Source organism: Haliotis asinina, chromosome 4 (assembly GCF_037392515.1).
Source record: "Haliotis asinina isolate JCU_RB_2024 chromosome 4, JCU_Hal_asi_v2, whole genome shotgun sequence".
Taxonomy (NCBI): domain Eukaryota; kingdom Metazoa; phylum Mollusca; class Gastropoda; order Lepetellida; family Haliotidae; genus Haliotis; species Haliotis asinina.
In genome coordinates this window covers 3,718,536-3,790,624 of record NC_090283.1, presented here as the reverse complement: position 1 = coordinate 3,790,624, position 72,089 = coordinate 3,718,536, and the positions used below count along the sequence as shown (strand labels likewise).

Here is a 72,089-nt window from a genome sequence, read left to right as displayed (position 1 = left end):
GCACATGCAAAAAACTCAAACTGCACGAGACGTGACGGTTGCGTTTTTATGCGATGTTCATGTTTCTTGAAAAGGTGTGTTTTGGCTATTGCTTTTCACATATCAAAATCATGAACTAATGTAACTGACATTCTCTTCAGAACAATAATTATTTATTTGTCTCTCGTGTAATAATTGTACATACCTGACATATTCTTTGTTTAAAATTTTCTTACAATAATATTGTGACTTCATTTTCATTTGTATATATTGTGCTCCAAGAGAAACGATTTCATAAGAGGTGACCATTCACATCTGCAATCAACGTGGTAATTTCATATAATAATGTATGCTACACATGACTGCTACTGCTACTGCTACTGTGTAAGTTACTTGCTAAATAAAGACAGATTGAATTGAATAATGCTAAAAACGCTTAGCTTTGGTCTCTAAGTTCGATTGCACTGATAATTGTAAATATATGATGGAACGTACAAGAACATTCAAGTGAAAGTGCACATGTCTCAGTGCAAATATATCCGTCAGCGTCTTTACAGTCTACATGACTTCATTGAGTCCCGCGAAGAAGACAAGGGACATCCTCTGGTGTTTTCTTTCCACACGATGGATTCCGTGGAACGATGTCATCAACACACTCCTGAAGATGGCACATGATGACACCGATGAGACGATAGATGGTAACTGGCGGTCAGTTCTTTGAAATGATTCAAATCATAAACCTGTATCAACAGGAGATCGATTTCTCCTTGATACATTTTCCTGTTTTGTACATGCACGTTATGCTGAGATTCTCTAAAATTTGCTGAATTGTTATCAAGTATTAGAAGCCTCGCTGGAGATAAGGAAACATATACTCAGATTCCCATTGGCTACTCATCAAGTTGGGGATGTCCTCTGCCCATGAATCATATGAGTGAGTAAGGTCAAACATGACGGCAATGTTTCGGCCACACAGCGATGAGGAACATTTGGTTTATGAGAACCTATCAGAAATATCTGTCACAAAGACAGTAAATCATACGCATGTTATCACAATTTGACCATAAAATTAAACATTCCAAATGATAAAACATTCTACTCAAAGATCAATGTTATATGTAATACCGTTAAAATACGAGCTATAGGCCACCATTCACCAAAGCCAGACCACCTTACTGGGGATTATGATGAGGTACAGTACTTTGGCTTCTTGCATGAATCATGTGCAATGATTCAGAAAAAGAAATAAATTGTTTGCTATGTGTTTCAAATATATCGGTCAATGCCTTTACAGTCTAGTCTGTCAGGAGAGTCTTCGCTTCAGCCTTAAAAATGAGCCATTATATATCATGTATTTTCAAAAGCCTCTATTGGGAATCCATATGTAAATACAGAAGGATGAGAATCATATCTCGCTCTCAACTGATGATATTCATGTTTATAAACTGATTAATGTCTAATCTTAGCAAAGGGTCCTGTTTGGTCTGATTAACAGCCAAGGAGGAGTAGGTAACATTTTAAATGACTTGTGTGGTTTTAAACTCTATACAGAGTGTCGGAACTAGTTTAGTATTTTTCTGAAATAGTGCCTCATGCTACGAATTATAAACTGACTCCTAAGGGGAGTTTAAAGGATTCGAACATAATCTAATGATATACTGTAGAGATAACTGATACAGAGCAATTGAGAGAAGGTTCATCAACTTCCATGTACAGACTGTCACTTAGGGAGGTCCTGAAAGAAGCTCCTATATCAAGTCTCAGTATTGGATGTAATATTTTCAAATTACTTTTCCGTTTTCCACAATACATGGTGAGGCCATAATCCAGTTTCGAATTACTTGTATAAACGAAGGAGGGTAGACTGATCCCCTCTCCACTCAACTTTAAGATGAATCACAGGACTCTAAATGGTTGAACGGGAAGAGGCTGGCGAATGTTAAGCTTGGAATTTACTACTGTTATGGACATGATTCCACAATGCCATTTAGAAAGTGGTCACACGTAGCATATGTTATATTTGGAATTATGCATTCTTAGTAAAGTACAAATTCTAATACCTTTTTGTCTTGTGTTCCATCCGGGATTCGAAGCCACGCCCTCAGAGTCAGGCACCTAATCGCCAGCATAAAAGTCAGTTTCAATATCTTTAAATCATCAATATCCCTAGAAAACGTAATGAGTGTCAAGTTCCGCTGACAAAGAACCTTTACTTACAAAACGTGAGAATTTGGACACATCCTTAACCACAGTTCAATGGTTAACTAGTGGATCTATACACTCCTCTAGATCATCATTGGAGAAGAATTCCCACGCAGATATGAAATGTGATAACTTCCCAAACATTATCATGGATCAGCTCACAGAGGATGAACTAATCTAAGGTTGTAAAGTTTATAAATAGAAGCAACAAAACCCTTTCTCTGAGTCGATTTGTGGTTCACGATGTTGTTAATGAACTCTCGAGTCTAGACCAGACATTCCAGTGATTGTCACCGTGCTATACGATGACAGTACATGTATTTATGAATCCCGCTGCGTCTTGGTAAAAGACCTCCAAAGTCTAAGGTTCAGGATGGTAAATCAGAAGAAGGGATTTGGCCATTTGATGGTTATCGAACAATATTAGTTCAATATCCAAAGCGCAAGTTACAAATCCTGCCTTTGTTTTCATTTTGCCAACGCATGCAGACATACCGATTCATATGCATAAAGAAACATACCCACAAGATCAGCAACAAGGAGGAGAGCGGAACTGGTTCCCACTGGAATGCCTACCTGTTGTCGAAATGGTTTAACCTCAAATTGTACTAAGTTGTTATCAATGATAAATTCTAGCGTTTTACCTGATGTTTCTACATATTTGCTTTGAGTTTTGACAAATTGCTCTGAACCTCTCAGCATAGACATTTATGTGAATCTGTGTTAACCACTTTTATCCATAAATGAATCATAGATCAAGGGGTAAAGTTTGTAAAATCAACCGTAGGTTTAATATCCAGTACAAAGCAGGAATGACAATACCTTCATGTCTTAGATTTAATAACACTGCTGAATGGTGTTGGCATAATTCAGTGTGCCTTCACTCTGCGATCTCGACGATGGCTCTGTCTTCACTCTGCGATCTCGACGATGGCTCTGCCTTCACTCTGCCTTTTCCCCACCTCTTGTAATCAATCAACCATGACCCCCCTCCGTTTGTTCAATACAGTAGCCACTGCAGTGGCGTTCTGAGCCGTTCTCGTTCTGCCTTCTTACTGCCTTCATCGGTCTGCATTCCCTAAGCTTTCGTCGTGCCTCTTGTGAGTGTTCACTGGCATTCTGAAAATTGTTAGAAAGCTGAGGGAAGGCAGAGCGGTCACCGTCCAATGAAGATAGGGTGTTAGGAAATACTGTTTTCATACAGTCATACAGTTATGTTATTTGAGGCATTGTCTTTGCGCTTTACAAACTGTTCATGCAGGACAGCCAGGCTTTGGATATCACCTGGCTGGGAATGAAGTAAAGGAAACAGCAAGAGAGTTATTTCCAAATGTTATCTGGTATTTTGACCAATACATGACAGTTCCAAATGGAAGAAAAATCCGAATGAATGCAGATTTTCTGCTTCAGGAAGACTCATTAGTGCAAGTTGACGAATAATCAGGACGAACTCTCATTCGAATTACCCACTGCCAACTGAACGAGATGAATCTGAAACCCTGCATACAGTAGACCGAGTAACACATGACCATCATACAATTATCGTACACGAAAATATTTCAAAACATTTACAGTGAAATAACTTGGCAGTGATAGGATAGGTCAGATATCTACCGATTACGTCATGCGAGGGGCGATCAGAAACTCCGTAGAATCACCAAGAAAATGATACAAATGCAGCTATTTTTATGTGTTATTTTTCAACATATTATCTGTCAAGAACAGCGTTTTATTTGACATTTTAAGTTGGTACCCTGAAAAAACGTAAAATCTATGAAGAAATGCATCATAACCTGCAGGAATCAAGATATGCAAGAAACTTTTTGTGTGTTTGAGATTGATAGAAGTGATCTAGAATCACAGTCAGATGTTAAAGTTCACCAAAGAAGCAATTTGATATTACGATCGCTCGTTAAAGTGCCATGTTGCCTAAAAGATATTTTTTTGGAGACACTACCCATTCCCCTTCGGTTGACGTAATTTTAACTTATTGCAATGTGTTCCTACTTTGTGCTAAGACAGACTTACATACGACTTTTTTAAAGATTTCTCCAAAATAAAATGAAAGTTTTTCAAACACTGGGCATCGAAAATACTGTTAGTCTACGTGTGGAATATGTTTGAACTTCATTGCGAAAACATGTCCGTGATATCAACATCATCATTAAACCAACTTTGCATGTAAAATTCATGTTTCACACAGGAACATTTTGTTTCGATCATGCCCAAAGGAAGTTGAAACCTCACTGAAACAACGACCATCGTTCAGAGTGTGACAGATCGAGGCTGATAAATACATCAGAAACTTCTTTCCTTTGTCAATTCATCTCAATGGTGATCGGAGAGCAAAGGCATATGTGTGTGGAAAGGTATATATCAACTACATATTTATATCACTAGCGGTTTATTGTTATTTTAAATGAAAATGAGGTAAGACATTATTTAATACTTGGGGTTTCTTAATTTATTTCAGAACAACAATGGATCTACACGTCACACTTAGTGTTGTACTTTCGTTGCTTTCGACACAAGGTAATTTTTGTAGTTAACTTTAATTAAACATACATGCATAAAGAGCATTTCACAGTGTTTACACTTTCCTGTCTGAAGTTACATAATGTTTGACCCAGGCTCTAGTAATGTGTAAGAAAGTTGACTTTCGTGAGTTGGGCAACGGTCATCAAGCATTTCCTGACAACAAGCTGTCTGTAATCGAATCATAATTTCTAACGCATCAAATTTCAAGCCGACGTCATAGTTTGTGCCACACTGTAGTCCGAATACGTATTTCCATTGTTTGGATGCTAGGGACCTATTATCAAACATAGCATAATATATAGTACTATTATATGCCTACCTGTTTGTATTTGTATTTCGTATTTACGTAAAGCTATTTTCTTGGTTTTGAGTCTTTCCCACCTTCGTCTTTCCTCTGTAATTTAATGCCGAACTTGACATTAGTTTTACCGTATTAATTCAGTGATGTTAAGATTCGATTCCTACAGCTGTTTTTCTGTTTGTAAATTATACATAAAACAGCATATCATTTCGAGATTAAGAAGTTGCTCAAAAACGTTACTCAAAAAAAGAGTGAATCAATGTTCAGCTTATTTCTTTGTCCTAAGTTGATACAATATACTAAATGGTATTTGTTGTCATGTTTTCAGCGGAACATTGCTTGGAGGGACAGAATTGTTCGAACTGCTCACGTACATATTGCAGTACAGAGTGCTTTCCTGGGTATTTCGGCCTCAAATGCAGCTTGGCTTGCAGTAAGAATTGCCAGCACAGTAAATGTAGTCGAACAAAGATTGGCACCTTTAACTGCTCTGACGGCTGTGTACCTGGGTTCCACGGCTCTCAGTGCAACATTCCCTGCACAGGTTCGAAGGGAAACTGCTCAAAATGTCCTGGAGGATGTGATGGAACGTTCTGCCGTCTGACATCATCTTGTGTTTCTGGATGTCGTGGTTCATACTATGGGTCCAACTGCAAGAAATGTTCACCCAGATGTCGACACTGTAACAGGATAACAGGCAGATGTGATAAGTGTCATGATCCATATCATGGTCTGGACTGTGAATACTCATGTGAACATTGTTCAACAAGTGACTGTGTACAAACATGCGCACCTGGATTATATGGAAGTATGTGTTCCAAAAGATGCAATAAAAACTGTTTAGTTTACCCTGCAAGCAATAACACTTTGACAAATAACAGTTCCACTTCGTGCATATCTGAATGTGAAAGATATAGTGGTGAGTGTATCAACGGTTGTGTGGATGGCTGGTCTGGTCCAAACTGTCCCTCTCGGGTTTACTGTAACACAAATTGTTTGGGTTGTAATGAAACAGGTGTTTGTGTTGGAGGATGCTCACCTGGTTACTTTGGAGAAGACTGCCAGCCTTGTTCTACGACCTGTTACAATAACACATGTCACCCAGAGAGTGGGTTTTGTGTGAGTGGGTGCATCAGAGGACAGTATGGACAATTCTGTAAACTCTCCTGTGCGAACTGTTTGGGTGGTACCTGCGATGCTGGCAGTGGGAAATGCGTTGAAGGTAAATATTTTCTGAGATGAATTAAGAAAAAATTTGACACTGCGGCATTTATGTACATGACGTCACGAGAAGTCATTTGTGTGCAACCTGTACTGATGGGAACACTTACATTGCATTGTTAAGAGCGACAGGTCTTTAAGGAAATCTAGAGATGTGGGTAAGCTCAGTGATTAAAGCATTTTGCGCTATGTCAAAGCCCCTTGTTCAGTTCTCCTAGTGGGTGCAATATGTGAAACCATTTCTAATGTCCCCTGCCTGGATACTTCAGGAACATTGTTTAAAGTGGCGTAAAACAATACTCACTCATTTAAGGACAAGTCACACAATGATGTTTCAGTTTGCAAAGTGAGTGACTGATTGAGTTTAGTTTTACGCCGCACTCAGCAATATTTAAGCTGGATGGCGGAAGTCTGTAAATCGAGTCTCGACAATCCAGTGATCACCAGCATAAACATCGATCTACGCAGTTGGTATTCGATGAAAAGCGCCAACCAGTTTGGCGAATTATTTTAGTCGCCTTTTACGACAAGCATGGGTCACTGAAGATTGATTGAAAACGGGATCTTCAAGTCGCTGACTTGTCGAGTCTTGTTCCCGAGATAGGCGCATCTCTTGATTACTGTGGTTTCTTGTTCAGGGACCTGTTTTAATCACTCATTCCGTTTGCTTGCAGTTTTATTCTGGTTTCTTAGAAATGTAAGTAATGCGGAACTTTGCAAGCCAAATATTATTTGAAGCATGTTTTTTATTTATGATATTATTTAAACGATCAGATAATAAGAATTTTTTGGAGCGATGCAAACGAAAGCAATTCTAAAATTATGTGGTATATTTATAAGCCGTAGAATCTCTGCACTTGCAGAGAACAGAAGTAAATTCAAAAGTAACATATTTCGACTCTGTAAACGCGTATGTGTATCACGTGATACTTGGTCCGTCGATCATCTGGTTTCGTTGTTTTTGCCGTGGAAATACTGGGGAGCGGCGTTAGGCAACACATATCTGTATTATGGTGAATATATCATTGCAAGTGCTGCTTCAATCATGGCCGCCTTGTAGTAATACTGATTTTCAGTGATCAGTTCATACACTGTTCAGAGCCATGGTATCTCTTAGGTATAGTGAAATCTGTTTAAAAAATATAGAGATTGGTTAAAGTGTGGCGTCAGAGTCGCACATAACATTAAATATTAATTATTATAGCATTAATCATCATGTATGTACCCAGTAGTGGATTCGTTTTAACAGCAATGATTTGTGAATTCATTACTATCAGCTAAGCCAATGTGTAACCAGGAATATCAATGTATTCTGTATTTATCTACATTGTGTATCATTCTTAGCATTCATCTAAGAAAACTTTTGAACATGCATTTGGCGACAATTTTCTGATTTCACTTTTCGTTTCTATCCACCAAATGCCAAAACTAGGGCGATGGATTCGAATAATAAATTTCATAGTTCATATTTGTTTTGTTTTAATCCTCTTTCTTTCAGACCGTATAAGTGGTGCTACTATTGGAACGTCAACTGCGTTGGTGACTTTGGTCTTTGGAATCATTTTAACAGTTGGATACTTTCACCGCAAAAGAGTCGTAGCTAACAGGTTTGTATATCATGTATATCCGGTGTATTTACATACATGTACATGCATATGATCTAGATTATGTTTAACATATATCATTTTCATTATACGAATTAGAAGCATTGTGCCTAAAGTGTTTATTATTGTGTAAGCCAGTCCGAGCGTCTGAAATACTTTTCCATATAGAATATAACCTATTCTCTCGAATTCCGGGATGTATGCTTCGGACCAATGACACTGCGTATTCGAGGTAGACAATACACAGTGCTCTCACAACTTAGACACATTTGAAAAAATATGTACATGAATCTCGAAGTTGGCATTTTCTACATTACTAGTTTTGAGAAGGACCGTTAATTTAGTATCTGCAGTCATACATGTGACATCGCTGTGAAAGTACTGATGGGTTTACATCAATGCTTTAACAAAGTATGATAAGTGATAGTGCTATGCATTATGACGTTGATCGTTATCTGTTGTTTAAGTCCGGATATCTCGAAGTTACACTGCGGTCCCTTGTGTTAAAGTTCTACCAATTACCTGGATTAGAGAATAAACCTTTTATTATTTATTTTTGCGTATATGTTTGCTAGGTTATGTTAGAGTATTTGTCCCATTAATATGTTTTAGAGAAGAAACGCACCAGCTGGCAGCCATGCGTCCAAGGTGTGATGCATATAGAGAGGGCAACTCATCTTCGAGGTTCCGACAGTCTGAACACATCTACAATGAAGTCAAGGAAGACGAAATGGGACCAGTCATAGTTTTCCTTTAAATTCATTGACAGCAAACACAGAGTCATATCTGATGAGTCAAATAATTAGACTTATCATCAACACTCTCATTCATTTCATTCATATGACTGTGCTACAAAGAACTTTAAGATACGGTTCTTGTAATAATTTTACTGAGTGTTTAAGAAACACTTGCACTTGCACTTTGTACATTTTTAGATTATTGTATCCTCTTGCGCAGCGGGTGTGCTTTTGTCCACTTCACTGCAAATATAACAAAAACGGACATGTGTGAAGAAGGTTCTATTATTCAAACCTATGGGCACTATTCAGTTGATGAGGTCTTCTATTGCGACAGTACGCCAAGTATGTAGTGGAATCATTTCTGAGACATAGCTGCATGCTTGGTGTTAGCATCATGAAACGTAGTGCTTCAGCCTTGGAATCTCTTCAGGGAACGTCCTGGCCATGAGGCGGATCCATAAAATTTAAAAAGGGGCGGACTGGGATACGAAGTCCCTGAAACACAACCCCCATCCTAGCTCCGCCAAAGCAAAACGATCATTTTCATGAGGAGCTTTGAAACCACGACACACACACACACACACACACACACACACACACACACACACCCCTCTTTCTTGGATCCGTCAAGTTGAATAATGTTCTAATGTTATGTTATTCTATAATCTTTTTGGGAAAGTATCATGGTGCCCATTGTCTGTTCAATCCTAATTGATCCTAATGGTTTCTGCAGTCAATGTGTTAATAACGAAACACCAAGAAACTTCTCGACAACGACGAAAACGTCAATACCCTGTAACGTATTAGATTGAATAAATAATGATCTTAAACGTACCTTTCCTTCTGGGGTTAATCTCAATTTTTGTGTGCATGCGCTTTGACCTTGTTCAGTGCGTATGATCGTATCCCCACATGGCAATACACCAATACAATCCATGCACGACTACGTACAGTACAATCCACGACTCTACATCCATCCACATCCATCCACATGCTTATACACCAGTACAGTCCACAACTCCACATCCATCCACATGCTTATACACCAGTACAATCCACGACTCTACATCCATCCACATCCATCCACATGCTTATACACCAGTACAGTCCACAACTCCACATCCATCCACATGCTTATACACCAGTACAATCCACGACTCTACATCCATCCACATCCATCCACATGCTTATACACCAGTACAGTCCACGACTCCACATCCATCCACATCCATCCATATGCTTATAACACCAGTACAGTCCACGACTCCACATCTATCCACATGCTTATAAACCAGTACAGTCCACGACTCTATATCCATCCGCATCCATCAACATGCTTATACACCAGTACAATCCACTACTCCACATCCATCCACATGCTTATACACCAGTACAGTCCACGACTCCACATCCATCCACATGCTTATACACCAGTACAGTCCACGACTCCACATCCATCCACATGCTTATACAAGAGTACAATCCACGACTCCACATCCATCCACATGCTTATACTAGAGTACAATCCACGACTCCACATCCGTCCACATCCATCCACATGCTTATACACCAGTACAGTCCACGACTCCACATCCATCCACATGCTTATACAAGAGTACAATCCACGACTCCACATCCATCCACATGCTTATACACCAGTACAATCCACGACTCCACATCCATCCACATGCTTATACACCAGTACAATCCACGACTCTACATCCATCCGCATCCATCCACATGCTTATACACCAGTACAGTCCACGACTCTACATCCATCCACATCCATCCACATGCTTATACACCAGTACAGTCCACGACTCCACATCCATCCACATGCTTATACAAGATTACAATCCACGACTCCACATCCATCCACATCCATCCACATGCTTATACACCAGTACAATCCACGACTCTACATCCATCCACATGCTTATACACCAGTACAATCCACGACTCCACATCCATCCACATCCATCCACATGCTTATACACCAGTACAATCCACGACTCTACATCCATCCACATCCATCCACATGCTTATACACCAGTACAATCCACGACTCCACATCCATCCACATCCATCCACATGCTTATACACCAGTACAATCATCGACTCTACATCCATCCGCATCCATCCACATGCTTATACACCAGTACAATCCACGACTCCACATCCATCCACATCCATCCACATGCTTATACACCAGTACAATCCACGACTCTTCATCCATCCACATCCATCCACATGCTTATACACCAGTACAGTCCACGACTCTACATCCATCCACATCCATCAACATGCTTATACACCAGTACAGTCCACGACTCCACATCCATCCACATGCTTATACACCAGTACAATCCACGACTCCACATCCATCCTCATCCATCCACATGCTTATACACCAGTACAATCCACGACTCCACATCCATCAACATCCATCCACATGCTTATACACCAGTACAATCCACGACTCTACATCCATCCGCATCCATCCACATGCTTATACAAAAGTACAGTCCACGACTCTACATCCATCCACATCCATCCACATGCTTATACACCAGTACAATCCACGACTCTACATCCATCCACATGCTTATACACCAGTGCAATCCACGACTCTACATCCATCCACATGCTTATACACCAGTACAATCCACGACTCTACATCCATCCGCATCCATCCACATGCTTATACACCAGTACAATCCACGACTCTACATCCATCCACATCCATCCACATGCTTATACACCAGTACAGTCCACGACTCCACATCCATCCACATGCTTATAAACCAGTACAATCCACGACTCTACATCCATCCGCATCCATCCACATGCTTATAAACCAGCACAATCCACGACTCTACATCCATCCACATCCATCCACATGCTTATACACCAGTACAGTCCACGACTCCACATCCATCCACATGCTTATACACCAGTACAATCCACGACTCTACATCCATCCACATCCATCCACATGCTTATACACCAGTACAATCCACGACTCTACATCCATCCACATCCATCCACATGCTTATACATCAGTACAGTCCACGACTCCACATCCATCCACATCCATCAACATGCTTATACACCAGTACAGTCCACGACTCCACATCCATCCACATGCTTATACACCAGTACAATCCACGACTCCACATCCATCCACATGCCTACAGATCAGTACAATCCACGACTCTACATCTATCCACATGCTTATACACCAGTACAATCCATGACTCCACATCCATCCACATGCCTACAGATCAGTACAGTCCACGACTCCACATCCATCCACATGCTTATACACCAGTACAATCCATGACTCCACATCCATCCACATGCCTACACATCAGTGCAATACACGACTCCACATCCATCCACACATCTATACACATATATAGTCCACAACTCCATATCAATTGACACGCACAAATACAGCCATCCACATTCTTATGCAGACACTTACAAACCCATAGATATTAAATATGCCCATACACAAAAAGCGCCATTCAAGTGAATATGAAAATAATGGAGACAGGTACACCACTGCGTTGTGATGACCTATATTTCCCAGAATTACATCGAGTCACAAACAAGACTATAGTAACGCCGACACTGCACAGGCAAATATTGTATAAACGTTTCATCTGTGAGTATTGAGCTGTTTGGGTGCACAATGATTGCCCGTCAGTCGAACGCCAGGTTACAGTCAGATTAGAGGCACACATTCACTTGTATCGGGTGTGCGGAAAAGTAAGAAGGGAGAATAAAAGGAGAAGCACAAATCGTTTGACGGCTATCAACTCGGAAACTTCCTGGACGTGAAGCGTTAATAACCTGAAACAACGTTCACATATCAGCAAGCAGCTATTCTGTACTCTTGTGGTTATAACACGGTAAGTATGTTGACTGTCAACACAGTAACAGACGAGAAAAGCCGTCATACATTTAGAAATTGTAATGCTATAATTTTGTGTTGAAGCTGATGCCAGTAGGTAATATTATTTGTGAGAAGCAATTACCTCCTGTAACGTGACATCCCATGTGTCACCACTATTCATTGGAACTTCATGAAAATAAGCTTTCGACTGAGTCAGTGTTACACAGTGACGTACAGATATTACAGTATATCTTTTGTCAATAGTACTGAACTGTATCAATGCGTGTATTTCATTGTGAGGAGTATACACGTCACACTGATTATTCACGTGACGGTCGCTAAGTTTACCACATAGTCATGAATACGATACAGAAATGCATTAACATGTAGTTTTAGATTCGAAACATTTAAAAGTCGATTTTAGTTGAATTTGTATGCAAAAAATACAAACTGACACGCCTTTAACTGTAACTGTGTTTTATTCAACAATTCGAAGTGAAAATATTCTAAACATCATTGAAAACGCACCACCTGTGTTAGTCTGGATTACCAAGACCATATATGTACAATCAATGTAAATTTGACACACGTCTGTAGTCCAGTGATTGGTAAAGAGAAAAAACAATCCAGCAAAATCGCACATGCCATCAGTTCCCAATTGCGCAGGTCGATGTTCATGTTGTTGATCACTGGATTGTCTGGTCCAGACTTGATTATCTACGGACCGCCACCATATAACTGGAATATTGCTGAGTGTGGCTTAAAATTAAACTCAGTCACTATATTTGGGATAACGCTTTCTCAGTCAAGTACAGATCTAGTACGTTTGAAGGATCAGCTTATGGCTGAGCGGTTTAGACTGAAGTTGTAACTCAGCTCACCATGAAACAAAAATGAGGTCCAAATGGAACGTCAGTAACGTCAGCAGAAACACAAGCTGTGCAATATCTCCTCTTGAACTGATAATCATGTTTGGAGACAATGCATTCTCAAGTTCCCCAAGGTTGTTGATCTATGGGCGAAGTGACAGGCCAATGTAATCGCACATGTGTTCAGTGGGAGACAAATCTGATGACAATGCAGGACATGGAAGCAGAGGAATGCTGTTGTTGCGAGAAACTGTGTAGCAACGTGTGCAGTGTGCGTTCGAGGAGATCTTGGCGTTGGTAAAAGAAGGGAACGACGATGTTCTAAAGAATGGTGTCACGGTAGGAAGGGCATTCACTCTGCCACGACAAACTACCACAGCGGTTCTGTGATGATAACTGATCACACCCCACACCATACCCCTTTCACCCCACCGATCTGTTTTGCACAACACAGTAGTGATGGTAACTTTCTCCCAGTCGACGCCATACCCGTTGACGAACGTCAGCATTTCGCAAGGGAAAACGTGACTCGTCGGTGAACGCAACACTGTGAGAGCATCGTAACAACCACAAACGATGCTGTTCAGAACATCGTCGGCGTTCACGGAGATGTCCGGATGGGTTCAGCATACGGGCGTCGGGATCTTAATCCTGCCGCACGGAGACGGCGTCGGACCTTGTAAGCACTGAACAAACCACGTCGACCTTGGTGGTTCTGGCATTCGGCAACGTACGATCTCGAACATGACATCGAGCAATGTCTCCTTGTTGGCGAGGGGTGGTAAAACAGGCTTGGCCAGGACGTTGGCGGTCCTTGGTGGTTCCTGTTTGATGGTACCTGTTGGCAAATCTTATGATGGTGGAGTGAAGGCAACTCAATCGTCTGGAAATAATCCTGCTTGATATGTCAACCTGCAACATGCCCAACACCCGTTCTCGTTCCTCTGGTGACAGTCTTTGCACTGCAAAATAAACTATTCTTGTGGAGGTACAGCTAAAATGAGAACTGTGTTTTTGCCGACAGTCTTGTATACCCCTAATCAGCATGTTTTACGCAACCAACATGTGTGTGTGCATTGTGCATTTTTTTATGTCATGTGATGTGTTCCACCATGTGTACGGGCAATCGGTTCTTTACTGTACAACATTATGTATTGTCTTTAGTGTCAAAACAATCCTATTACCATATTTTAAAATTTAAGGGTGGTGCGTTTACAGTGATGTTCAGTATATATTCCTAAAGTTTGAAGAGCATGTCATTTTGTTGATTAACCTAACGATTTTGAGTTGAAAGAGACGTCAGGCGTCTCTAGACAGTACCATATGAATCAGAAAGTTAAGTGAACCTTACACCCTGAACAGGATAATGACGAAATAGTTGAACAAAAGAAGTGACCAATCCTAGAATGTTCTCATTACATTGTTTTATTTCAAACTGGACTGAAGTTCTTTAAAATTATCAAAGCCAAACGTATGACACTTTGACATCATAATTGATCACACGACCATCTCACACATGTGTCAACGAGTGTATATATGGTGCGCATGGGGAGTTGTCTCGGGATACGTTGACGAAAACGAAGGAATAGTTGAGTTCAAACTTCTTTAGTTGGTTACACAAGATATGACAAACGTATAAATGAATTGGGGAGCGCGGTTCCAGTTCAACCTCAGGGCGTTTTCTACTTGCGGTCGCCCCTACACTGACAGTCGGAATACCAGACCCTCCCACGCTAACAATATAGATGTTAGGATACATACATATCCAGTTTTTTATAAGCAATTGTCTGTCAAAGATTCAATGAACAGGTAGGAGAAACAATGCCGTTTCCTAGTAAATTTGATGTGATGACAGCCACAGCCAAGGGGGATGACCAGTAAAGGTCATAAATGTCATACACAGTAATTAGTGGAAGTGACAAAGAGGAGCAGGGTGGCCGACAAGTCATTGTACACGGCAGTAGTGATAAAGATTACGAATGCAGATTAAATAATAACAAATAAGTCCCATTATTGCTTGGTTACATAGTTTGGGGTTTTTAGTAATATTTGAACGATGACTGTCTTGAATTAAACACTATAACACATGTATGAAGCAAGTCAGCAAATCTGTCCGTCCGATTTCATTAGACGACGTTTTCCACCACCATAATTGCAGTTTAGAATTTGCAGAAATATATCCAACCCGAATCTTGATCGATATCATGTTTAATAGGCAATAATTATACATATGGCAAAGATAATCATTTCTTTTTCATTGAACTGTCTATGTATTTACAGGGGATCAGTATAGGAAACGTTCAGTACTTCAACATGTGGGTGACTGGCATAGCTGTGCTTTTGTACAGTAAGTAACCGTGCCACGGCTGTGTTTGTATACAGGATAGTTCTACATAACAAACGATTTAAAAATACATCAATGACAGATATGAAAGCATTGTCCTAAGCAGAATGGATCTGAGGACAGACATAATCAAGTCAGCAAGTCTGACCACCTCATGTCAGTCGCCTCTTACTACAAATATTGTGGTTGTTGAAGAACAGCTCTTACCTTCACAGCCAATGGGCACATCATACTTTCCCAAAAAGATTCTAGAATAATAAAACATTAGAACATTATTCAACTTCGAAGCACATGCTCAAAGTCATTCATGCAACCTAAACATTAAGTACACCCTGTATTTTCTTAACAGATTCCACTGCACAATGACAGAAGAAAATTTGAAGGTGCAAATAACACTTTGATATATTTCAGGCTTCACTGTAAATGGTAATGAGGAATGTACCCCAGGAACATTTGGGCCTGATTGCAATAAAAACTGTTCTCAGAACTGTCATATTCCTGCAAATACCGAATTGCGCTGCAACACGGAAGACGGTAAATGCTCTGAAGGATGTAACACTGGTTTCTATGGAGATTGGTGTGATCAACGTTGCAGCAAGAATTGCAAAGAACACATCTGTTACCAGATGAACGGACAATGTAGTAACGGCTGTATAGACAATCGCATCGGGGACTTCTGTGAGATTATCCCAGGTAATACGATGATTGGTCAGTTGATAAATTAAAGCTTTATGCATACTTAAACGATATCAAATGTGAAACAATTTGTGGTTTGTGTGGTATATTGCATACTGTTGTAAAGCAAACTGCTGGTCCAAAAGGTAAGTATAATCATAAGTGAAGTGCGATGTCTTGAATACAGTGGTTATTATGTAAAAATAACATGCGTGGATAAGACATATGGTTGACTCTCATGGTCTCCTTTCTTTATGCTAAAAGCTTTAGTGCCGTGCAACAGCGTTCATCAACGTCCTTATCAATAAGCAGGTCCGACGATGCAGCGGCTGATATCAAAGGCAGTTGGGTCTGAGGTTGCTTCTACCACTTACCAAAGGGGAACACTAGTCAACCCCAATACTAGCTGTGTTCACAATCATTTTATTATATTACTGTGAAATGTCGGGGTTTTTTTTTTCATTTTGACAGAACTGTCTCCTGTCCCAACAGGTAAAGAAAACTATAAGCAACAAACAGAAACTTTAACCGTCTGAGTATGATATCTGTGCTCTATACATCTTAATACTAGTTGCTGGTTAGCTTTCGTCTCCTCATTTCTGTATATATACCTTCAGGTTGTCTACACTTTGTCTCATTACAGCTGCAGATACAACTAGTAATGTTCCTACAACAGTTACCACAACTGTATTATCGCCACGTAGAACCAGCTCAGAGACCGACTCCATCGCTGTCATCGTTCCAGTTGTTGTCGTGGTGCTTGTCCTGGTGGTGACTGTCTGCATCATTTTAACATGGTAGGCTGTTCCAGGTGTCTTCTTCGGTTTGAGACACAATTCGAGCTAACGTCGTTCTGAGTATCAGTTCACATTCAAATGTGTACAGGGCAGTCAGGATGCGACCTGAAGGTTTAACTGGTTTTCCTGTTTCAAAATGTTTTACAAGACACATACTATACAAACATATACTTTTGGATGATGTAATTTTTCAAAAAGATAAAAAATTGTTTCAGCATGCTTTGAGTGGAGAGTATCACACATAAATTTTCTCTAAGAATCACATTTTTGCGATTGCGAGTGTGAAGTGACAGGTCCTAGTTGCCATAAAAATGTAAGCGCTATTTCACTTTTATTACTTGGCGATTTCACAGAGCCAAATGCGTTCTGCTCCACATAACGCATAGACGATGCAGTGGTTTCTCAGAAAACTCCTTGAATGACGAACTCAGGGAAGACTTGGTGACTTCACCTTGTTTAAACCAATTGCTGTATGGTCCAGCAGTACATCGCCCTCAACAAAATCAGAATCAACTTTCATATTCTACCAGTAGCAGTTGTAATTATTCTTATATTTAATGTACGGTTGGATAGTAAGCACCAATAAATATTTACAGAGCTGTCAAGGTGTGGTCAGCTAACGCTAACAAAAAATGAGTACAAGGTGTATCGATGCAGTGAAAGTTACTGGCTCAATTGATTCAATGCAAGATAACTTATTACAGCGGGTATTGTAAGACGTTGGTTGGTAAACGTGTTTGTTTAGTTTAGTTTGATTGTCAGTATCTATGTCATATATTTGATTGCTAAGGCGGTGGAAGAGGGAAAAGTGCTCTGTCTTATTGTGAGTGAAGATTTCACATTGTCTGTCCTTCTTCTTCCAGGTGTAGAAGGAGGAAAAACCGTAAAAAGAGTAAGTAGTATATTTCATAATCCTCCAATTAATGTTGACCTACTTCTTACAATCTTTATGGCAAGTGTTTGCTTCATTTCTCTTTTTTAGCATCACGGAAGTACAGAAGAATGCCTTATTCGGAAGAGGATTGTTCTGAAAGGATACATTGTTGCCTAAAATATAGCTGTCCCTTACACTCTCCCTTTTCTGTTACAACGTTGTATCTTCTTGTTTTTAGCCTCAATTTGTTTGTCATATATTAGAAACCTGATGTTGTGCAGACATAACACATTTAAGTTTTTATCAATCACTTGGCGTCTCAATGTCAGCAGATATATTACCCCTTTACCATTCCAGTTATCAGTACAGGTGGATTATAACAACTGACACCTGCACTTTACTGAGGTGAAAACATACCCATGTCGTTGCGTTTTCACATGTTATGGTTGGCTATGTATTATAAGAAAGTACTATTTACATACATGAACCTTGATCAACGGCATTATACTAAGCTTATTTGACCTCGTTTTGTTTGATGTTTTCAGGTGAAAATGATCCTGAGGTTGAGCAGGAATTACTCCAAGGTATGACACATGGTATTCGGGATTACACTTTCTCAGTCAAGTACAGATCTAGTACTTTTATGGGTTCGAGCCCCATCGTGGAAGTCGCGGTGGCTGAGCGAGTTAGACGACTGACTTTGTCTGCTGGCGATTAAATGTCTCACAGTGTGTAGATTCGAATCCCGGATGGGACTTAACCCAACCAAGATACTAGCATCTCCTCTTTACAGAGAAAGTATTATCCTAAATTTAACAAGCATTACATTAATTTTGAACCTGTATAAATGGCATTGTTTATTCATAAATCAGTGAAAGAGAATTAAATTCAAGTCCCCTCGGCAATATTCCATTAAGTGTCAATAGACACCATCGTCATCATCACTGTAACATCTTTACAAATATCATATTTGTAAAAGCTATCCATGGTCATCCGTCTCAACAACGTTATTGTTCCAGTGGCTGTTCCAATCACAACCGCATCCTGAAAAATACAAAAGTATAGATAGATAGATTCCGCTACTATGATAAGATTTGTTATGTCACCTAACTAAATGAACGGATTTCTGACTCTAAAGTGATGGACAATCGCCAAGACGACAACAACCTGCATAGCGCCTGTAGAAGAGGGACTCTTGCTCAAATAAGACAAATTTTATCTCACGAAATGGTGGACATAAACAGCCCAGGAAAGAATGGCTGGACACCAGTCATGATAGCTGCTGAGGGTGGACGTCTAGAACTTGTTGATCTCCTTGTGAGACAAGGGTGTGACTTGACGCTTACAAATGATGATGCTAACAATATCCTTCACGTGGCTTCTGTTGAGGGACATTTGAAGATAGTCAGATATATTCTGTCAAAGAAAACAGTTGATATAAAAGTTACAGGACACTGTAACAGGACAGCAGTGATGGCCGCAGCAAGGTTTGGACATAGAAAAGTGTTTGACTTTCTTGTGAAAAACGGGAGTGATCTTTCAGCTGTTGATTCAGATGGAAACAACATCCTTCACATCGCCTGTATCGGAGGAAATGTGGAAATCGTCAAATATATCCTTACCAACGTGAATGTTGATATCAACAGCAGGGGATATAACATGAGGACTCCAGTGATGCTTGCAGCAAACTCGGGACATAGCCAAGTGTTTGAACTTCTCGTCAGAAAGGAATGTGTCTTAAAAACAGAAGATGGAAACGCTAGGAATATTCTTCACTTTGCCTGTATAGGAAAGAATGTTGCAATTGCTAATGATATACTCGAGATAAACGTTTTTTCTATTGACAGTAAAGACGGCGATGGAAAGACTCCAGTCATGTTTGCAGCAGAATTAGGGTATACAGACATCTTTATATTTCTCGTAAATAACCAGTGCGACACACAGCTAGTCTGTAAAAATGGAAACAACCTCCTCCATGCAAGTTGTGCACTGGGCCATGTCGACATTGCAAATTATATTTTGACAAAGGGCCTTATTCATATTGACAGTTGTGGACAAAACCTGATGACACCTGTAATGTTTGCAGCAAAGAATGGACAAAGAGACATATTTGATTTACTTGTGAACAACGGGTGTGAAATGTCCCAGAAAGATAAAGATGGAAACACTGTCCTTCACATGGCATGTATCGGAGGAAACAAAGACATTGTTGAACATATCTTGTCAAAGGAACCTGTTGACGTCAATAGTAGAGGACAGTCTCAGAGGACACCGGCAATGATGGCAGCAGCATGTGGACACCGGGAAGTGTTTGACTTACTCGTAAACAGAGAAGCAGACCTGACACTAGTTGACTGTGATGATTTCGGGGTCCTTCAACTGATCGCCATGCGAGGACACTCACAGATGATGGAGCATGTTCAAAACATTACAGGCTTTGAGTGATACTGGGCATTTTGCAGCCATTTACCTGTAGCAGCAACTTGGGCAGTTTGTTAATCTTCCATATCAGTTTCAGATGAGGACACACATAACGTATCAGCTGGTTATAGTTTACTCCACAGATTTAACACTTACAACTTCAACATTCGAACGCTAGTGACAGTGCACATATACTAAACATCTTTTCTGTTTCATTTGCACTCTTGTACTGTCTGTTCCCAGATCCATATGTTAACAGAGTTCACAAACATACACCATCTGGAAGAAATACATCCGTATCTACGACCTGCATCAGCTTTGCATCTCCTCCATAGTAAACTGTTTGTTTGGCAGTTGTAACAGTATGTGAATGTGCACATAAACAGGAGACAGTAATGTTCACGATTCTTAATATAAAACGTCCTTGTATGTCAGCAGAGTGAGAGTTATAAAGTGGAGCTATTAAACAACACACACTTCTTTTATTTGGGAAATATCAATATAGTCTTAGTTACTAGTATTCGGTATTGGCCAACATCCCTCCCTTCTTTGGCTTCCCTTCCCTTCACTGCCTCTCGTAAACTCCATGGCTGTTGTAGTAAATCGGTGTAACTTTTTGTATAGTTGCTCTCCGGATGGTGATGAGGACAGCATTAAATATAATCCAGGTTGATCATAGTCAAATCCATATTAGGTACCACCAACCTGTAACTAGTAACAGCACAGTTTGTTCACATGCACAGATCCAACGGTTCCACGTTCGGTCATTTCATTTACATTCTGTTGCCTTGTTGTATGTTTATGTCGAGACTAAATGCTGTAGTAAAATGTATTATTAGTATAATGAATGGGTTTGTCACAATCGTTGACTACAATGTTCACTAGTCCCACTGACATTTTTAAAAGCTGCATTTCTACATAAATGAATATCTTCAGCTGGTTAATCAAATAGAGATAATGATCTATTTGACAATTTCTAACAGATTAAAAGTATATATATTTGAAGCTTCAGTTAAACTATTTGACAAAATGTAAACATTTCAACCCATCATTTACTACATACTTTACATCTTGATTTAAAGAAGTCAAAACTCTTCACAGTTCATTTTGTTACATATATATTTATGACAAAAACACTTTTGCAATTGTTTTATATTGTTTCTTTTCTGCAGCGAGCAGAGGCATGTTCGACGAGCGTCAAAATCTTAAACCTTTCAGACCAGTATCGATCAGTGATATTCAGCCCGCGACCAACTCTTGACGTTCCGCATGTACTGCCTCTCCATTGTGTATTAGTAGACCTTTAGTAATTTTTTTTTAATAATAAATGAAAATTATGGTTTATTACTTTTTTGAGTGTTTTGGTTTTTTGTTTTGTTTCCTTTTCTTTTTTCTTGTTTTGTTTATGTTTGGTAGTGGTGGTGGTGGGTTGTTCGATTTTGTGTGTATGTTGGGGGAGCGGTGTTGGATTTATTTTGTTGTTTGTTTTTGTTTGTTTGTTTGTTTGTTTGCGTGTTTCTGAGGTTTTGCTTGTTTGATTGTTTGTGTGTTTGTGTTTTTACATTACGCTCTCTGGTTCAGATTTCTCTACTAACCTACTGTATCAGTTCGATAGAGTGAGTGAGTGAAGTAAGTGCACGATTCCATCACTATCGCGGCGGGAGACATAAAAATGGACTTCACTTATATTACCCATATGGGGATTTGAACTCTAGCCTTCTGCGTTGTGATGAAAGTTTTAACCACTTTATGTCCCATACTTAAGTCGAAAATTGACACATAACAGTAGGCTAAACGATAAACAGTGGGGAACAATGCAACACAGTCAGTGTCTTCCTTATAGCTTAGATGCAACCAAACTAATCAGACATTATTAAAAGACAATTATCATATACTGAACATCATTGAAAACGCACCACCCCTAAAATTGTGGATTTCTAAGAGCAGAAGTGAGCAATCTATGTAAATTTTACATATTTGTGTAGACCAATGTTTGATAAAGAAAAGAAGCAAAAAACAATCAAGCAAAACAGTGAAGATTTAATGCAGCTGACAATGAAATAAAGATGGGGTCAAAATGGAAAGTCAGTAGCGTGTATGACCCCCGTTAGCAGCAACACAAGCTGTGCAACGTCTCCTCATTGAACGGATAAGTCTCTGAATAAAGTCCTGAGGCACTGCATTCCACTCTTGCTGCAAGGCATTGTCGAGTTCCCCAAGGTTGTTGATCTGCGGACGACGTGCGAGGCGTTGGCCGATGTAATCCCACAAGTGTTCGATGGGTGACAAATCTGGTGACAATGCAGGCCAATGAAGTAGAGGAATGTTGTTGTTAGCCAGATACTGTATCGAAACAAGTGCAGTGTGGGCTCGTGCATTGTCATGTTGAAATGTGTGCAGATCTTGATGCTGGTGAAAGAAGGGAACGACGTTGTTCTGAAGAATGTTGTCACGGTAGTAAACGGCATTCACTCTGCCACGACAAACAATCAGAGCGGTTCTGTGGTGATAACTTATCCCTCCCCACACCATAATGCTGCCTCCACCCCACCGATCGGTTTGCACAACACAATCCTGATGATAACGTTCACCCCGTCGACGCCATACCCGTAGACGCCTGTCAGCATTTCGCAAGTGAAAACGCGACTCGTCGGAGAACACCACACCATGCCAACGTCGTAACAACCACACACGATGCTGTTCAGCCCATTGTCGGCGTTCACGGCGATGCCTGTCAGTCAGGATGGGTCCAATGTAAGGGCGTCGACAACGTAACCCTGCCGCACGGAGACGGCGTCGGACGGTGGAAGCGCTGATCAAACCACGTCGACCCTGGACAGCGTTGGCGGTTCTGGCAGCGGGCAAGGTTCGATCCCGAATATGGCGCCGTACAATGTCTCGATCTTGACGAGGGGTGGTAACACGTGCCTGACCTGGGCGTTGCCGGTCCCTGCTGGTTCCTGTTTGTTGGTATCTGTTAGCAAGCCTCAGAATGGTCGAATGATGACACCCAAATCGTCGTGCAATGTTTCTGCTTGAAGCGCCGACCTGCAACATACCCAAGGCCTGTTCTCGTTCCTCTGGTGACAATCTTGGCATGGCGAAAAAACTTTACTTACGAAAGTACTGCGAAAATGAGAACGGTTTTGTGCCGAAGGTCATTTATACCCCTGAACAGCATGCTTTCTGCATGGAATTTGTGCCCTTCGTGTGTGATGTGCATGAATTTTGTTGTTTTCATGTGATGTGTTCGATGATGTGTTCGAACGATCCGTTTTTTACTGTAGAGCGTTATTTACGATCTAGTGTGTTATTATCAAAATTCCCACCATTAATTTTCCATTTCCAAAAGATTCTAATGCCTTATTTCAAAATTTACAGGTGGTGCGTTTTCAATGATGTTCAGTATATATACATGACATATAATATACATTGCTAGTAGCGCTGATTATGAGAAAACAAATAAACACACTTATAAGCGTACAATCCCAAATAAAAGTGCAACATTGTGTACTTGGGTTAACTACCCTCGAAAATATGCACCCGGGACACCAAAGTCAGTGAGTACTGAACACTTCCATTGGCTGGTTTCGATTCATTTACCGATACGCACACAGCTCAGTTTAAGTCGTATAGCTGGATAGGTGTTAATTATAAGTTCAAATGGCATGTGGTCAATGATTGAAGTTGTTTATTGTATATTGCCATTAGCAGACATGAAGGCAGACACATGGGTGTCAATAAAACGCACATTGAGTTTTGTATGTGACAGAGACTGATAATCACAATTAGACATTTTTCACCCCAGGTGGGGTGAAATTAGTGAATCGTTTGAACTCCTATTTCGAGGGGTGGTTTTCATCGCGTTATTTTTCAACTTTATTGTGAGTGAGAGAGCGAGTTTGGTTTTACTCCGCACTCAGCAATATTATAGCTATATGGCGGCTGTCTGTAAATAATCGAGTCTGGACCAGACAATCCAGTGACCAACAACATGAACATCGATCTGCGCAATTGGGAACCGATGACATGTGTCAACCAAGTCAGCGAGCATGACCATCCGATCCTCTTAGTCGCCTCTTACCACAAGCACAGTCGCCTTTCATGGCAAGCATGGGTTGCTGAAGGCCTATTCTACCCGTGGACCTTCACGGGTCTGCAACTTTATAAGTTCAACTTCTATTCTGGATGATATAAGTCCTTACCAAAAACTATCAGAGTCTGCAAAGTTGTGTTTTGCGATGCACGCCATTTATAGTAAGTTTGATAAAGAAAAACATTTAACGAGTATATGTGCATTTTAAATGTCCAATGAAACCAACATCCTAGTTCATCATCAAGTAAAAGCAGCTTCTATGTGATATCGCTTCCTTGATAACTGATTTAGTATGTCCACCGAACTCATCCCAAGAACTTTTTTCCTTCAGTTTTACAACTTCTAAAGTGCACTCAAAGTAGTTCACCATTGCCAGTCTGTCAACATATTTTGGCACAGCAAAGATTCTCTTGAAATGATCACTGAACAGTAACACAAGTAAACGACCCTACACCTATAACTCGTGGTGGTAATCATATACTACACATTGCGGTTCTCAATAAATAGTCAAAGCCTCTACACTTAGTCGGTGAAATGAGAAAGGCGATGTTATGAAGATATTTGTAAGGTAGGGCGTTGATCGTTCGGGGTCGCTTTTATCATTCAAATATCCTGCATTGATAAAAAGAACTACAATTTCATTGGCTAGTCCAAACATACTGTAAAGGAGTGAAGTCGTGTATGAGATCACTAAACAAGTATCAACCAGAAGGAATGCTTTCCTGGGTCGTACAGACCGTGTGCTGTCGTAGTTGAGTAGCGTTGCATGTACAAGGTAAGCTATTCATATTTCTTCAACTTGTTATAACGTATTGGAGTGTTTTTACGGAAAACAACACTTGATATATAGTTCGTAATGTGCTTTAAAATAAGGTGATGTGCCAGTCCTTTAGTTCGCTTTGTATATTTGTCAATACCAGATCTGACCTTTTATAGTAAGCAGCATAAATAGCTCATGAAACGACACATCAAAGGAAAAGATGGTCATGCAATGCATGCTCCATGTGAAAAACAGCCAAGCCTTTTCTGGTGAAAACTACAAGCACTATTTCCAGTAACTTGTAAAGGAAATTTAAGCACATTTTTGTGCTTTGTTTATGTAGTTAGGAAGGAAGCGTGAACGTTTAGGAACTTGTACAAGCAAATCGATTTGTTCCAGTTTATCCCCATTTCCTGAAGGATGTCTACCACAGATTCGTCAGAAGGATCTACGCATATAATACCCAAAGGTAAAGGTTTATCCAGTCACTATGAAACTTACGGCCTCCTAGATGCAATCAGATGAAGAATATATACCTTAACTGTCTGCGTGACTATGGTTTAGTTAAATTGCTTCTGGATTAATGTAGAAGAGCACTGCATGAACATAAGAATTTGGAAGGATTTCCGCATATTTCCATCATTAGCAAAACAAAATTAAATAAATGCAATGTGAAACCTTTTACAGAATCAGAATTAAAGTGTACGTACCATTAGTCGGAAATCTCTCAACATAAGAATGGAACGGTGGGTTAGTTTAATTGTTAAAGCTTTCCCTCGTCACGCTGAAAATTCCAGGTGCGATTCACCAGATGTGTAATCTGAGGCCCATTTGTTGAGTCCCTTGCCGTGGTATTGCTGTAAAATTACTAAAAGCGGTGAAAAACTATACTCACTCATTCAAATTGAAAATAATGGACAAGTTATTCTTACTAAGTGAATATATTATATACATTGTTTCAGCGTACTATGATAAGGATTGCGTCTTTACGGCTGATTTCACCGACAGCGAAGAACAGGCTTGGCTGTACACAACAGAGTGGACATGTATTCCGTCATCAGGGACATGTAAAATTAATTATTCACGCGAAGTGCGAGGATATTTGTGTGATTTAGTGCATCACTTTGACAATCCTCCAACGGTGAAGGTTGCGAGTTTACGTAACCCTGAACCGAAGGTCGTGCTTGTACTCCGACATGACACAAAGGAAAGCGCCTTAGGAATGATGTGTAAACTGACTGATGTGAAAGACAATGTCGTAAAATTTCTACGAAGCCTGAAAATACCTGCTGACGATATCAAGGCGAGTGTTGAGCTGAAGAGAGTGAATGAACCAGTCGAATACCAGAACGGAGGTAACACATTAAGACATGTCTTCTAACATAAACAATGTAATTAACACACAAAATACACATGTCTATAATTACCGTAAATATCCATGTATAATGTACCCATGCTCCTAAGTATTTTGATCTGCCATTTGATCGATCCATAGCCAATTTTTATACTGTCTTGTCAGAATTGGAAATCCAATTTTAGAGATAGATGCTAGTATTACTTCTAAAATACTGTGACATTTTTGTTGGTTTTACTCTCCTTCGCTGACAAAATTTCTATCCTTTATGTATATTTATGGTGAATTCACAACTTGTTTTATTCACAATACTGCCGATGTGACATTAAATTTTAATTCACTCACTCAATCAGTCACTCGCATAATGTAAGGAGCTGGTACATATATTACAAGCTTGATGTGTTCATCATTTAGCCAATACACTTCCCTGTGTTTGCGCCCAGAATATGATGTATTATGAGCTTATAAAAGTATGTTAACAAAAAAACACACTTAAACACCCAATCTGATTGTTTCTGCAGAAGGGACAAAATCGGAATAATATAATACTTTGCGTTTACCTATAAATATATGTGATCTTTGATGAATCGGCATTCCAAGTGACTCGATATTTTCGTAGGAGGTAGCATACCGCATTGGGGAGAGCAAACAAATTATTGCCTCTAGAATTTGTTCTTCAGTTATTTCAATACATTACATTACATACATGTATGTTAGAGCCTATGTAAAATCAGTTCCAGCAAGGAGAGATACAATATTCGTAGAACCTTCATTTTTTCTGTAAAAGCATATGTGATTATTCAGATGTGTGTGAAGCTTTTCTTAAATGAAACCATTCAAATCTATCAAAACTCTTTCTTTCGGTGAAGGGGGCGCGTGTCTGTTCGTGTCAACGCCAGACTGTACGAAGAACTATACATCAGAAACAACATGGCGGTGTAAAACTAATGACGGATTTAAGGTGGATGACGTTGAAACGTCACAGAGACACTTTTCAAAATTGAAGAACGCTTTTAGCGTAACTTACAGGGCCTGTTTGAAACATATTCGGAGCGGATCTGTCAAATTCTGCGTTCGTCATGAGACTCCACAAGACGCCCTGAATATGATCAGTCACTACGAGGATGTGAGAGCTATGATCCTGGAGTGTCTCCGGGGAATAGATTCTACAGTGAAAGACATCCAGATGGACGTCCAGGTGCAGGACTTCGTAGGTACTGTACTAATTATTTGTCCGCCGTATGCAGATATGACAGGGACTCTGTTTTCGAATATACATGTTTTCATATCATAGTGTTGCTTTTACACATAAATGAGGTTACCTTATTTCTTCAGGTTTTAAGAGTACTCCAACCTGAAGGACGCTTAAAAATCTTGCAAAAATTTGATAAATTCGGGTTTGTTTTCTGATCAAATTGTCCAGAAAAGATACAGTAATATCTCTGTTAGGTATCTGTCCACACAAAGAATGAGAGAGAGAGAGAGAGAGAGGGGGGGGGGGGAGACAGAGAGAGTGAAAATGGACACACACGCACGCACACACACACACACACACTCACACACGCACACGCACACGCACACGCACACGCACGCACAACCACCACCACTCGAGATGATTTGTTCTAAGGGCCAGCATGTTCTGCACACGTTCTGGTGATTACGCATGTGATATTGTGGTCCCGTGACCGCACGTGCGCAGGGGCAGTTTCGCGTATTTGCGAAAGAGTTTGCTGCATGCGACGAGAGGATGCGTCAGGTTAGATGTGGCCCTCATGATAGTCGCCCATATTTACTACAATGTACTGTCCATATAAAGCAATTCAGATCGTAAGAGCTGACTATCGGAATCTCGTGGCCAGGCTTGGTTGACAAATATCATGGTTTTCCAGTTGCATGATCAGGCTGTTGATCACTGGGCTTAATGGCCCAGACTCTATAATATAACTAATAGCACAAAACAAGGACAAACAAGGAGACACAACTACACGGGTGACAATTAACGGCAAACTATTACAGAAAAACACTGAAATCAAAATGCTCTAAAATATATGTGAACACAAAAGCATCCCGCTCGCTATGATAACGCAGAAAATAAGTAAATCTATACTTACATATGTACGTTGTATTTCATAAAGGCGGATATCAACGCTGACTATATAAACATATTCAGTAATTCTGAGAAAGTTAGAAAGAATACATGTCAGAAACGGCCGACGGCGTATAGTCTATGTAGCTCTACAAACAAACAAAAAAATGTTCCCATTTACGTTTGTGTATGTATATTCGTAGGAAATGTAAGAGAAATATAGAAAGAAAATAGCAAACTGTAGATTTTCTTCAAATACTCAAACACGACCAGATATTGGCTTATTTTGTAAAACTGATACTAATGTCGTATTGCGTCCATGAGTGGTGTGCCATTGTACAGTCAGAATTTCTCTGATAGACATAGCGTCGGAGGCATCTGATCATATCATCATCTATTTCTTGTGTGACTACAATCACATATTCTATACCCTCGCGATACTGTTTTACGCTAACTGTAGGATTCGAGGGTTATTAGACCAATCGGAAAGTAGCATTCATAGAGTAGATCCAGAGAAGGACCGTTATGATAAGTACCCCAAAACATTTTCATTCTTGAATACAGTCTGGCTGCCGGACTATATTATTTATGATCAGAGTACAACATACAAAAATCTCAAGTATCAGACATATGTGAATGTGCGAAAATATGACAAACCAATCAGGACACAAATAATGATTGCAGGACCTGAGGTAAAATACACCCACAGTACCTAAATCGCTTATGGCACATTTTAAAATTGTGAAAAATATGTATCGTCATGTTGGCAGGTACAAGGAACATCGCTAATAGCATTGTATTGCCCATCATGAGGTCTTTAATACGAATAATGCTTTGAATGGTGAGAGATTATAATACATACACGCGCATTTGTTTTCATAACGGCTTTCATGGATCCAAATGAGTAGTTTATGACGACCCAGCACCCTGGTTCCCGGGATCTGCTGCACAAAACGCAACGGCCAAGAAGTGGCGGCCTTTACTAACGGGCGACACGCCACACGGTTACTTTTGAACAACCCGAGAAAGTATGGTTAGAATTGTTGACAGCATGGCAAAGTATGCATCACCTGAACAACGCCAATCGATACTTTTAGTGCACGAAAAGCAGATGCGAGGCATGAACATCGTCATTACATGGGCAAAATGAAAACGATGACACACACGCCCATTTTCAGCACAGACGTGTGTTAATATATCGTGTCAGCTCGTATGATTAGGGTTTCGTGCACTAAAAATAACGATGTGCTGGCCTGGTGACGTATTCTTTGCCATAGATTAGATGAGAATGCTATGACAAATTTTAAACACCCAATCTGAGATTTATTTTGTAATGAATATATGGCGTATCACTCCGTCGTGAAGGTCGCCATGCCGTTGGCGTCGACTCCAAGGTCCATCCATGGTACGACCATGATCGTGTCCAGGGTGTCATGGAAACTCATGCTTTTAAACCTCTTTGAAATAGATACAAATAATGCGTCTGAAGATTCCAGCCAACAACCCTGATATTTTTGTCCTTTCTGATAAAGCCATGGATATGTTTGTATAACTGAATGTTCTGTCCCTTTTGACAGCAACGTGAATGGCAAAATTCAGGAAAGGCATGCAAAATATGGGGACCTCGCCTTTGAAATGTCTCACTTCCATCCCAAGTACACTGTTATGAAGCAGTTTGGTATCCCCTGATCTCTTGACGCAGATCAAGAGAGAGCCCGGGTTCTCCACCGGGAGCCCAGTCCTTCTGACACTTTTGGTCATGCAGAAGGCTGCAGTTTTGGTGAGTCTACATATTCTCGGGAAGTTCTTGTAGGTCTGACTAGGCAGTGTTTCCTGGGAGAAGTCACATTCGCTGTCAGGGGTGTGTGTAGAGGTGGCAAGGGCCCTGAGCTGATGATGAGCCTTGCGAGACTGATTGAGTGAATCAATTGTTTCATCAATGATTCGGAACATCACAAATTTAGAAAAGGTGAGAGCTGTTTCCTCTGATTCTAGCTACCGTGGCCACGTGGCCCTATTTTGCAGCAAAAGAGCAACACAACCATGTTCTTTCTATATCGATATTATCAACCGTTAATGACACACCGTCTGGTAGTACAAAATAATATATCCAGCGACACCTCAAAGGGACATACAACCCAGCATATGCCAGCATTGGTATCTACAATAAACTATACACTATACAGGACAGAGGGAAACCCTATCATGACCATACTTGTTACAACCATACCAAGAATGCGAGAGGCCCACTTCCATTCGTGGCCAGTTCGTTCTACTCCGTGAGAAGCCCAAAACCGAGTCCCTCACGAAAGGTTTCTTATTGGTGTATGAACATCAGAACTACTTCAAACAAGGATGGCAACTCCTGTTTAATGTTATAATGTTATGATGAATATGACGGATACAACTTTAATTCATATTCATATTTTGTGTGTCTAAATGTCGGAAAGCGCACGTAAAATCTCCAAAGCAGGAACGCAAAATGGTGTACAGTTGTGAAGCTATATTTGTCGCATGATTGCAGAAAGCAGTTGTGAAGTTGTCTGTGTCGTATGCGTGAGGATGTGCAGCTGTCAATTTGACCGTATGATTTCCCAAAACTCCGAGTAGCACTGCGAGCAAACCTTCGCAGGTGCGACCGCCATCTTTGTCGACGCTGGCAAGCTCAGTTGTAGGGCTACTTAACTTGTTGGCTACGGTGAGAATGCGGAGCCAGAAAAGGGAGTAATAAAATTATCGAGCTGCCCTGTAGATGCGTTCAGGGTATAGTGGACATTCATCAGATATCGAGGATGCTCCCAGCCATGTGCCTTCAAACACTGAACTTCTTCTCTTTCTTCTTCTCCTCCTTTTTCTAAGATCAACTGAGATCATTGACTTTCCAACTTCAAATCCAAAAAGTGTTAAAATGACGATATTTTAACCTGGCGCCTTCATTTCATCAAAATTAATGTAATATCGAGGTCTACCAATGTGACAAGTAGAGATAAATATGTCCTTTTGCTAAATAGCTACATGTCAGGTAATTCATGTCATTGCCAAGTGCATGATCTTACGTCGATATTCAGGTCAAAATATATACTCAGTGAACATTTGCGACGAACTATATTTGTTTGACATCAATGCAAAACTGATGTGTCTTGTCATGACTAGTTACTTTGGTCTGTCAAAATATAGTGCCAAAGTGAGGTTTTTGATTACACTACTTTTAGCAATATTCCAGCATTATTACCGGAGATCAACAGAGATATACGGGTTTACCTCCCTAGTGCCTGGTGCATCACCCAAAAAAACGTAGTAAAAAGACCGACAAGGGCACCCGTGGAGGAACAATAATTTCTATGTACTGTTAGTAGTATTACTTTACATGTTGTACATGCTATACATGCAATACATACATCAGAAGGTCTCTGTACATGTCCAAACCAACAATTTTGTACAATAAGGATCTGTCATTTCTAATTTAATCCAACAACACTGCTATACATTCATCAAAAAGTCTCTGTACATGTCCAAACCTACAGTTTTGTATAATAAGGATCTGTCAGTTCTGATTTAATCCAACAACACTGCTATATATTCACAATAAGACGTATTCATTCTGTGAGTCATGTTAGTTGTAACCATTCACTACTAATTCTGTTATGTTGTCATAGTATTCCTGTTAGCTACTGGTATTGTGTTGTCATAGCATTGTAACGTCATAAGCATTGGGGGTCATGGGCAGAGTTAACAGTTACCCCCTGGATGCCCAGTTTTTGTTTTTCAGGCGAACAATTTCATAAGGTTTGAAAAGTGAACGTTGTGCGAGAAACTATTTCAGTACAAATTTATCCAGTGGGAGAGGATATCTTTTTGTAGTTTCACAATTGGTAAGAAAAGCTGCCAATGTACTACATGAGAAAGCAGGTAATAGCGATTTGGATGGACCTCTCCGATACATAATTTAGTTCATAGATTCCCATATTCTCCTGTTTGTGTAGATGTATTTTGATTGATTTTGCATCATGATTAACGGCGTAACAGACACATTTTCAAATGCAGGGCTTGTATGAAATGTAAACAAAGTAAAATTCCGATTTTACACCAAGGTGTCGAATACATATTTGAATTTGGATGCCAATCATGAACGCTTCATAATGTTGTGTGTCAACCAGATTGCTAGAAAGAAAATTGCTATAACGCGAATCCCTCGTGCTGTTCAGTTTGGGAGAGATTCATTGTTGCAAAGTTGTTAGGTTTGGTTGTTGCTTAACGCCGCAGTCAGCAATAATCCAGCTATATGGCGGTGGTCTATAAACAATGAAGTCTGGACCAAACGATCTAGTGATCAACGGCACGATCATCGATCTACGCAGTTAGGATACGGTGACATGTATTGTCAACTGAGTCAGCCAACCTGACCACCCGATCCCGTTAATCGACTCTTACCACAAGCATGAGTTACTGGCTACCATGCAGTTCTAAGCGGGATCGTCACTCGTGATATGTTTTTTTCACATCGTGTAAATAAAGCAGTACTGAACAGACAATCCTGTGATTGATATCGGGAGCACCATCTCGAGTATCAAAATACACCTGTAATTTTGTACATTCGTGTGCTTCGGTATTTAGATTGTATCGATTGTAAGAGGACGTACGATTTTGTATGCTTTTATACTTTTGCAACTGCATTTGTCGTTAACCCCCTGTATGCCGAGTTTTTTTTTAGGAGCACATTTTCGTAAGGTTTGACAAGTGAACGTTGTGCGAGATTTGCGCTCGCGTGGTACTGGATCTGCGTACGGCTATACAATTGCACAGAAATGTAGAATATTTAATTTCCTAGCCGTTGGTATAAAGATAACTGCGGCTACCTCAGAGGTTTGAGAAATACACAGCTACAAGTTGTACAAAACTTTTGTGTGTGTTGAAAAACAGTAAACTTCTCCGTTTTTAATCGTGCACAATAAAAGCACTCTGCTACGATTTTTTTTAATTTGGCATCTTTACGGAAAGTGAGCGAAGAAAATACAGCTTGATATCTGAACGACATAAGTGTATATGAAATGATGTATGTGCTAATGCATAACGTCATACTCACAAAATCAAAATTGGCCTGCAATAAATGTCAAAATTTCTATGACGTCAAACGTCGACAGTGAGGTCATGCACGTATAAAGATAAGGGTGCATAACTCAGCTATGGTTTATATTAGGTCAATGTAACTCCGATCACATGGAGAGAATTTGCTGTGGATACGGACAGTATATTTCCGTTATGTTTTGTTCATAGTGAACCAAACTATTCCAATACAAAGTTCCCCAATGTGAGAAGATATCATTTGGTAGTTTCACAATTTGTAAGAAAAGATGCCAGTGTACTGCATGAAAAAGCAGGTAATAGCGATTTGGATGTCCCCATCCGATACATATTTTAGTTCTTAGATTCCCATATTCTCCTGTTTGTGTAGATGTATTTTTTATTAATTTTGCATAATTCTTAACGGAGTAATAACCACATTTTCAAACGAAATGAAATAACTGAAAATAATGCTACATTTTAGTTGACGTCACGGCATGTTTTGTGCATTTTGTGACGTTGGAAAAAGACGACTCTGGCTGCTGATTAGTATATATCTAACCTAATTTCCACTCAGTGTGTAATAGATCTCGGCTTCTGTGTCAGAATTCAACACTTTTTAGCCAAAATATAAAATGAACGGTTTTATCACTGAAATAGGGTCCTGAATATATCAACAATTACACGGTTTTACTACATATCTTATTGTTAGCAATACGCGCACCTGTCTAGAATTAATTTAGCGTAAATCACAATTTCACAACACCTGATTACTCATTGAGTATTTATTTAGGAAATAGACTTTTCTTCATTTGATTATGAAATCATTTCACTTCATAAGTATGCAATGAAAGGTACAAAGAGATCGGTTTTTCAGTACAAAAGTATTAGCATATGGACGTAAGGCTTGTCCAAATTAAGACATGACCTGGTTTATATATTTTTAACAATTTTCGTATAAATATTGTTTCCGTTAGATATTCTGCCATCAGATATATTTTAATCGAATTTATTATCGAAAAAAATGATAATAAATCATGAAACGTTTTTGACAAACTCGCACCTGGTCAATCAATATTGATAATTGTTTTGTCTATAAAACGACACAAACCAATACAAATCATTTTCATTAATATTATCAGTTTTACTGGAATTAAACCGCTGTTTATTAACCTGTTCATATGAAACTGCAATATTTGTTCCATGTATTGAATATTGTACATCACGGGAACTCAAGCACATGTTCAGTTATGGCTACGTGTGATCTTCCAACACTTGTGTAGAGGTTTAAAATGTGGTATAGTACACTTACTGAGTCAATTTCCCATGTAAATATTATTCAAACAATCAGACGCTTTCAAAGAACAAAAACGTATCCCTTATATCCACACATGACATGGTGTTGAACATGGATATATGTAGATACTGAAATCAGTTTCATGAAAAAATATCTGAACGATACGGAAAATATACATCACAGTACTAAAAGTGCAATCGGAATGGTATGGGCATTGTGTTTACTCTTGTTCAACCGACCTTCCCCTCAAAGAAATTGCCTAATATGTGCAACAATGTTGACGTGTGACATCACTACCGATGACCGATTTCTTTCAAAATGGCGGCTCCGCTGACAAGGGTACACTGGATTTTGCGAGGACGTTTTCCTTGATTCAGGGATCTTTTGTACATAAATGTGAGATGTAAGTAATAGGAATTATTCTGACTATCTGTGTATTCTTATATGTTTTTATCCTTTACATTGTAAATGACGGGAAAAGCCAGAAATGCCGATAAGTACCGTTGTCGTTCTGCGTGATTTTCCGTCAGTCATGGCGTCACGCTGCACTAAACGTTTGACAGTTTCTTATGAATTACCAGATTATTTTATTGTATCTATTTTTAATTTGCTATTTTTTGCTACGATACTCTTCCCCTGAATATACTAAGCGTATTGAGCCATTGTAATCAATGATTAGACGGCTGGATGTTGGAATATTACCGAAAATGCTATGCAGTGTAAAATTGGATTATTTCTTTGTTTACTTTTCAAACAAGCGCTGTCTTTCGAGCACAGCGTTCGTTTTCATACCAAGTATATTTCTTTTCGTTTTGTCTAGACAGTTGGTATTGGTGACAAAGACCATTTGTAATTTGATTCTAAGTTGTGTGGGGAATTCAAATCATGCATTTGTCGCAGCTGACTATGAATACATGATGTTATAGGCGTCTCAATACCGGCCTTCTCGAAACGTGATTTTGTAAACACTAACCAATATGGCGGAAAGGTAAGTTCAAGCACTTCAGCTTGGTCTGAGATAATAGTGGATGGTATCAAGAAACGGAATTTTCCGCAGAATCCAAAATATGAATAAAGAATACCCAATATGGCGGAAAGGTAAGTTTAATCACTTCAGCTTGGTCTGAGATAATTGTGAATGGTATCAAGAAACGGAATTTTCCGCAGAATCCAAAACTGTGAAGTGTTTATATATGCGTGGTATATTTATAATTTTATTGGACTTCAAAGTGAGGGATGTTGAGGAAGGATATATATGTCCCTGTGGCATCCAGGGGGTTAAACAAGACATTGTATAGACAACGATCAGTTTTTCCCCGTGTGGAATCTATCCAACCAGATAATTAAGACACAGAGTGCAACATAACCTTTGTTTTCCCCATGAGATTCGGGGGCAAATGTCCATAGTATAATATTATTGAAGGCCTTTGAGTTCGCTGCGTATTTATATCACCAGCATCGTGCAAAACATGAAGTTAATGCTGACTGTTGTAAATCTCTCAGATCCCCCGCCCCCCATGCGTGACTGGATGGGGAAGGGCAGGGGGTGGCTGTTTCTTATCGTGACAGGTTACATAGTTGACCATACAAGTAACACACGCAGTCGAGCGCCAAACTCGTTGCTGCTTCTCACATGACACGTCACAATGACGTCATAACTCCCTCCTTAGCGCGACCAGTGACGCTAGTCTGGTCATTTCCAGGCTGGCGGTGAGATGTGTATGTTGTGTGAGGACGGTAGCGGGGTAAGTTTGTTAAACACTGTATTTTGTAAGAGCCATCACTGAAATAGGTAGCATTGTGAACAGACCAGGGCCAACAATGACTTCTGTTGGGATTAGGCAGCATGTATCTTGCTTTGTTAAAATGTGAACAGATTCAAAGTTCATTCTGTCAGGTGCATGGTAGGTTCGTGTGTCGAAAATACTGTCACCTGTTTTGCATGGAGGAGAATCCGCTGGCACCAGTGAACAGCCGCCATCATTATCTTCCTTCAGTTTGCTCTGTTCATAAACATTAAAGATATATTCAAAATGATAGGCTGCATTTTACATACTCTCTTCATGAACTATAGAAAAAATATGCATAGCAGACTACATTTACATGGCATTTTTTACACGAGCATGTTGAAGAATCTACATTGGCCTGCAACAGTAGCGGCCGTGTGAGAATGCCTTTACTTCGCTTTTTTACAAGCGGGAGTTAGCTTTGATTGTCAAGCCAGTGATATTTTCAGTTTCAACAACTTCAGCCAAGGTAGCGTACAGCAACATATATAAGTTGAAACAAATGGCACAATAATACCACCATACATAATAATACCATTGTAAGTCAACATATGTTTGGGATTCCACATTGTTGTAGTTGTTTCCTGGGCAGATACGGAACCAGTGTTGAAGTCTCCTACATGACATAATCTGTGTTTACGTTTTCTAGATATATATGCACATGTTTACGAATGATGATTCAAAGTAAAATGACATTGAGTCCTGTAAGTTTCAGATGTCTGTCTGACCCACTGAGAATTCACAGGACCCACAGAATAAAATAAAACACACATTTCAGATTTAACATTTCTCATTATTGGCATTGAAATTATTAACATTGTATAGAGGGGTTTCCGTACCCATGATGCATTGCGCGGCCGCCATGTTGGTTGTCAACCTTTGAAGCGCGAAACGTAAACAAGTGCCGTATTCGATCAGCTGCCAATATGCCCGTTTCGTGCGCGGTGTTTAATTGTAGTAATCGTGCGAGCCGAGACAAGAAGAGATTTTTCAGATTCCCGGCCATTATAAGTAATAGTGATGAGAAAACAAGAGATCTCAGTCAGAAACGGCGCCGTTTGTGGTTTGCAGCCGTCAATCGGGAGGATCTTGCATTCAAGGATACCAGATACATGCGTGTATGCAGCGATCATTTTGTTGGTGGTAAGTACAATGTGAATGGCCGATAACTCTGCGTAATACGAAATAAGGTTTGGCTGTTGTACCTCGGTTGTTTTAAAAATCAAATTCCCGAATCCCCGTTATTCTGTCAGTTATTTGACACCGACAGAATGAATTATCCGGGTGCAGGCTAAAACGTCACCACAGCAAAACGGCACCTGGCGAAAACGAATTATCCATGTCTCCTAAAGAGCGTTGGTGTAACGAATTTATTCGTTTCTGCTTCAACATGAATCATCGAATTTTAACCCGCTTCGCACGATGATAGTAAGGCGACACTATTTGTAATAGCCCAGGATACTTTTCACAAGGCACTAAGGTGATTGTTAGTTACTATGGTATTGCAGTGTGTAAAAGTTGTTTCACTGAATGGACCCCTAGGTTATCAGTACACATATCAGGCCATCAGGGCAAAAGGTTTTTTGCTGATTTTTGTAATTGAAAACAGTGTTGAAGTAGGGGACATGCCTGAACTGTACATGCGTCCAGTTGTGTATTACCCTTGTGATAATAATCAAAATTTATAAACCTCTCCAGGTTCTCCTTCGGCCTTGTATCAGGACACCCATCCCGACTGGATACCAACTTTGAAACTTGGTTTATGGCAAGGGTGACAATGACAACAAGGGTTCTCGTTTCTTCCGTTTGCAGGTAAAGTAAACATGTTTAATGTTTACATATGTATAATACATTTATAACTAATATGTAACATTTAAAGGAACTGTTTCTGTCTTTCTGTTCATTTGGGCAGTTCTGATTTACCCAGGAACACACTAAGGAAATGAAACTGAGGAATTTTAAAGTAAGGTTAATTGATTTTTGCTGTAGTATGTAACACAGATATTCTCATCAATCTTAAAATATTTACATAATATACATAAGGTGTATTTATCATTATGGGACCTCTTGATTTCCTACAGTTAATTTGTAACACTGTTTTCTGAGTGCGAGTTAGCTACAGTGTAACTAGCTAAAGAACTAGAATCCTTTGTCATTTAGGAAAGGAAGGAAGCATCTAGACTCCGGAACCTGAGGTTTCATCTTGAAGAGGAACATTGTGAGACAGAATCCAAGACTGAACCAGTAGATCATGATCTAACACCTGAAAAGGAACTAGAAAGATGCAAAATAGAACTGAACATTCTTAAATCAGAAAATGAATCTTTAAAGCATGAGAATGATCTACTTAAGAAGATAGTTCATAAAATGAAAGCAAATAATACTGAAGACTTTGAGGGTGATGATGATAAAGTACGATATTACACTGGTCTGCCTTCATTTGTAACCGTGACTATGCTTGTCGTAAGAGGCGACTAACGGGATCGGGTGGTCAGGCTAGCTGACTTGTTTGACACATGTCATCGGTTCCCCATTGCGCAGATCGATGTTCATGTTGTTGATCACTGGATTGTCTGGTCCAGACTCGATTATTTACAGACCGTCGCCATATAGCTGGAATATTGGTAAGTGCGACGTAAAACTAAACTCACTCACTCACTCACTCATTTGTAACCCTAATTGCATTGTTCAATCTAGTATCATATGGAATTTGTCAGTCTTCACATTCATCTCTGACAAAGTTTCAAAAGTTAATTATTACCTTAATGAGACTCAGATTGAATTTACCCACTCTTGATCTAAGTTACAGGTTTGGTGTCAGCAAAGCTACTATTTCCAGGACATTTAACCAGGTTATGGATGTCTTGTACATAAACCTGAAACAACTTGTGTTCAGGCCAGATAGAGAAGATTTAAGGAAAACAATGCCAATGGTATTCAGAAGGTATTTTGGACGCAGAGTGTCTGTTATTATAGACTGTTTTGAGATATTGATTGATAGACCATCCAATTTGACTGCTAGAACCCAGACATGGTCAACGTACAAGCATCACAATACTGTAAAATATCTTATTGGCATCACTCCCCAAGGTTCTGTTAGTTACATTTCTGAGGGATGGGGAGGTCGTGTTAGTGATAAGTATTTAACAAATAATAGTGATTTCACAAACCATCTTCTCCATGGTGATGTTGTATTAGCAGATAGAGGCTTTGATATACAAGAAATTATTGGTTCTGTGTTAAGGAGTTAAGGATTCCAGCATTTACACGAGGTAAACCACAGTTAAGTGGGACTGAAGTAGAGGAAACAAGAAAAATTGCCAATGTAAGAATTCATGTAGAAAGAGTTATTGGTAGTGTCCGTCAAAAATACATGATACTCAGCAGCACTATTCCAATTGATTACCTGATGACAAAGAATAATGAAACTGACCCTTTACTTGACAAGATAGTCCATGTTTGCTGTGCACTTACCAACATGTGTCCATCAGTTGTTCCATTTGAGTGAACGTTAATAATATTTTGTTAGACTTACAAAAGAACAAGACATAAATGACAGGTCATGTGTTTAATGTTGACATCTTTGGGACTCAGGAATGCACCCACTTTGACATGTTCAAAAGCAATTTTAACCGCATATTATTTTGCATCTGATACAGATGACAGCATTTTCATGTATGTAAGAGGTCTATGTAAGTTTCATTGTCTTTCACATAAGTTAAATATTCAACTGAATCGGTTTGTTAAAACTGCTGAAAGAAGAATGTTAGTATGCACTGCCAATTACGGTAAGTCGAGGATGAGTATCATTTCTAGCTTATTTCTCCCTATTACTCTAAAAGCCGCATGAACATTATTTCATCCTTCTATCATGTTAACATAACACATGCCAAATATTACTGGTAGTTGGCATCAGCTGATGAGAAACATACTCTTTATGTATCTTCCGAAAATGAAACCTGCCAGTTTGAGTACTGTGCACTCACTGTATATGTCTATATTAAATGTACTTTAGGCCATTTGGCCTCCATGTTTAGTAAAATTGTCATTGTCTTTGACAGCATTTTCAGTAATTGATATATTTCTAACTACACCATGATCAATGTGGCATATGAATTATTACCAAGTGATAGTTTCATCATTAATGATCATAGATGTGTTCAGTGAAAATTAATTGTGAAAAGTTACTGGCAAGGATGGCTAGTTAATTCAAACTACCAATTGCCCACATCATACTTCAACAGCCCTGCAAAATATCATTTATAAAAATGCACATAGGTCAGAATTGGTGTGATGTTTGGTAATTGCAGACTTTAGGTTGCTGTCAACCTCTTAGAAGGAAGTTATGTCAGTTAACCAATTAAGGTATATATACTACATGCTGCCGGCGTAATTGGCATTGTGATCAGGGGAAAATGACTTTCTATTAAACAATACCGTTGGCATTTGGCATTACAGCTAGGGTGTATAACATGACACTTTCTATGCAGATCCTTGTGTGGCAAGAGATAATAAATTACTTCATCGTATTCATGTGCATAGTTAAGCAATGAGCAAATCATCTGGCAATTACAGTTGGGACAGCTTTCACAGTATATTACTGGTCTAAATCACAATCAGCTAAAAAAACCCACTAAGACGTGTTGTCATTATTCAGACAGATCAGAGGTCACAACATTGTTGGTAAGTGAAATCACATCATATTCAAAAGACTATACTGATATTTTGTTTCAGACAATGATTCAGCTGAATAATTATTTCTGCAACTGTTGATGTTGTATACCAAGTTCACAATTCAATGGAAAATATATCGCACACATGACTATGAATTACTGCTCATGTACAATCTGTCATTTATAGTAATAAATCTATATGAACATGCTGAGACGTTATCTGTGATTGTTATTGTTCTATGTTAGCCTTGGTGTAGTGCCAACAAAATATGACTTGAGTAAGTTCACTTCAATATGGAGGTGGTTTGTCATATAAGAACTCAGAACAAGTTGCTTGGTGTCAGCGAGGCTTGAGGCACATAATGTTAAGTTACACTGATGAGATAATGTTTAATTACATCACTCTTCATTGTTGCATTTCCGCTTCTTTCGCATGTTACTTGTCGAACAGTCTTTACAGAACCATTTCCCTTTCGGCTTACGCACAAGACCAACACACTTGAAGTGAAACCACCTCACGGTACATTCTTTCCCATCACAGCCAACATATTTCCTTCCATCTTCTGGCTTCTGGCATATACAAAACAGTTCATTATCAACATTTTCTGGAGCAACCCTGTCACTGGTGTTCAAGAAGTGCCGTGCAACAATCTCTGGTAGAATTATGGATGTGAAAAACTGCATTGCATGTTCAGCTACAGGTTTCCAGAAAGCCAGACAAGGTGTAATTCTTTCCACAAACACATCATTGTTTGTCCAAACAACAAAGTCACAGTAATCATAATTAGTTACAAATAGCTGTGTTTGCACCTGGTAATAGTACTGACTGTCCCTTTTTAGTTGCAGTGACCCATTAACTTCCTCTAAATAAACAATCCTATTGTCAACAAAGTCATCTTTTGCACAGAATGGACACTTAATCTCAAGACTGCCCCCTCCACAACAACCACAGTCAACAATCCCATCAGGAGTTGCACCAAGATGTGGATACTCACAGCTGAGGAATAAGCCACATTCCTCAACACTGAAGTTATGGTGACGCTCAGAAGACAATTTCTCATAGGTGTCCCTAGCTGTTACTTCATGGCTGCATCCCCATCTCGTAGCTGGATTAGAAAACTTGACCTCAGTTGGGTAACAGATGTGGCGAATCAAACTCCTCGAGGGGTCGGATAGTGATGTACGATTGACACTCTTCATCTTTGATGCAGTTATACGGCCAGCCCTGAACTGAAACCAAACTGGGGAAGATGCTTGGGTTCTTGTTGCAGCTTCAACTGCCAAAACTTTATCTGATGTGATTTTTAAACGACTTAAGATATTGTGACAGTGTTGTAATACATCATTGTATGGGATGCCAACCATAGTTTCATCAAAAAGCTCTGTGATCACTTGAGGAAACTGTGGTTGTAATGGAAAAGGTACATACTGATCACTGTAATTACTGTGAACTGCAAGACAAGATGGTCTATCTGCACTGATAGCGTGAAGGAAGCTTTGAAAATTTGCGGTCGATGCAGATTTTAATTCCTTGATTTGTTCAGCATTTGATAAAGTCGAACATGTTGTGGAAGATTCTATTGATAGGTCAAGTTTCTTCTTTAAAGTCTTTGATGAGGTGAAATCAATGTCTTTTAGACATGCATAGTTAATCTTGTTAAGAGAAGCTGGGAGTTTCCAGTATGCAGGCTGCTGCGTCACAGTGGCAGTTTCTCTCAACCTAACAACAGCTTCAACAGCAAACATCATACTTGCCACATGTGAGCATGATTCACCCAAACCTGCCATACAGTTACAATGAGCCGATAAAACTTTGCCAGCATCATCAGTGATAAACCAGGGCTGTAACGGAGCTTCATTTAAGCGCTGTGAATGCATAACCTGTGAAAAAAACAGTACAGGATTTAATTTTTGCTCAGACATTATTTCATATGGTATTTAGACTTGATTGAAATGTTTGAATTTCACCAAAGGCATTTCATTGCATAATGCTGAAGGCAATTAGCATGTACAGATATTTATCAACAGGCTGAAGACATCTTGGATTTCATTTCAACATAATTTTACTGTTATTAAATCAGTGAAACCATAATTAAAACATTGCTGTACTTAGTATAAACAGAATCTATCTATTTTGATTATCATTGCATATATGCCAAACACACAGTTCTTGATTTGGGTAAACTGTATGACGCGATGTGTATACGATCGCATAGCGGCTCTCGGCACGGTAAACTGTTGTTTACGTTTACTTACCTTTGACATGACGACGTGAATGGCCTTTCCATCTTGGACGGATAAATGCACATAGGAGACAATGTCTCGTACCCAACCACACACAAATCTGTCATATGCTTCCAGACTCCTGTAGTTTCTCATGTCGGATAAACTATAAAAAGGACTTGGGCTGAACACCAGATAGTTGACGATGTCGACGTAGCTTGTTGCCGGCAAATACTTGTGGTCGTCACTCCATTCCGATCTGGGAATCCTGTACGGATCTTCGTTGTCTATCACAACAGTCTTCTCGAGATATCGTGCGCGAGATACTTTATCGAGTAGGTTTGCATAATTCTCCATGGCAGATGGTTAGATGACAGGCAGAGGCAGATAGACGTGTGAGTAGACGACAGTTGCTAGTGACGCTATGGTTGCTGGGGACGCGAATGACAACCAACATGGCGGCGCGTATGGAATCACGGGATAACTCTGAAAACCCTCTATAATGACAAACATTATAAACTTAAATTTATAAACAGTGAACAAGTGTCACACGCCACAAATAACAACTTCAGACAAAGTCAGTGTAATATATTCAGTCAGACACTGGGGCCAGCAGGTTGGGGACTTCTGTCTGACCATTGGCAAATAGTGATAGTCGCTAGTCGCACTGTGTATACATGGTATCAGGTTGCCGCATCTGTCAGAAATTTGTGTACTGTCTAAACACATTCCCGGTGTCATTTACCGGAAAACTGTATGGCTTTTAGAAACTACCCCTTCACAATTTCTAGTCTGTACAATGGGTTTGTTGATACATATCTCTTATATTAATTATTTATAATCTGATATCTTCGATCATACTTATAATTTAGATATCAACGATGTGAATGTAATGTAATGTAATGTAATGTAATGTAATATGCTCATTCAAACCCTCATGTTTGTCTCCACAGCCACGAGCAGGGACACAGGGAAGTCTGGGTCCCCCTGGGTGGAGACAATGTCACGTGTGTTGTTAGTGGACAGACAACACACAGGACTGTCAGTTAACATTCTAATCACGTAGATGACTAATGTGTGAAAAACATCAACTAGTTCTTGTCATCCCCCCATGTTGCTGTCAGCCATAGGGCATGTATAAGTATAGATTATGTATCAAGAGTTTTGTATCATCAGTGTAAGATGTGAACAATGTAGCTGTAAGATAAAGATGTCCGACCTGTGTACAGAGTTTACTTTGTGTTACAGCGACAGACGCCCAGACAGACGCCGACCTCCATTACGCCTGCTGGGCGGGGAAACTGGAGGAGGTGAAGCGGATCCTGGACACAGGTCGGGCTGACGTCAACAGTAGACGTGGAGTCGGGAGGACGCCGGTGATGACGGCAGCACGATGGGGACGCAGAGATGTGGTGGAGCTGCTTGTGAGTCAAGGTGCTGATGCGTCACTGGTGGACGATGTCGGTAACAACATCCTCCACTGGGCCTGTGAGGGAGGAGACAGGGAGACGGTGGAGTTTGTGCTGTCTCTGGACGCGGTGGACGTCAACGCCAGGAACAACAACGGGCGGACAGCCGCCGACTTGGCGAGAGGCTTGGGACATCGTCAACTGTCGGATCTCCTGGTGTCACGTGGTACACAGTGAAGTGACGGTAGTGTTGATGTAGACAATGCTGGAGGACATGTCGTTACTGACGCTGTCGTGGTTTGTGCCGTTCACGTCGTCGCGTTGTTTATAATTCTTTATCAATGTGAGAATATTTGTTGTGTTTGAGGAGAAATAAAATTTGTTGAAAATATTTTCAGACATTTTGTTGTTTATGGAACTTTACAGAATCAGGTAAGGACATTGTTGACTGTAAATGTTGGTGACATGTCGTTGGTATATGAACCCTGCATCTCGTGATGTAGTTCTGTTTTAATCATGTGTCATAATTTCCTCATTAATCGTGAAACACACAACAACAAAATGTTTGTTTACATCTCGCTGCACTCTGTGACCTCAGCCTGAGCCGAGGTTCGCCAGATGGCGCGGCGCCAAATGTAAAGTGACGTCACACTGCTGATGACGTCACGGTGTTATGGTCTAGACACCGACGTGGCCAGATGTTGTCTGTGCCTTGTGTTTCAGTGCTGCACACTGCTGGCTTGATGGCAGGGTTACGGTAGCACCTCTACAGACCAACAGGTGGATCATGTGGATTTAGACAATGCGGCTAACAAGCAACCACACAATCACCCCTTCCGGCCACTGAAACTCGGGTGACAATGAAATGTGCACCCAAACCCTAACCCACACCAACACCCATTCCAACCCCAAACTCTTTCTCAAAATGCTGTATCTGACCCTGGGAATGGCAGATTATCTTTCCCGAGTTACATTACAATTAAATATTAAAATTCTTTCGCGACGTGGAATGACAGATTATCGCCAAGTCTCGAAATTACGTAATTAATATAACGAGGGAAAGACAATCTGCCATTCCTCGTCATGTGTTGGGTATTGTTTTATTACCCACATCAGTTTTCGATCTGAAAAACGATAAAATGGAAACAGCAGTTTCTCTGAGGCAACCCGCCATATCTACGCGCGTGATGCAGCTTCAATTCCAAGAATTTCATCGCATTACCGTTATATTATACAAGTACTTTATCACGCGACACTAAATAAGGTGTTTTTCTCAACTAACGTAACTCTTCGTTAAATAGTACACATGTATTTTCTTTACTGTACATTTCTGTATTTCTTATTTTTAACTGCAAAAAAAACCATAGTTTATCAAATATTTGTGTGAATAATTGATTTAGAGGCGAGACGTGACACATGTGACAGTCACAGGCACAGCAGGGATGAGAAGCCTCAGAACTTGCATGTCATCGTGTTCAGTCCTCACTTCAAATACACTGAACAATATTACAATTCCTCCCAATATGCTGCCATCAGTCTTCAATGTCTGTCACTTTTATCGCAGATAGGGATTATGCCATGTTTCGGCATCTTCGACAACACAACTGTAGACGTATTGTATCAAATCTTGCAACATTATATACATTTCTTTCTCTACAACTTTTATTTCCCGATGTTTACATGGAATAATGATGTATTTATCATTCTACATCGTCTGTGACGTCATTTGTGTCTACGTCCGATAAGCACAGGCGCAGCTGCATACCTGAGAGCGAGGACATCGACCAAGTCAGTGAGTCTGGGCCCTTATTCTCGAAACGTTCCCTAAGAATTCTTAACTTTAATCGTAGTCTATGTGTTAAGAATGGGCATAAGAAATTCGTAGGGTTACAAACGTTTCGAGAATAGCTAGTCTGGCCGCCCGATCCCTTTTAGTCGCCGTTTACGGCAAGCGTAGTGGCCTGTCATGGCAAGCATGGGTTGCTGAAGGCCTATCGTAAGCCGGATCTTCACGGGTCGTTTTGCAAATGAACTGTGTTAGTGTTCTTGAAAATTTACGAAACTCCTAAAATCTGTGTTTTCGGATCTGAAGAAAAACGGTCATGTTTCTCATTCCCTTATCGATGATTCCATTTTGTTTGGAGAAAATGATGATTGAGAGGAAAGTGTAAACAAACGGTTGCCACGACGGATAGTTTGGGTTTTGGTGTTCAACCACACAAGTCTGTTTTAAAACCTACACAGGAAATTGTATTCTTGGGTTTTCTTCTCAATTCAGTTCATTTGACTGTGATACTTGCACCTCAAAAGCCAACAATTGAAACTTTCCTTTCAGGAACTTAGAGTTACCTCCCTTCAAGCATGCCTGTTGCAAAAGTGATTTCTCACTTTGTAGCCCGTGTCCCTGGTGTTATCACAGGCAGAAACTGGAAATGCTGAGGCACTCCACAGAGTTAGTTGGAATTTTGGAAAGACGATGTTTTGTCTGAAGTTGTTAAACAAGATTTGTTGGTGTTCAAAACTTCGAAGCGGGCTTTGAATAAGCATGGACTCGTGGAATATTCCCCAGAATGTGTGAAAGACTACATCAGTCCTAGAGTTGACTTATTTTCCTTAAGGTTAAACTATCAAGTGAAACCACAGATATATTTTTGACAGACCCAAGCTAGGGCTGTTAACTGTTCCACTATTTCATGGAAAGAATATATCTTCTATGCTCTAACCGATGTAAGCATAATACCCCTGGTTATGCAGAAGATAGAAGGGTAGGGGTCGATGGGTCATTCATAGCCCCTTACTGGACAACACAGACCTGGCCCGTTCCACCAAACGGTCGTAGCGCTGAGATGATCGTAACTCCCGTATGCCGCATTAAGAATTAAATGTTTCTCGGGCACATTTTTTTTTCAAAAGTGACGAGGGCGGTAGGGTCTTTTTTTATTGTTGATGGAAAAAAAGTTTTTCTCTCAGAAATAAAGCTTGTGAAGGTTAGCCCATGTTAATGAGTTGTAGATTCAGTGACATTCGTTCTTGTAGTGGACAAAAGGATGATCGTGACGCTTCCAAGTCAAAATTATTCTTTCAGTCAAAAAGTCTACAGTCGTAGAGCTTCGATCCCTTCATGGACGGGGCTCTGGTGGCCACGCTTAATGAGGATACTGTTCCTACCTTGTGCTGTAATGTAAGGGGCAGAGAACTCTAGTGCTACCCAGTCAGCCACAAGAAGTTCATCCTTGGTACAAAACTAGTGTTTGTTGTGTGAGGATGGTAGCGGGATAAGTGTGTTTGTCACTGCATGTTATACTTTGAGAACTATCAGGGAAATAGAGATGGTTTTGAACGGAGCAAGATGGACATCGACTTTTGTTGGGATTAGGCAACAGATAGCTTGCTTTGTTAATATCACGGGATCAGGTCTTGAGATTTCCCAAAGACAAATAGTGTTGACAACGGCGCTTAGTATTTAACCGGTTTAATGCCTGTGAGATACGATCATAACATTAGAATATGTTGCACTTCCGTCATGGTCGGATGGTGACATGAAAGAGTCACATGTCACAGGCATGGAACGCTCGTGAAAATATGAATAGATGCAATTGCAATTCATTCTTTGTTCATGGTAGGTACATGTGTAGAAAATAGTATCACGAGTTTGTAGGAGATGACGTCATGGCAAATGTATGTCGGCTCCATGTTTGTATGTACGCTGTGTATATACTTTTGGACATCGTTGAATGCCTGGGTGAAGGATAACGACAGCCCCTAGATGTACTTCCATACCAACGTTCCCCGTACCGTAGATTAGTGTACAAATGTTAGAGGAAATAGACAACCTCCGGTTTCCATGGTTCTCGTGATAGGAATCAGATGGATATGAAGATCAGTCTACACCTATGTTGTAACATTGTCATCTGACGTGGGTCTGTGGTAGTGTTACTGTCAAGAATATACACCGGATTTCATGATCTGAGAAACCAGAAACATCTCTCTCTCTCTCTCTCTGTCTCTCTCTCTCTCTCTCCATAAACATTAAAAATATATTCAAATTGAGAGGTTGCATGTATGTTCTTTTCAAAACCTTCAGAAATAATTTATTAATAATCTCAATCGACGAGAATCACATGTTCCGCAAGAACAGAAATCGTCACCTGAAAACCAAAGTGTTCTAAGTCCATTTTTGACAAAATTAGAGTTAGTATGCTAGGGGTAGGTTTTAGAGGTAGGTTTGCATAATCTAGTACTCTAGCAACGTTTTACAGCGCTTTATTGGTTTGAAAGGGCTTCTTCAAACGCAAATTCTCTTCTGTCTCCATGAAAAACCACATGCTGTTAGTTGTTCTAAGCTGTTTTGAAGTGATTTTCATCTTTGAATGGAACGTTTAACTCTGTTTGTATTTCTGCTATATTTCATTAAATATTGTACTTATGAAAGTGAAAACAGGTATAAACGACAAAAGCCCAACCTGGAAAGAAGGAAGTAACAGTCAATATCCAAATAATCATGATTTAAGCTGTTATGTCGACACTTAGAACACTTGGAGAGAAGAAAATCATCGGGCAAGTGTTCTATCTCCAAATTAAAACATTTTTCAAGAATTTCTTATTTATTTTAACACACTGAGCTCATTTGGCTATTTTCTGATACTGTTAAGTGCATGTGAAAAATTCCAAAATGAATGAATAGTTTAGACGATATCATTCTCGTAAAGTTGAAGATCGGTTTTTGTGATTTAGGACAATCTGGTTTTCAAGCGACGAAATTCTGCAACCTTGAGACACAAAGAATTAAGAACACTAGCTTATTACCATCTTATAATACTATACACAATTATACCACTCTACGTCATTTATTAAATATAAAAATATGGCAGCAGGAAGACAATTATTACCTCACTGTCACAGGGTTAGAACTAAACCTAAAATGGCCACTAGCCCTCCGGGCTAGTAACCTTCAACTGTCACTAGCCCGGACACAAAACAAGTAGTCCAGAGGAATGAAAGTTATTCACTGAATTGTTAATATCGTGGCACTGTCTACAATTCATCTGACACAGAAGATTGCTTCCCTAGTGACATGGCTGCTGAAAGAAGGCCATGGGCTCTTGCTTCCTTCTTTCTGAGTTCATCAACATCAGGAGCGCCTGAAGTCGTTTTTTGATTTCTTAATCTACCGAAAATAGCAGGTCCTCAGACAAAGGAGGCAGAATGCACATCAGAATGATAGCAATAATTTTGGGAACCAACCTGAATGTCAGAATGTCTGACAACACTTATGGCATTTCAGATGGTCATACATTATTGACAGAATTCGAATTATAAACTTGTATTTGCAGTGTTATTTTAATTTGAAAGACACGATTATCGAACTCATGGATCGGCAACGTGTCCACATCAAAGTTGTCCAAAAAACCCACAAAAACAAAAAACAAATGAAAACGAACAAAACGATGAAGCAACACTGTTTGGCGGAAATAAATAAGCAAACTAGATAAACAAGCAAATAAAATAAACAACAGTACTCATGAAAGTTGTCAAACGTACCATGCCGTACCATGTTTTCGGGATATTTCTTTTCCCTGTAATTTCTTGCGTACAGTGACAGTGCCATATATTTCTTTCGTGCAGCAGAATTCACACCAGGCATGTGACCTCTGGGTTCATTTAAAATGCTACTGCGATGATACTATACCACACAGACATGACACGTTTCATTGTCCCTGCCATGGCGGACCATGCAGACAAGTAGAATGAATGTGCAAATTAGTGAATAACTTACCTGTAAATATGTTTATTTTTACAAATTTTACAAACAAAAAAAATAATAAAATAATCAAAAACAAAATTACCAGTTTGCTTGGCTTCTAATTAAAATGATACGTTGTATTTGTTGATTCCCGTGGAGAAGAATACATCACATGCGCTTCCATTCAAGGGTGTGACCCTGCGCAATAACGAGTAACCCGAAAATATGGTACGTCACTTCGAGCGCTAGAGCTTGCGGACAAGACACGAAACGTATGTTGTATTGGAAACCAGCGGACGACATGATATTCTAATAATAAATTTATAAAAGGCAAGGTGATATTTATCTACAGAATTACAGTTTGGATAATCTACTGATACGCAGTAATATTCATGATCATCTTTAGCGCTATTACCCCGAGAACAAGTTACACCATGGTATATCAAGTTGCTGTTTAATACTTTTTACGCAATTGCGTAAATATTTAGTGAAAGCCATGTGACATCTCGAACTTCACGCTCACAATGTCTGATGCTAAAATGTGTGCACGAAGCATTTTTATTGCAGGTAACTTAAAATTGTGCACGATGCATCCATTAAGTTCCATAATTTACATATAGGCGGCAAGGTTTTGAGTAAAACGTTCTATCTGGCATGAGTTTACCTAAAACTTGCGTCTATATCTACAAGCTTTAGGTCACGTGCATGATTTGGACCAATCACGATCTTTATAGCAGACAGTCGGAAATGCTTCATTAGAAACCAATAATGATCCAATTATTTATACTCCATCTGGGCCAGTAGTAAAGAACTGAGCATGTGGAAATGTATAACTGAATTTGCCAGATGTTGAGGGGCGTGTGCGAGGCTGCGATTTGTCAGATATTTATTCTCTATCAGGGCCAGTTGTGAAGAACTGAAGAAATGGAAAGGGATAACTAAAATTGTAAGCCGTGTAACTCTTTCCAACCTATACCGTGAGGCAAAGCGAAGGAGCCAATAACATGATTGGAAAGAAGTGACACGATGTATATGTTAACTTTTGAGTTTTGCAACCATAGAGATTCATTAGTCTGGTGATTTGAGTAGAAAATGCATGATCTCAATTCCAGTACCTGATGAATTATAGTAACCACTGAAAAAACCCAAGTAGTCCGCCGGACTAGTGCATTTATATTTCCATTCGCCCGTCAAAACATTTATTCGCCACGGGCGTGCGGGCGAGCGTACAGATCGAACCCCTGCGTCAACATATGTTTGGCTTCAAGCATTGATGTCAGATCACGAACCTGTGTTGAACTCTTCAACATGACATGTTAAGCCCCGGGGTCATCTACTATATCGCTTTTAAAAACTATTCTTGAATAGAACCTATGTTCTATACAATGAACATATTGATTTATGTATTATATCTTTGTAATGTGACATCCTCGAAGATAAATGTAATTAAGATACCAACGTTGGTAAGGTAAGATATTGAAACACAAAAGAAACGTCACCTTTCAAACCCAAATGCAAAATGTTGTTCTTACAAAGTAGTGTTGTAAATCCCATCTCGCTGGCTGAGGTCGAAGCAGCTATTGCACGTGCGAAACGAGGAAAGGCATTTGGCCCGGACTCTATACCTGAAGAACTGACATTCTTTATAGACTGTTTTCATATTGTTATAATAACAGTACTTGTCCAGATGTTTGGCGTTCAAGCATTATTAACCCAGTGCGTAAACCTGATTGTGACCCCAGAGACCCTTTAAGTTATAGAGATATATCTTTCATTTCTATACCATGTAAACTTTACTGTGATATTTTAAACATTCGTTTAAGTAAATGGTTGGAATATAATGATGTTTTAGCAGACGAACAAAACAGTTTCCGATCTAAACGTGGTACCACTGAATATATCTGTCGTCTACACTCCGTGATTAGCAACAGAAAGTCAACACGCCAGTCTACTTTTGTTTGTTTTATTGATATACCAAAAGCTCTTGATTCTGTAAACCGTGATTGCCTGTGGTATAAGCTTAGATAAATTGGGATTCAGGGTAGAGTTCTCACCATTATTCAAGCAATGTATGCTAATACTTGGTCTTGTGTCCGTGTCAACAACTTTCTTACAAACCCATTTCCAGTCACTTATGTTGTTATGTTGCCCATGCTGTTTTCACTGTATATTAATGACTTAGTGGATGAAATTAACAGTTTGTCATGTGGTGTTAAGACTGATGACCTAATGCTTGGTGTGTTACTGTACACTGATGACATAGCTCTCCTTGCACCTGACAAACTTTGTTTACAGCGACTGCTAGATATGCTGTTATTAATTAAGTAATAATTATTATTGGGTCACAACGTTTAGTGTTTTGAATAATAATTATGATGGGTCACATTTCGCATAAAAGACGGTCAACACTTTTAGGATCCTGGCAGGAGGTTTTCCGGAAATTATCTGCCCTTGGCCTTCTATTTCTGACTTCCTGGAGATTATTTGAGGGCATTTCACGTGAGTGGCGATGGTCGTATTTGCTCGAACTTTCGGGAAATGATTAAATATACATTTATAAAGGCTAGTTGTCCTGTTGTGAGGGACACATTCACATAACTGGAGTATACACCATCATCAATGGCTGCCAACGCTTCATCTTCATAACCGCTGTCAGACCGGTGGCTGTGTTACGTTCTGCATCAGTGCATGACTGTTTCTCTCTCGCACTAAAAATTAAAACTTTGGTGAGTTTGCTTTATTATATTTTGTGACCCATTGCCTTAGATTTTGTCTCACTTGCATTGTATTTGAAATCGATATTATGAAATTGACTTGTGACTTTGTATAACTTGCTCTATTTGCCTTAATACAAACTCTGAATGTTTTAGACTTGTCTTTGTTCTGTTTTGCTGGTTCACAAGGGAGTTTCTTACATCGTTTGTCATGGCAAATTCGTAACCGTAACAACGTCGACTGGAACTACACCTAAAGAACTTGCTAAGTCTGCTAGCCTTGCCTTGGACGTGATAATTTGTAAACTTAAAGCCGTTGGTGGGATGGCCTATGATGTTTTTAACATCTTTTTCGATAATTTAGTCCAACCTATTTTATGGTTCAGTCATTTGGGCCACCCGGCAATTTAGCTGTATAAATGCCGTTAGAAACCGTGTCTGTGGGTTCGTGTTTTAGGGGTAACGGGTAAGACTCCAAATGTTGCAGTCAGGGGTAACTGGGCTGGTTTTCTGCCTTTACCAAACGTAAGATTGAAATTGTGAGATTTTGGCATAAGTTGCATTCCAACTGTCACAGTATAATACCCACTGCCATTAACAAATGGTCCACTAAATTCAGAAAATGATGGTATAATAAAGTATTGTCGCTACTTAGTTCTTTACAGCATCCTACCAAGGATATAAACAACATGTCTCAGTCAGACCTGGAGTCTGCGCAGGAATGACCCTTAGCGTTAAGCTATAGGGAATGACTCTCGGAGCTGTGGAATGACCGGGTACAAATTAATGGTAACAAATTACGCACATTCAGCCTAATTATGCAATATCTTTTTACAGAGACTTACGTCAACTCTATTCTAGACAGATCACAACGTAGTATATTTGCAAAATTTCGTTGTGGTACATTACCTTTACAGGTCGAACTAGGCAGGTTTAAACAATCTGTAACATCAATAAAGTCGAGGACGAAGTTCATTTCTTGGCTCGCTGTAGTTTTTATTGATGTGATTTATGGGATGCTGTCTCAGCAGTATATCCGACCTTCACCCAGTATACCCCTGGTGACCAGGTCACTCTCATTATGCAACATAGCCAGTTTATTAAACAAATAGCCGCTTTACTACTACACATGTTTAGGCGTCGTCGGTTCACGAGTTAGCTCACCTCTTCACAATTTTCCTTCAGTTTTCGCTCTCTTAACGCTCTCGTAACTTAGTAATCTTATTAAACAACACTATTCTAATGCTACACTGTTAGAACAACTTTAGTTGTTGGTCATTTATTTTCTTATTTTTAACTCTTCCTTTTTAAAGGAATCTAGTGTCTCATAGGCCGTGTTGGCCGGATGTTGTGCTTTAGTTTATGCCAATGCTATATGATGCTTTCTACGATGTACAACTTGTGACACTTTAATAAAAAATCTTCTTCTTCAATATTCTTTAGTTAGCATGTTTTTCTTTCAATCCAAACATATATTACAAACAGCAATATGTTTTCTTAAGAAAAACTTCCGGCCAAGCATGCATATGATGGCTACCCTACGTGTAGTCTGGCCAATTTGCAATCCTCCCAAGACATGATTCTTCTCATCTCTCGTAAGCCGAGGCACGGTGGTTGAGTCAAAACAACAAATGATTCCAGACGAGCTTGGGACTCGTCATCATGGGTATAGTTGTCACGATATCCACATGCATATTCATTTTCACGAATATCATAACGAACTGTTTACAACTTTTGCCTTTTTCCGTGAGTTTGGTCGGTATGCTTTATCATCAGAAAACACACTGATGTTGTAAAAGATGCTAACCATTGGGTACAATCTATTATACAAACGCCGCTTTGTAAGAAAAAAATCTTGTATTTGTTTTTTAAAGGCAACGTTTCTTTCACATATACACAAACTCACAAAGTCATGTTTACAGATACATGATAGAAAATTCAAATAAAAGGTTTTATTTATGATATCTCCCTTTTCTCAATTCAAACATGATCAAAGTAAAAAACTAAATCAACCAATTCAATCACATAATTCAATCACATAATTCAGTCTAATATGCAGTGACACAATAATGGGGTCAGAGGATGTGGTCATGTAGGCAGAGTTAATTCACAACAAATGTATCGAAAATTTAATATCATGGAAAAATACGTCCCAGGCCCGATGTTCGATGAACGAATACTGGACGGTATCACAGACTTGTTGAGCCTGAATAGTGAAGCCTCTTCTGTGCCTAAAGTGTCCATCGTTCAGGTCATGTAGGTCCAGTATTGACATGTTAATTCCCACTTGCTCTCCATTTGTAAGAGCTCACACCGAGAAAACACGTCCCTGTTAGATGCGGGTTCGTTTATTGTCGAGCTAATTAACATAAGAGTCGTGAGTTTAGTTTTACGCCGCATCAGCAATTTTTCCAGCTATATGTCAGCAAGCCTGACCACCCGATCCTATTAGTCGCCTCTTACGACAAACGTAGTCGCCTTTTATGGCACGCACATGTTGTTGTTGGGGTGGTTGCATATTCTACCCCGGACCTTTCACTGGTCGATAAGCATAAGAAAAGTACCCTGTAAACATTTCATCATAAATATTAATCACAGTATTTTGTATCACAGTGGTATCATTAGCGCGTATATTATGAGAACAGAAACGCAACTGAAAAAACATGTAACGCATGATCACATTAAACAATAAATACATTAGTAACGAACAGGTCTCCCTTCCAATTATTTCCCAGCAAGGGATTCAGCAACTGCCTTGCCCCTCCATGTAATTCATGATCCTGTTTTTGCAGCGGACATTTGTTTGGATGGTCAGCACTGTACAAACTGTTCCACTTCAACAAACTACTGCTTCACAGATTGCCAGCCTGGGTATTACGACCTCCAATGCAAGTCACGTTGCAGTAAGAACTATAAAAATAGGGAATGTAGTCAAGATCTGAATGGCGTTCCAACATGCTCTCAAGGTTGTGTTCCTGGTTTCTACGGTACCCAGTGCAACATCCCATGCCCAAGTCCAACAGGAAACTGTACGAAATGTCCTCAAGGATGTGATGGGCAATTCTGTCATCTCAACTCATCTTGTGTTTCTGGGTGCCCGGATTTATACTATGGGTCCAACTGCAAGATGTGTCCACACAGATGTCGGTCTTGCAACGGTATAACAGGCACTTGTGATAAGTGTTATGATCCTTATTCAGGCCAGAATTGTCAATTTTCCTGTGAAAACTGTTCAACAATTAACTGTGTACAGACGTGCTCCCCTGGATTATATGGACATACATGCACCAAGAAATGCAGCAAGAACTGCTACGATTACCCGGCTATTAATAACAGTTTTACAAATACCAGTTCCAACTCCTGCATTTCTGGATGTCAAAGACAGAGCGGTGCGTGTATCAACGGGTGTGTTGATGATTGGACTGGGCCTAACTGTTCCTCTAAAGTCAAGTGCTTACCGAATTGTATCGGTTGCAGTGAAACTGGTGTTTGTGTTGAGGGATGTTTACGTGGTTACTATGGAGATGATTGCAAGCCTTGTTCTGAAAACTGTTTCAATCACACATGTCACCCGAAGAACGGTTCCTGTGACACTGGATGTGTTCTGGGTTACCATGGACAGTTCTGTCAAGAGTCTTGCACTGACTGTCCGGGAGGCGACTGTCATCAAAGTACTGGGACTTGTGAAGGTTTGAACATATCTGGTCACAATTTAGTCACATTGTTCACAGATACACACATACACACACACACACACACACACACACACACACACACACACACACACACACACACACACACACAATCTTACACAAGAGCAAAACACTTTATTCGCCTGTCGTTGAAACTCCTCTTCACTAATACAACACAAACACAAACATTCTCCTCCCTCTCTCTTTATCTCTCTATCTCTGACACACACACACACACACACACACACACACACACACACACACACACACACACACACACACACACACACACACACATACATACATACATACATACATACATGGACGGGTGGTTGAATGGGCCCGGTTCAACCAATCGGCTGGTCACGCCAAGCCCTGAGCATCACTATATGTAATGGTGCACAAAATGTTGACAATTGTACTGTGTGTATTATCAGGTCTTGGTCGATTTTTGAGTCTTGTGAATTTCAATTTTACAAATTTATGTTTTTGCCTAGAGTCGTATGCCCAGAAGGCGGTGGCTCATGGGCCAATCTGGTAGTTTAATTATTTATAATTCTTCTACTGGAGTATATCATCCGGGTATCCTTGGTGCTGTAAGCTGGAGGCCCGCTTGCTTTAGCATTGTCCTTGTGATACTCCGTGGTTGGTGGGGAGCTGATGAAAATGTATACATTAAACATGGCTTATGAAACCCCAACTAAGAAAACCAAACGTCCTCTTGAAACTGATCCTATTGATAATGACCTGCGACCGACCAAATCAATTGATTTTTGGCCACGTTTTTTAGTGATTGAAACTATTGACAAGACACCTTTAAAACTGAACCCTTTCGCCATATCTAAAGGTATTCAGGGTATTGCCGGAGAAGTAAAGAACATCAGAAAGTTACGGTCGGGTGCGCTGCTGGTCAAATGCGATAAAAGACAGCAGTCAGCCAACCTTATGAGCACTGAATCGTTCGTCGGTGTTCCAGTTACTGTCACTGCCCACAAGACCTTAAATACAAGCACAGGCATCGTCAGAGACCGCGATCGACTATTTGCTGAAATGTCAGAACTTGATATTGGGTACGAGATGAAAGATCAAGGTGTGCTCTACGTCAAACGTTTTTCAACCCGTAGAAACAATGAAACTGTTCCAACCAACACGTATCTGTTCTCCTTGTCATCTCCGACAGCTCCAAAATCATTGAAGGCTGGTTACTGCAACATCAAGGTTGACGTGTACATTCCGAACCCGCTGAGATGTTTTAAATGCCAGAAGTACGGCCATGGTGTAAATACTTGTACATTGTCCTTTGTGTGTGCTCACTGTGGTGAGAAGACACATACAACGGAAGATTGTACAAGTACTTTTAAAAAATGCACCAACTGTTCAGGAAACCATTCATCTTTTTCGAAAGAGTGTCCGATTTGGAAAGAACACATGGCAATTAACAAGATCAAATTTACCCAAATATCAGTTTTCTGATGCCAAAAAACTTCTAAAGAGATCTGAACTTCCAGACAGTTATGCTGCTATAACCAAAACATCATCTGAACCAAGCCATAAAATATCTACTTCTTCCACAAGCTGTCAAACAAATTTGACTTGGGTCAAATTTGATTCTCCCCAGATTTTCTATCCTACTACATCATCTCAAACTACGGAATCACTTCCTAGTAAGTCACAAAAGCAGTCAGAGTCATCTTCTGATCCTAAGCCACCCTCTCAGTCGCGTTCACAATCTCAATCGTCATCTGATACGCAGTCAGTTAGTACAAGCAAAACAAAACGGAAGCATGAGGCATCAAAAAAACTTAGTGGAAGAGCCCTGAAAGGGTCGGAAAATAAAATTCAGCTACACAACAAATATGGATCTTTGGAGGACATGGACGTGTCTCAAAACGTCCATTCTAGGGCACATAGCTTGTCGCCCTCGAAAAAGTGCGGGGTAGATCCCCAATAAATCCCCCCAAAAATAGTTTATTCCAATAATGTTGTACAGTGGAACTGCAGAGGATTGAGGACTAATTTACATGAATTACAGCTATTAGTCCAAGATATTACACCTTCAGCGATATGTCTCCAGGAGACATATTTAAAACAAACAGATACATTTGACCTTCGTCATTTTAATGCATATCATTGTTTTTCACCTCTGGGTGATAGGGCCGCTGGCGGATCATCCATTCTAGTCAGACAAAACGTTATTCAAAGCCCTGTTTCACTTAATACTAACATGCAGGCTGTTGCAGTGAGAATTACTGTACATGTAGCATTTACTCTATGCTCTCTGTATATTTCACCGTCTTCGATGTTTGCCAAAACTGATCTTCAAGCTCTATATGATCAGCTCCAGAAGCCCTGTATTATAATGGGAGACTTAAATGGGCACAACCCACTCTGGGGTAGTGTAAATGTAAACACTAAAGGTGAATTGTTGGAGGACTTTTGTTCTGATAATGATTTGTGTATTTATAATGATGGTTCCAGCACATATTTACACCCTGGTACAGGGACTTATTCTGCTCTCGACTTGTCACTTACAAATTCGGAACTACTAAATGAATTCGAATGGTCAGTCAACGATGACCTCTGTGGAAGTGACCATTTTCCTACTATATTGAAAGCTGTAACTCCACCTGATGTTGCTCCATCATCAAGACGGAATTTTAAAAAGGCTAACTGGGCATTATATGAAAGACTGTGTGCTGAAAAACTTAAACACGAACGTTTTATTGACGTTCCTGATGCTATTAAATGTTTTTCTGAGGAACTGAATTCCATAGCTGATGAGTGTATAGCAAAGTCCTCTGCAGTTCCACATATTCGAAAACCATGGTTCAGCCATGAATGCAAACAAGCTCGGAAGGCAAGGAAAAAGGCAAAACATTATTTCCGTCGCCATCCTATGGTGCATAATTTAAATAAATTTAAAATTTTAAATGCTAAAGCGCGGCGTACTTTTAAACAGAATAAACGCCAATCTTGGCAAAATTATGTATCCAAAATAAATTCTCGGACACCCATGTCCAAGGTATGGAACATGGTCCAGAAAATTAAAGCTAAGGGTACTAAATCTACAGTCCATCATCTTAAACATGGAGATCAGTTACTTACAGATAAATCAGATATTGCGAATAAACTGGGTGAAACCCTCGCTAAACACTCTTCCTCTTCTAATTATGTACCTAAATTCCGGCAGTATCAAAAACAACAAGAAAAGAAAACTATTAATTTCAATTCTGATAATGGGGAAGATTATAATGAAACAGTTTCTATTCATGAACTCCATACTGCTCTTGATCAAGCTCATGACACTGCTACAGGAGCTGATAACATACATTATCAACTCCTCAAGCATTTACCAGAATCCTGTTTAGAGACGCTCTTATCAATATTTGATGATATTTGGACATCCGGGAAATTTCCTTCTTCATGGCGTGATGCTATAGTGGTACCAATACCTAAACCTGGACGTGATCATACGGATCCATCCAGTTATCGTCCGATTTCATTAACTAGCTGTGTTTGCAAGACCATGGAACGCATGATAAATAATCGACTTGTTTGGTACTTGGAAACAAATAACATTATCACAGATATACAATGTGGTTTCTGTAAAAACAGAAGTACTGTCGATCACTTAGTGCGTTTAGAATCATTTGTGAAAAACGCGCTAATTAATAAGCAACATGCTGTGTCTATCTTTTTTGATCTTGAGAAGGCATATGACACAACCTGGAAGTATGGCATTCTGAGAGATTTACATGATTTCGGTTTGCGTGGTCGTTTGCCTCAATTCATAGGCAAATTTTTAAATAACAGACAATTTCAAGTCCGCGTGGATTCTACCCTGTCTGATCATTACAATCAGGATCAGGGTGTTCCACAAGGCAGTATTTTGTCAGTCACACTTTTTAGTATAAAGATAAACAGTTTATCTAAAGTTTTAAGCGGTTCCATTGATGGATCTTTATTTGTGGATGATTTTAATATTTCTTGTCGTGGTAAAAATATGCATACCATAGAGCGGCAGTTGCAGCTGTGTTTAAACAAAATCAATAAATGGTGTCTTGAAAACGGCTTTAAATTTTCTAAATCGAAAACTAATTGCATACATTTTGTCGTAAGTACAAACCTCATAAAGACCCTGAACTATCTCTAGATGGCACTCCCATTAAAGTTGTCAAGGAAGCCAAGTTCTTGAGATTAATTTTTGACTCACATCTTACGTTACTGCCTCATATTAAATCTCTGAAAACTAAATGCCTGAAAGCACTTGATTTGTTGAAAGTGGTATCAAATTCTAAATGGGGAGGTGATCAAGCTACCCTCCTCCATCTATACCGATCACTTGTCCGTTCTAAACTTGATTATGGATCCATCGTATATGGTGGAGCCTGCAACAGCAACTTAAAATTATTAGATTCTGTTCATCATCAAGGTCTAAGACTTTGTCTTGGGTCCTTTAGAACCTCTCCTGTTGACAGTCTATATGTTGAAGCCGATGAACCATCTCTTACATAACGTCGTATAAATTATCTTTACAATATATCACAAAGCTATACTCTAACGAATCTAACCCTGCATATAACTGTGTTTTCAATCCTCTCTACGAGGACTTGTACAACAAAAAGTCTTCTCTTGTTCCACCTCTCGGACACAGAATTAAACCCTTTCTTTCTTCGGCCGGCATTGAGCTGGAAAACATAGCTCCTTCCCGTCTTCTTTCTACTCCTCCTTGGCAATTGGTTAGGTCACAAGTCGACCTAACATTAACTACATTTAAAAAGTCAGAAACTAATGCATTACAATGCAAACAAGAATATAATCAGTTGAAACATAAATATAGCAATTATAAATCCTTATTTTCAGATGGGTCTAAGGATGGTGGCGCAGTGGCTTCTGCCACTGTCATTGGATCCAGAACAATATCTTCTAGACTACCAGATAATAGTTCTATTTTTACAGCAGAAACTAACGCCATATTAACAGCTCTTAAATATATCCAAAGACATCCTAAGCATAAACAGTACATAGTCTATTCAGACTCTCTTTCTTGCCTTCAGGCTATTAAAAACCTAGCATGTAAACATCCACTTTTAATAGAAATTATTGAACTTTATAACTATCTTGCGACTGGCCAATACGACATCGTCTTCTGTTGGTTACCCAGTCACGTAGGTATTTCTGGGAATGTGATGGCCGATCTTGCTGCAAAAGCAGTACTCAACATATCTGTGACACCACTTCTTATTCCATATTCAGATTACAAAGCTTGCATTAGAACATATATCCGTGATCTGATGCGGAAGTGGGACACCCAAGTAGGTATCAATAAATTACATGAAATAAAACCGTATATTGGTTACACCTACTTGGGTTGTCAGTCCAGATTTGAAGAGGTCATCATGCGACGATGTCGTATTGGCCACACAAGATATACACATGAATATTTGCTTAAAGGTGAGGATCCTCCGTTTTGTATCCCTTGTGATGGAAGAATCACAGTCAAGCATATCCTGCTTGACTGTGTTGAGTATTCCATCACAAGGGATCAGTATTTTAATTCACGAACTCTGAAGGATCTTTTTAATAACACAAGCTCTAATTTAATCATTGCATTTTTAAAAGAATTAGATTTATTGACAGAATTGTAAATAGATAAATATTTTATTATTTGAAGTTTAAATTGGTAACTGTGCTTCTTAGTGGCTGTATCCTTAAAGGAGGGTTGAAGTACTCTAAAACTATTGTCCTCCTGAGAGGGTACGTAAGTCCACAGACATTCAAAGTAAATTCAAACTTTCCACGTTTTTAATCGTAGCATAAGTGTCTTTTTATTTGCATGGCTAGATGTTCCCAAATTGCTGACGACTGTGGGGATGATGTAAATCCAAATAGGGTCCATGCAGGTAGCAAAGGTAATGTAAGTCCCCATGGTCCCTAGCATGGTGATCTACCTTCAGTTGTTGGCAATCTATAGCCCATTTATATCTTGTATTGTCCTCTGTAGATAAATTGTTTTAGGTATAGTTAGTAGTTTTATATTCTCATCTGTGATATTCTAGTTGTTTTACTGTCCTTCGTTGACAGGTTTTATAATACACATATATTTCCTTTCAGTATTGAATGTTCTCGTCACGATATGGCTGAGATATTGCCGATGTGACGTAAAATTTTAACTCACTCACTCACATACATACATACATACATACATACATGCATGCATACATACATACATACTTACATGCATGCCTGCGTGCGTGCGTGCGTGCGTACATACATACATACATACATACATACATACATACATACATACATACATACATACGTACGTACGCGAATACCGTGAGTGATGAGAATACTGAGCGTACAGTTGTAGATATATAACATATTGTTTCCGAAATAATAACTAAAATAACTCAAAACGGATCTTCTTCTACATGTTTCACTAATGTATCTTCAGGGAGAGGTGATTTCAGTTAACCCCCTGGATGCCACAGGGACATATATGTCCTTCCTCTACATACATCACTTGGAAGTCCAATAAAATTCTAAATGTACCACGCATATATAATTATTTCACAGTTTTTGAATTCTGCGGAAAATTCCCTGTTTCTAGATACCATCCACTATTATCTCAGACCAAGCTAAAGTGCTTAAAATCGCCTTTCAAAATAGGCTTCATAGTAAATGTCGCCATTTTGCAAACTGTACAAAATCGAGATTCACAGCGTTATTTGATGTATGTTTTGAAATGTGAAAATCGGATAATTACTGGGAGTAATGAATTTCAAAAATAGCATATTAATGATCACTGATATCAAGTTTTCATGTAACCAGGAATGATAATTCTGAAACGTCACCCATGTACCCAGAATCGGTTGGGATGTTTTCGAAAATACACTTACACGAACGCCGAAGTGCGCTTTCCGCCATATTGGATAGTGTTTACAAAATCACGTTTCGAGAAGGCCGGTATTGAGAAGCCCATTACATCATGTATACTTCATAGTTAGCTACGACAAATGCATCATTGAACTCCCAATGCATCTTAGAATCAAATTACAAATGGTCTTTGTCACCAATACCAACTGTCTAGACAAAACGAAACAATATATACTTTGTATGAAAACGAACGCTGTGCTCGAAAGAAAGCGCTTGACTGAAATGTAAACAAAGAAAAATTCCAATTTTACACTGCCTAGCATTTTCGGAAATTTTCCAACATCCAGCCCTCTAATCATTGCTTACAAAGGCTCAATACGCTTAGTATATTCAGGGGAAGAGTATCGTGGCAAAAAATAGCAAACTGAAAATAGATACAATGAAATAATTTGGTAATTCATAAGAAACTGTCAAACTTTTAGTGCAGCGTGACGTCATGACTGACGCAAAATCACGCAGAACGACAACGGTACTTATCGGCATTTCTGGCTTCCTCCGTCATTTACAATGTAAACGATAAGAACACATAACAATACACAGATAGTCAGAATAATTCTGATTACTTACATCTCACATTTATGTATAAAAGATCCCTGAAACGAGGAAAACGTCCTCGCAAAATCTTGTGTACCCTTGTCGCCATTTTGAAAGAAATCGGTCATCGGTAGTGATGTTACACGTCAACATTGTTGCACATATTAGGCAATTTCTTTGAGGTGAAGGTCGGTTGAACAAGAGTAAACACAATGCCCATACCATTCCGATTGCACTTTTAGTATTGTGATGTATATTTTGCGCATCGTTCAGATAATTTTTCATTGATTTCAGTATCTACATATATCCATGTTCAACACCATATCATGTGTGGATATAAGGTATCCGTTTTTATTCTTTGAAAGCTTTTGATTGTTTGAATAATATTTACATGGGAAATTGACTCAGTAAGTGTATTATACCACATTTTAAGCCTCTACACAAGTGTTGGAAGCCATTACTGCAACATGTGCTTTAGTTCCCGTCATGTGCAATATTCAATACATTGGGACAAATATTGCAGTTTCATATGAACAGGTTAATAGACAGCGATTTACTTCCAACTTATATGTAAAAAGGATAATATTAATGAAAATGATTTGTACATTTTATCAAATGTAGGGGCACACATACTACTATTTAAAGGAACTGTCTTGTTCATTGTATTGGTTTGTGTCGTTTTTATAGACAAAACTATTATGAATATTAATTGACCAGGTGCGAGTTTGTCAAAACGTTTCATGATTCATTATCATTGTTTTTCGATAATAAAGTCAATTCAAATGCGATTAAAGTATATCTGATGGCAGAATGTCTAACTCAAACAATATTTATACGGAAATTGTTAAAAATATATAAATCAGGCCAAGTCTTAATTTGGACAAGCCTCACGTCCATTTTCTAATACTTCTTTACTGAAAAAGCGATCTCTTTGTACCTTTCATTGCATACTTATGAAGGGAATTGATTTCATAATCATGAGAAGAAAAGTCTTTTTCCTAAGTGAATACTCAATGAATATTCAGGTGTTGTGAAATTTTCATTTACAATAAATTGATGCTAGGCAGGTGCGTGTTGCTCACAATATGATTTGTCGTAAAACCGTGTAATTGTTGATATATTCAGGACACTATTTCAGTGATAAAACCATTCATTTCATATTTTGGCTAAAAAGTGTTGAATTCTGACACAGAAGCCGAGATCTTTTACACATTGAGTAGAAATTAGGTTAGATATATACTAATCAGCAACCAGAGTAGTCTTTTTCCAACGTCACAAAATGCACAAAACATGCCGCAACTAAAATGTCGCATTATTTTCAGTTACTTCATTACCTTTGAAAATGTGGCTGTTAGTCCGTTAATAATGATGGAAAATTAATAAAAATACATCTACACAAACAGGAGAATATGCGAATCTAAGAACTAAAATATGTATCGGATAGGGACATCCAAATCGCTATTGCCTGCTTTTTGATGTAGTTCATTTGCATCTTTTCTTACAAATTGTGAAACTACCAAAAGGTATTCTCTTACATTGGGGAAATTTGTATTGGAATAGTTGGTTTCACTGTGAACAAAACATCACGAAAATATACTGTCCATATCCACAGCAAATTCTCTTCATGTAATCGGAGTTACATTGACCTAATGTAAACCATAGCTGAGTTATGCCCCCGTATCTTTATACGTGCATGACCTCTCTATCGACGTTTGACGTCATAGTAGAAAATCGATTTTTGAGATTTATTGCGGGTCATTTTTGATTTTGTGAGTATGACGTTATGCATTAGCACATACATCCATTTCATATACACTTATGTCGTTCAGATATCAAGCTGTATTTTCTTCGCTCACACTTTCCGTAAAGATGCCAAATTAAAAAAAATCGTAGCAGAGTGCTTTTATTGGTGCACGATTAGAAACTGAGAAATGTACTGTTTTTGAACACACACAAAAGTTTTGAACAACTTTTAGCAGTGTCTATTTCTCAAACCTCTGAGGTAGCCGCAATTATATTTATACCAACGGATAGGAAATTAAATATTCTACATGTCTGTGCAATTTCATAGCCGTACGCAGATCCAGTACCACGCGAGCGCAAATCTCGCACAACGTTCACTTTTCAAACCTTACGAAAATGTGCGCCTGAAAAAAAAACTCGGCATCCTGGGGCCCCTTTCACAAAACTCTCGTAAGCCTAAGGTCTCGTAACTTTTCTCGTAGCATTCGTACCTCCTATACCATAACATAGGAAGTAGGAATGCTACGAGAAAAGTTACGAGACCTTAGGCTTACGAGAGTATTGTGAAAGGGGCCCCAGGGGGTTAAAGAGATTGTTGTGACGTCACTTTTGTTTTGACGTCGCAATACAACTGTATACAAATGTTGTGACGCGCCATGACGTCACATTGGCGGCTTTAACATTGACAGTAATACCATAGAAACATTAGAAAAACAAGCATAATTCCAGTACAGTTCGTTACTGATTTAACGATGGACACAGCTACTTAATGAAAAAGATTTCTTTAGCTTTACGCAGCATGGCATCAGCAGTATTCATCTTGTGAAAAGGGAACATTGAAAATTTTATTTCCTTTCCTGCTGCGCATTTGTCATGTGAGCGCTTAAGGGGATTCACCTGGTTTTTGGATCCTTAATCTGCTGTTTATGGACGCGCATTCTGTCCCTCAAGCACCCCGTTTGTCCAATGTATTCTTCATGACACCCTTGGCATATAATAACATAAATAATATGTTTTACGGAGCAGTCCATGTTAGAGCGTACATGAAACATCTGTTTCCTGTTTTTGAACTTCATACATGAGCTTTCAAGTATATACTCACAAGTTCCACAATTTTCCCGTCTACATTTTGAGACACTGAATTCTGTAGGTTTAACAGATGAGTCGTCTTTGGCACTTCTCAATATGTGTTTTAAGTTACGTCTTTGGCGTTTACTTTTTATCATAGTTACATTTGCCATAATTCGATTCATTTTAATATGAGCATTAAAGATTGGAACATTTTGTCTTATGATAGGAAAAAGTTCCGGATTCCTGGGGTTGTGTGTTGACACAAGGGCCAGACTGACAGTGTTATTTATTTGTTTATGACGAACTTTCAACAATGTCTTTCTGTCTATGTTCATTGCTTTCTTTATTCCATCTTCCACAAGTAGAACTGGGTACCCACGGGACTGTAGATATGATTTTAATTCTTCAAGTCGTATATTCCTTATCGGTATTTGAGACACAATCATGCAGATACGTCTTGCTAAATTATATGGAATGCTTCTCTTTATATGACTCGGATGGCAACATGAAAAATGTAGATATTGTTTAGTATTTGTAGGTATATAATATATTTCTGTTTCTAGGTAACGTCCGCATAGTTTTACCATGGTGTCTAAAAATGGAATTTCAGCGGAATTTGAGTCCATTGTAAAATGTAAATGTTTGTTCAAGTTATGTAGGATGTTATGAAACAAAGTTAACTTTTCATCTCAAAGGGGCCATAACATGAAGCAATCGTCAAGGAAACGTCGCCAATTAGTTCTGACGTATTCAGCGACTTCATGTCCTATCTTTGGTTTCCCTAGTTCATTCCAAATACCATAACACTAACGTAGCATGCATGGGTGCCATTTAGTACCCGTTATCAAATTTTGTCTATACTGTTTTCTATCAAAATTAAATGTATTATTATTCAATATGAATTTAACACTTTCTATGACGACTTCCTTCGAGGTCCTGCAATTATAGACGTAAGTGTCAAATCATTAGGGTGTTCTGTTTCAATGTAGCTATCAGCAGCATTTTCATATTTATCTTTAACATCCCGACATTTGTGTACTTTGGGTAATCCATAAAAAGTTGCTTTCTTGGCAACTCAAATGTGTTAGGTAATCTAACTCCTTTTCTGTTGTTTCATTTGAAAATGTAGCAAGAAAACCTTAAAGTTTTGTTATGAACATTGGCATTCTACTGTATTACTGTCAATGTTAAAGCGGCCAATGTGACGTCATGGCAACGCCGCGTCACAACATTTGTACACAGTTGTATTGTGACGTCAAAACAAAAGTGACGTCACAGCAATATGTTCATTTCTTTCTGAAGATACACGACTGAAACATGTAGGAGAAGATCCGTTTTCAGATATTATTTCGGAAACAACTTTTGTTGAGTATATTGAGTAATTGGGATTAACTGGGTTTAAAACAATATTAGTGTAGTTCAAGGAAGAAAATATACGACACCTTTTACATAAAGTTTAAGTTTAACCCCGACCATGTTCACGTGCTCATTATACAAAGCGTTTGGGTGAAATTGGCGTGTTTTCATATCAGGTTGTAAATGGAATGATCCATATACACTCTATCAACTTTGCATCAAGCGTAGAGGGTGACACAAACACCAAAAATGTTAATCGATTACGAATCATGCATGAGCAGACAGAATATTTGTCTTGTTCGTTTTTGCTTCAGTACAGCGTAACAGCGATGGTACCATAATCGGGATATCAACCGCAGTTGTGCTTTTTGTCTTCGGAATCATTGTATCAGGATGCGTTCTCCTTAGCAAGAGATACTTAGAAAACAGGTTTGCATCTACACACAGTTGAGGTTAGGTCAAAAGTAAAAAAATAATAATGGTTTCTAAGACAAGAATACCTTTAACACCTGTCATTTACCTTATTAGTTACTGACCCGTGAAGGTCACGGGGTAGAATAGGCCTTCAGCAACCCATGTTTGGCATAAAAGGCGACTATGCTTGTCGTAAGAGGCGACTAACGGGTTCGGGTGGTCAGCGTCGCTGACTTGGTTGACACACGTCATCGGTTCCCATTTGCGCAGATCGATGCTCATGTTGGTGTTCACTGGATTGTCTGGTCCAGACTCGGTTATTTACAGACCGCCGCCATATAGCTGGAATATTGTTGACTGCGGCGTAAAACTAACCTCACTCACAACCTCACTATTAGTTATTTAGGAAATGTACCTAATATACACTATGTTGTAGAGAACATTTGGAAATATCTTACAAAATGAAGACAAAATGAATACAAAATATAAAAGTGCATAGGGAATGGGACTTGTTCAGTGAAGTGTGAAAGAGTGGAGACACGCAAAAACGCAACCACGTGCGAGCGAGGCGAACAAAATGTAATACATGTGCAGCATGAATTATTGTGCTGTGGAAAATATGGGTCTCAGTTTTACTGCCCTAACATTTGTACAATAGTGAATAGTGAAATGAATCTGTACCTGAAAATGAAACAAGAGCCTGTATCGACACGTCGTGGTCTAGAAGTGAAAACGTTGCCCTCAATATATGCTTGTTCTACAATCAATATCCTCACAATCAGACATAAATGTAAAACTGCACTTGAGTCAGTTGCCTGACCAATCAAATACTTAACTTTAAATTTTAACATAATGACATAATTTTAACATAAAGTGTCTATAATCTCTTAAAGAACCCTTTTATACGTATCACTGTTGTCATTATTATCTGTTGTAGAGAGGAGTCCCACCAGATGGCAGCCATCCGTCATCAAAGTGAAAAAAATGGACATGGCAATCCATCCAAAAGGCACCGCGTGTCTGAACATATCTACAATGAAGTAAACGAAGACGAGATGGGACCAGTTATAGTTTTCCTGTAAAGCAATGGCAAGAATATCAGACTTAATGTATCCTGCATGTTCCCGTGACTGTTTGCCATTGTATTGGATGGTGAAGAGACAGGTTTCGAGCACCTGTTGAATGAAGCACCTATCATCACTATTATATTGTACTTTCAAAATTAATTTCAATGGATTTTACTTCTGTGTGGTTTCTAATGAGTTTATATTAGTAAGTTTTTCATGTAAATAGAATTATCTGAAAAGAGTAGCTTATGTCCATATGAACGCTCATCCAACACTGACCGAAACATCGTCCTTCACATGACCGTCTGTATCGGAGGAAATAAAGACAGAGAAAGTTGTTGACATTAATATAAGAGGATGATCTCAGAGGACACCAATTTTCGTGACAACAGCAGGAAGTGATTGACTTACTCGTCAGTGGAGCCGACCTGACACTAGTTGACTGTGATGGTTTTGGCGCCCATCAACTAATCTGTATGAACGGACACTTACATCTGATGGAGCATGTCAAACATACTTTGGAAGTTCATTTAAACTGATCAGTTTGAACTTACGTACATGAATAGGCATATGGGGTGTAGCTGCAGCGTATAACATGAAGTTGCGACTAGCATGCTCAAGTGTTCTTTCCCTGGCATCCTTTCCTTCACATCACACAAGAATTATCGAATTTTCGAATCAATACGTGTTTAATAGTAAATATCCAAGAGCTATGACCTACTAAATCCTTAATGCATGATGTGCTGTAGTAACCTCAACGGTCAGCTCCTTCGTGTTATTTAAAGTTACGCACAACTCTAGATACACAATATTGTATCATTTAATTGTTCGGTCAACGTGTACAGCGTATGTATATAGCCATTAAAATACACAGTAATGCACATAATAAACACATTGTTAGATGTAGTGTTTGTTGATTGTTTCTTGATCGTGAAGTTTCTACAAAGTCTGCAAAAGCATACTTACACTCGGCGTCAGGGAACAAACAAACACTCGTATGTTCCTTGAATATTGACGAGCCATCACAACGAACAAGGCTCGTCCCAGACAGCGGCGACCGTTTGGTGATGGATCCTGAGTCCTATTATCAGCAAAAGTAACCGCTGACTTCAGTAATGACCAAAATAGAAAAAGTCATTCCGGATTGAGTAAACTGTGCCTGTGTAGAGTACCAACTTATAATGGGGTTAGATATCTCAGTGGAACCGCGCTGTAACCGGAATTCGTCACGACAAGTACATCAGGCACATATATATACTCTGTACCACCTCACTTCACTTTGCCTCACCTCTAGGCCGAAACAACCTTTCCACAAAAGCTGCTACAACGTGCGTTTTAACAATAATTTTGTTTGGCACTATTTTTCACAGATACGATTTCAAATGAAGTTCACTGATTTGTGTATGTTTCAGCAGATTAACCATGCATGATATTAATGTTTATTATCAATTCTAAGAAGGTAGCCATCATTTACTTGTGTGCAGTAAACGTGATTATGCTTCATAAACAATATTGTATTATTTGTTAAGGAGCATATCAACAAAAGTTAGTCTTGTGAGCAATATTTGTAATAATTGCATCATCTACAAATTCATTTCTCGTCA

General features: G+C 39.3%; 2 protein-coding genes and 1 pseudogene across 2 annotated transcripts; 2 read left to right on the top strand and 1 right to left on the bottom strand.

The window, feature by feature from the left end:
• Nucleotides 1-37,833: 37,833 nt before the first annotated feature.
• On the top strand, nucleotides 37,834-40,451 carry LOC137281208 (uncharacterized; annotated as a pseudogene).
• A 1,528-nt stretch (nucleotides 40,452-41,979) lies between these two features.
• Nucleotides 41,980-44,160, bottom strand: LOC137281204 (uncharacterized). The gene is made up of 2 exons (XM_067812326.1): nucleotides 43,837-44,160; nucleotides 41,980-43,461 (listed from the first exon to the last, which is right to left on the bottom strand). The coding sequence occupies exons 1-2, from the start codon at nucleotides 44,158-44,160 to the stop codon at nucleotides 41,980-41,982; spliced, it is 1,806 nt and encodes a 601-aa protein (XP_067668427.1).
• Nucleotides 44,161-44,258: 98 nt separating this feature from the next.
• On the top strand, nucleotides 44,259-45,449 carry LOC137282166 (cyclin-dependent kinase 4 inhibitor C-like). The gene is made up of 2 exons (XM_067813894.1): nucleotides 44,259-44,268; nucleotides 45,052-45,449. Exons 1-2 carry the CDS (start codon nucleotides 44,259-44,261, stop codon nucleotides 45,447-45,449), a joined length of 408 nt encoding a protein of 135 aa, XP_067669995.1.
• The last annotated feature ends 26,640 nt before the right edge of the window (nucleotides 45,450-72,089 follow it).

Bases quoted from the DNA above. Each gene is read 5' to 3' on its own strand.
- LOC137281204 (XM_067812326.1), bottom strand. From the start codon at position 44,160: ATGGAGAATTATGCAAACCTACTCGATAAAGTATCTCGCGCACGATAT. The intron at 43,462-43,836 runs GTAAGTAAACGT...TTTTTTTCACAG, and splicing joins TTCACGTCGTCATGTCAAAG to GTTATGCATTCACAGCGCTT.